We start from the raw sequence: 67,484 nt of genomic DNA, 5'->3' as shown, positions 1-67,484 counted from the left end.
TCTAGAGAGATCAACAAGCCAAAAACTTAGCAAAGAAACCTCAGAACTAAACAACTGCATAGACCATCTAGACTTAACTGACATCTACAGAATATTTAGTCCAGCAACACCAGAATATACATTCTTCTCAGCAGCACATGGAACATTCTCTAAAATCAAATACATGTTAGGGCACAAAGCAAACCTGCACAAATTCAGAAACATTGAAATCATTCCTTGCATTCTCTCAGATGAAAACAGGATAAAACTAGAGCTCATTGCCAAAGGCTACCAAAGAAAAACCCCACAAATCATGGAGACCCAACAATATAGTGCTGAACCAGCAATGGTTCATCGAGGAAATCAGAACAGAATTTCAAATGTTTATGGAATTGAACCAAGATGAACACACAAATTATCAGCTCCTTTGGGACACAGCAAAGGCAGTACCAAGGAAAATTTGTTGATGTAGCGCCTATATCAACAAATTGGAGAAATCTCAATTAAAAAACTTCACAAAGCACCTTAAGCCTCTTGAAAAACAACAAGCCAATAGGTGGAAGCAAATAATTAAAATCAAACCAGAATTAAATTATTTAGAATCCAAAAAAAACCATAGAAAGAATCAACAAAACAAAGAGTTGGTTCTTTGAAAAAATTAACAAGATAGACAGACCACTAGCAAACCTGACCAAAAATGAAGACAGCACACCCAAATAAGCAAGATCAGAAATGAAACAGGTAACATCGCCACAGAAACAACAAAGATAAAGAATATAATAGGATTATTTTGCAAACCTATATGCCAACAAATTCGAGAACCTGGAAGAAATGGACAAATTCCTAACAAAAACTGACATGTCCAAACTCAACCAAGAAGATTTAAATCTACGGAACATACCCATGTCCAACAATGAAATTAAAACTGCAAAAAGAGATCTCCCTCCCAAGAAAAGCCCAGGTCCAGATGGATTCACAGTGGAATTCTACAAGGCCTTCAAAACAGATCTCACACCAACACTCCTCAAACTCTTCAATGAAATAGAGAGTAAAATCTCACTACCAAACACATTCTTCGAAGCTAGTATAATGCTAATCCCCCAAATCAGACAGGGACCCATCCAGGAAAGAGAACTATAGACCCATTTCCTTGATGAACATTGATGCTAAGCTTCTCAACAAAATCCTGGCCAACCGACTTTAACTAATCATCAAAAAAAAAATCATACAGTATGATCAAACTGGATTCATTTCATGGATGCAAAGTTGGTTTAATATATGCAAGTTAATTAATATAATCCACCACATCAACAGGAGCAAGGCAAAGAATTACATGGTATATCACTAGATGTGGAAAAGGCATTGGAGAAAGTCCAGCACCTAGTTATGATAAAAGCCCTGGAAAAACTGGGATTCCAGGGAACATTCCTAAATATAATAAAGGCAGTCTATGACAAACCAGCAGCAAGCATAATACTAAATGGTGAAAAGCTAAAGCCATTCCCTTTAAAATCAGGAACAAGACAAGGATGTCCACTCTCTCCTCTCCTCTTCAGCATAGTACTAGAATTCCTAGCCAGAGCAATTAGGCAAGAAGAAAACATAAAGGAAAATAGGAAAAGATGAAGTTAAACTTTCTCTCTTTGCAGATGACATGTTCCTATACAGAAGAACCCTATAGACTCTACTCACAAGCTACTAGAGCTGATACAAAACTTTGGCAAAGTAGCAGGATATAAAATAAATCCTCAAAAATCAATGGCTTTTATATACTCTAACAACCAGAAGAGTGAGGCTGAAATCAGAAAAGCAACACCTCTTGAAATAGCCTCAAAAAACACAAAATACCTAGGAATAACTTTAACCAAAGAAGTGAAAGAACTCTATGATGAGAACTTTAAAAACCTGAAAAAGGAAGTTAAAGCAGAATTTAAGAAATGGAAAAACCTCCATGGTCCTGGATTGGGAGGATTAACATAGTGAAAATGGCAATATTACCAAAAGCTATCTACAAATTCAATGCAATACCCATCACTACCCCAACATCATTCTTCAATGAAATAGAGGAAGCAATCCAGAAATTCATATGGAACAATAAAAAACCCCAAATAGCAAAAACAATCCTGAGTAGAAAGAACAGTGCAGGAGGAATATCAATACCAAACTTTAAGTTGTATTACAAGGCTATAGTAATAAAAACAGCTTGGTACTGGCACAAGAACAGACCTGAGGACCAATGGAACAGAACTGAAGACCCAGAAATGAACCCACAGATCTACAGATACATAATCTTTGACAAAGGAGCTAAAAATATAGGTTGGAACAAAGACAGCCTCTTCAATGAATGGTGCTGGCAAAACTGAGTAAACACCTTTAACAAACTAAAACTAGAGCCCTATTTATCACCCTGCACTGAAAATCAATTCCAAATGGATCAAAGACCTAGAAATAAAATCAGATACCCTGACAATACTACAAGAAGGAGTAGGAGAAACTCTAGGACTCCTTGGCACTGGAAGAAACTTCTTCAACAAAGGCCCAGAAATGCAAAAAATCAAAGAAAGGCTGGATGGACAAGTGGGACTTTATCCAACTGCAGAACTTCTGTAGGGCAAAGCACATAGCTTCCAAGATAAACAGAAACTTCTCTGAAGAGGAAATGAGAATGGCCAAGAGTCACATGAAAAAGTGCTCTACATCAGTGGACATAAAAGAAATGCAAATCAAAACAACATTAAGATACCACCTCACCCCAGTAAGAATGTCCATTGTCAGGAAATCCTATAATAACAAATCCTGGAGAGGATGTAGCCAAAAGGGAACCCTACTACATTGCTAGTGGGAATGCAAACTTGTTTAACCCCTCTGGAAAGCAATGTGGAGGTTCCTAAGAAGGCTAAACAGAGCTCTCCTACGACCAAGCAGCCCCACTTTTGGGCATATGCCCAAAAGACTACAAGCAAGACCACACTAAAGCCACTAGCACAACTATGTTCATCACAGCACAACTTGTCATTGCTAAAACATGGAATCAACCTAGATGCCCCTCAGTAGAGGAGTGGATCAGGAAAATATGGTACATATGCACAATGGAATTCTATGCCTCTATCAGAAGGAATGACACTGCCCCATTCGTAAGGAAATGGAAGGACTTGGAAAAAATCATACTAAGTAAAGTTACCCCGACCCAAAGAAACATAAACCCTACATGATTAGGCTAGTCATGATAGAAGATCAAAATACCCCAATAGCTACACCCATATGATCTCATAAGATGATAAGTGAAATGAATGCCACATTACATAAACAAGAGTTATACTACTTTTGTAATTATTATCAGCATGCCATATGAGACCATACCTTTTGTTTTTTTTTTAAATTTTTTGTCTGTTTGTTTGTTTGTTTTGTTTAATTTTGTTTCTCTTGTATTCCCTTCCTGTGGTTGTACCCCGGCTGCCACTATATCTCACCCGAATGCCATGATACTGTTTATACTGGTATTAGGTCTGGGGAAGGGAAAGAGAATATCAAAATTAAGAGACAAATGACAAAAAGACAAACCAATTCAGAAGCAATACTTGACAAAACCGTTTGGTGTAACCCAACTGCACAACTCTTGGGGGGGTCAGGGGGAGGAGTGGGGGAGTGAGGGAGGAGGTAACAAGTTGAACAAGAAATGTCCTCACTGCTTTACATATGAATCTGTAAACCCCCCCCCCCGTACCATACTTTGACAATAAAGAAAAAAGTTTAATTAAAAAAAGTTTTGTCTGAAGCAAAAATCATGACTATATCTATAAAAGTATTAAGACTAATGTCAATGCTCAGTATTTACTGTGCAGTTTTGGCTGCTGTCCAGGTTCAGACTACAGAATAACAAGCATGCTATTATTATCTATCCTTCTCACCTTACTTCTAGGATTCCTCTTCTTAGTTAACTGTCTGGGGCATAGGAAGATTCTGAAAAACTACATGGATATTCACAAGTTGGAGTCAAGAAGGGTTATGAGGAAATCTCTTGAGTCTATGGTACAGCCTAAGTGGTAACAGAATGAAAAGATACCTGGAATCAAGTCTCTGGATAGTGGGGGACAGCACTTGTAGCTATTTTTATGTGTCCCAGAGTTTTGCTTATGGATGGTGCAGAGGAGAAGGCTTCCCCATGATGCCCTGTATGACTGCTAACAAAATGTCTTATTTAGTAATGATTCACAGAATGGATTCTTGATAATCAGTTGATGGATGAATTATCACAATAGCATGCATAACTGATACACATTTGAATTTTTATTGCTAAAATATTTTGGAAAATGTCATTTCTCTTTTACCCTCTTTCCTTCATTCTACCTCCTGTACATACATTTAATTTGCATGAATGAAATGTTACCAAGTCACACATACTTGAAATTGCTGTGAATTGGTTTTATATATGTTGTAATTATTCATTTTATTCCATTTTTCAAATACAGTAGCATTAAATGAGCTGAAATTTGTAGCTGAATGTATGTGTGAATTCCAACTCCCCAATTCCTATTTTAATTCCATTAACAAATGGCAAATTTCTTGTATTAAATGAGAGTATCTCTTTTACATTTCCAGCAGTTACCTTATTCCTTATATTGAGAGTGAAAAGCTTCCTATCCTCTCCTTTTGTCATGTGTGTGTAAAAATAGAATTGCTTAATATTTTATTTGAATAAAAACCTTTTCATTTTATGCTTCATGAATATTTTGTCACCATCTCTATTAAACAAATTTCCCATATTAAAACACAGTTCAGTCATTTTGCTTACATCTCATGGTTCTTTAAAGGCTTCTTTCTTGAAAAGACATTTAGCTCAGCAAAGTTAATGAAAGACTACATTCTAAGCATTTGCAGCAGCATCTGTAAATCATGAGATATGAAAATATGTTGCACAAATGCATATTCATGATTAATTTAGAGAAATGACAAGACAGCTCAAATCAGATACCTGTGTATTCTGAATAATTAGCACTGCTGCTTTGTGGGGAAAAAAAAACAACAAAAAAAAACACCAGCTTAACAAAAACAATTTCTGGCCACAATTTACAATGAGTTGAATTATCATGCTATTTCTTATTTTTATCGAAGCTTAAGGGCTTTGTCTGCTTTGCTGCATTGGAAGGAAGGGTCCTTTTATATGAGAACCATTCACAGAGTGTGCATTCTCCTGCTTTTAGATCCCTTCCTGTGTGTTAAGATAAGCTGCCATCAAACAGCCAGGCACTGACAGCTGATTACAGGGAGCAGCCACATAACCTCCTGCCGCATCTGTGATTGCAGACACCCAACAGAGGGTGGCACTCTCCTCCACAGAACTCAGGCTTGTACTGAGGGAGGTGTGTAAGCCAGAATGGATGGAAACAAGAAGGCAGGGAGGGCTGCTCCTTATGAGGGTTTCACTTGAGCTACAAGGAAACAAAGACTTCATTATTTTCTCCTCTATTCTGTAACTTTGGTACAGGATACATTAAGAACTCTTCTGTATGGAATACACACTCTTCTTAATTATGATATTTCTCAAATCAGATAGCTTTTGTCATACGTGTGTAATGTTCTTTGTTGTCTGCAAATCACATATGTTTTGAAGGACATGAAATCTGATGGTCTCCTTTTGGAATCTGATTAAAATCGGATGAATGTCTTTCTATTCATATGATACAAAAATGTTTCCCTCCTCCTTTCTTCCTCTCCCTCTTCTCCTTCTCTTTTTTTTCCTTATGTGTCTCTGTCTCTGTCTCTGTCTCTCTCTGTCTCTCTCTGTCTCTCTCTCTCTCTCTCTCTTGCATGCACTTCTTCAGTATGCTGGTTAATGACAACCTAAGATTTAAGAATTTCTGCTTCCCATTTCCTTGAATTGTCAATGTTTGAATTATTAATCTTTAATTCTGAATGTTAAAGACTTCTTAGCCTATGGTTCGGAAAGATTCAAATACAAGCCTGCCTCTTTCTCTGCTGCCTGTTGAGCACATTTTTATTTTAGCAGTCTTAATCAGTTATAACAAAGGAATTTCAACATGCTAATGCATTGTGATCACTATCATCCCTTCTATCAATGTCCCTCATCATCACCCATCCTCTCAAGTTTCCCAGTTTCATTTTCATGTATGGACACTAAGTATTATAACTACATTCACCCACCATTCCTCTCCGTTAGGAACAGACCTTATGTTAATTTGAGAGTTTACTCAATTAATCCTATCCTTATGACTTGTCAATTACCATTCCCAGTTTCAGGTACAAAGTACATAATCAGCCGAACTTGTATCCTTAAAGCATGTCTTGTAAAAGCTCTTTTCTGATGGCCATTCTAAAATCCTTGTCAGATAATGGGGACTATTTGAATAATTTGTTTTGACACATGTTTGGGTTTAGTTTGCAGGTTTTGGCTTAATTTCTTGGATTGTGGTCCCAAAAGATGAATTTCAGAGGCTTCATAGTGATATTTTGATCTACCTTGTTGGCTGGCTGGCAAGGGCTCTACTGGCCTTTTCTGGTGCTTCCTGACTTGGTACAAAGAAATGCACAGACTAGACCATCTTTCTAGATATATACATCCTTGGTTAGATACTTTTTATGGATTGGTCTTCTTCATTTTCCACAACCCCAATCTCACTCTGCCATCTCTTTTTGGGAGAGGATTTTCAGCTTAATGAGGAAGGATGCACTTTTCTGTCCTTGGCACTTGCTGTGACTACTCCCTGCCCAGGAGAAATGCAGAGGGCACTGTGGGCATGAGCTTGCCCTGGTGTGATCCTGGCCAGAGCCACCCTTTGTTGGTGGGGAGATGGTCTCACGGTATACCTTCCTCTCTGTTTATTGTTGCCATGAACACCATTCTTACTAACATTGATATTTACCTTATGTCCTCAATATTAGTTTAAGGGAGAAAGATGATGCTCTTGGCCACCATTTGTTGTAAGGTTGATAGGCAGGAAATGCTTGAATCAGGTCATTTTTTTTTCTGTTGAGCTTGTGTTGAGCTTTAGTTTGCTCATGATGTTGTAACAGAATACTACAAACTGGGTAAGTTAGCAACAGATGTTTGTTTTTTTACCATTCTGGAGGTTGAACATCAGAGTTCAGAGAATAGTTCGGTCTGTCTTTCTATGGAATCCTCATAGCTCAGAGAGAAGCAAATCTTGCACCTCTTCATTTTTCTCTAAGGGTGAATTATCTGGCCTACCCTGCAAGCTTGATATAACTGCTTACTTTTTATTGTAATGACTAACAAGGTTTGATGTGAATGTCTTCTGAGGGAAGTCAGACAAACATTGAGCCTAGGACCATCGTGGGTCACATAATGCTCTGTGGCTATGTAATTCTTCAAGTCCAAAACTTTTTTAATCCATTTGTCTTCTTCTTTACACATTTTCAAGTTTTCTTTTGTTGCAATTTTCACAGTTCATGGTTGTACTCACCAGACAGAAATAGAGAAAAACAAGCCTATACCCTACGTAATTCCTTTTGTCTTCATCACTGTCACAGCCAGCTTAGGTATCTGGCAGAATCTGGAACTTTACTTGATACTGCTGATCCCTGATGTGAAAGAAAGGGGGGCAGGCTATCTTCTCTTTATACCTGACCTGAACTCAGCAGTTCTAGCAGAGGAAATGCCAGCCTGAAAGTGCTTTCCTTTCTCAACAAGTGAAGGTTTTGTTCTCACACCGAGGTCTTCATCCATTGTGCTTGGACCATGACAGACAAATAAGAATTACATTTTACTGGATATATATCATGCTCCAAAAAATAGAACTCAAAAAGCAGACCTAGGGATAAATCTAATTAGATCATTGCTATAATTTTTTATTATTGTTTATATATATATATATATTTGTGGGGCAGATTTAGTACATGCATACTATATGTAATGATTGAATGGGGTAGCTAGCATTTCTTTCTTTTTTTTTTTTTTTGCCAGTCCTGGGGCTTGAACTCAGGGTCTGAGCACTGTCCCTGGCTTCTTTTTTTTTGTTCAAGGCTAGCACTCTACCACTTGAGCCACAACGCCACTTCTGGCTTTTCTATATATGTGGTGCTGAGGAACCAAACCCAGGGCTTCATGTATACGAGGCGAGTACTTTACCACTAGACTATATTCCCAGTCCTGGTAGCTAGCATTTCTATCTGTTGGAATTTTTAATGCACTATAAAATCACTTAAAATCTGTCTTTAGGAGATATATCTTTAAAACTTGTCTGGAGAAGAATAGTGGGTATTGCTTTTGCCTACTCAAGTTGAATTTAATTTGAAAATTATCTAATCTACAGAAAGCCTGCATAGCCTTTTGGAAAACTGTGCTTGAAGCAAGCTTCAATGTTTCCAATTTTTCTTTTTTTGTAAGTTGTAGGGCTTAAACTCTGGGCCTGTGTGCTGTCCCTGAGCTCTTTTCGCTCAAGGCTAGTGCTCTACCATTTTGAGACACAGCACTACTTCCAATTTTCTGGTGATTAATTGGAGACAAGAGTCTCTTGGACTTTCCTGCCTGGACTGGCTTTGAACTGTGATCCTCAGATCTAAGCCTCCTGAGTAGCTAGAATTACAGGCATGAGCTTCCAACACCCAGCTGGACCTTTCAAATTCTAAAAAGTCCATGACCTCTAATATTTTAAATTTAAGAATAGGCAATAGTAGCTGTGCATTTGTTCATAGGAAGGATGAGCATCCCAGAAAAACTGGTTAAAAATACATAAGAGAAAAACTAAGAGATAAATTGTACAAAAGACAACAGTGCCATGCCCAGACCCTCATTCAGGCAGAGTCCATGATACCCTAGAGTAAGGGAAATGTACAATACTCCTCTTCTAAATCACTTTTCTGTTGTGGTAACCCCTCCCTGTCTTACAGGGTAGGTAATGGCAGATAGATTCTATTTTTACTTCCAAAGAGGAACATCTTGTAGAACTACATCTGGATCTGATTAAGATTATGAGATTCTGAGCCTCTAGATTGATGCTATAGTGATATAAGGTCTGTGGGAGTCCTGGATAAACATGTTTTGCAAATGAGAGAGATATGACATTCATAGTGACAATTTTTATGTGACTATTTATTTATGTTGTAGAATTTTTTATTTAAAAATGTTCACATTCTTATATAATAAATACACAAAAATACACAAAAGAAAAAAACTGTCATATCCTTTTTATCCCTTCATGGGTAGAACCTATTTATGTAATCATTAACCTGGCATGGTTATGTGACTTTGACTTACAGTATGTTAACCAATGAGGTAAATGAAAGCTGGAAGGTACTTATTTGAGTTGGGACCCACATGCTAATTTCAATAGTATCTTCTTTCTTTTTTTTTTTTTTTTTTTTACCTATTGCTGACAGGGAGTTGGTTTTTATTTAACAGTTAAAGGCAATATAGATCTTTATCACAATCCTAAAAGTCCTTACCTCTGCTTGGTTCCAAAGTTCTCTCCCATTTATATAATTTGCTATAGCAGCACCACATTTTCAGGTAACAAAATCTCTATTAGTTATCTGTATTTATTTAACAATGTAGCTCAAAATTTGACAGACATGAAATACACACAGATAACCTGGAATGGTTGGATTATTCTTCTGCTTCATTATCTCTGCTAAGTTGGTTTAGAGTCTACAGACTCATTTGAAGGCTCTAAGACATTTCAAAGGGACTCAAACTTTCCTAAAGGCATATGGTTAGATGATATAAAAATTTAACTGTTAAGAATGTCAGTCCTGGGGCTGGGGATATAGCCTAGTGGCAAGAGTGCCTGCCTCGGATACACGAGGCCCTAGGTTCGATTCTCCAGCACCACATATACAGAAAACGGCCAGAAGCGGCGCTGTGGCTCAAGAGGCAGAGTGCTAGCCTTGAGCGGGAAGAAGCCAGGGACAATGCTCAGGCCCTGAGTCCAAGGCCCAGGACTGGCCAAAAAAAAAAAAAAAAGTCAGTCCTGGGCTAAGAATATGGCCTAGTGGCAAGAGTGCTTGCCTCATATACACAAAGCCCTGGGTTCAAATCCTCAGCACCACATATATAGAAAAGGCCGGAAGTGGCGCTATGGCTCAAGTGGTAGAGTGCTAGCCTTGAGCAAAAAGGAAGCCAGGGACAGTGCTCAGGCCCTGAGTTCATGACCCAGGACTGGAAAAAAAGAAAAGAAAAGAAAAGAAAAAGAATGTCAGTCCTCTATGTCTTTAGTACTCTTTAATGTTTCTTGTCCTGTGAATGAGAAAAACTGTTGGGAGCAGGCTAAGAAACTCTTCCTAACTGCAGGTAATTGGCACTGGCTTTGAAGGACTCCACTCTCAGGCAAGTTAAAGTTAGGTGAACTCTAGAAGAGCCTGCTCAACAGACAGTATTTTCAATCAGAATAAGATAGTGAGTACCTCCATAGTGTCTCAGAATAAAAGCCTGTGATTAGTGCATGCAAATCTTGTGATTGGTTCAGCAGTCTTTGTTTGGTGCATATGTAAGGCTATGTTTGGTAGAACCTGAAGCTATGCATATGAAAGCTTGTGATTGGTGGGAACTATTCCCAGCACAAATGTATCATTTCCCTTTTCTAGGAAGGTAGTTTTTGTCTTCTGGTGCTAGACTGGTAGAATTCTCTTGTGTACTACTTCTCTTTGCAATGAAAGCTTCACCGAAATGGTCTTTTATCTCTCTGATCTTTATTATCGGTTAGAGTAGGCTGAACTTAACATCACTATGTTAAGATCAGAGGAAATGCCAGGTCTCCAGCTGTAGGCAACTGACTGTATCAAGCTAGAAGGTGACTGGAGAGTTCTAGAAACAATCCAGGAGCAGAAACTGAGGAAAGTATGAAGAACTGTGACATACTAAAGTGATAGATACTAAAAAGCTGACCTTGAAAAGCAAAAGGTTACAAAAACTCAGGACAGCAAGCCATGGTCATTAGAAGCATTCCTGACAGCTGCCAAGAGAGACAAGCTGAGGGTCCTAACACTCAAAGTTTAGGGGCTCAAAACGAACTGAGTCATACAAGTATACTGGCTTTGAAAGCCAAGAGCTTGCTCTGACCTGAGAAGTTAGAGCAGTAAGTGTGTAGCTTTGAAAGCCTGGAGCCATAATCTTGTAGTTCTCAGGGTCTGGAGTTATAAACTTCTGAGCTTTGAAAGACTGTAATGATAACCTTTGATACTCAAGAGCTCAGAGTTTCTTGTTACCTAATTATACATTTTTTGTGGTTTCCTATTGATTAGAATAAAATCACCAGGTTTAGCATACTGCATAAAGGAATACCAATGGTTACAAATTCCAGAATCATAGAGGACTCCTATCACAAGGAGTAAGGCAGAAAGAGAAGTTGCAGATTTGGTTTCTTCTTCTTTTTGTTAGAACAACTCAGCAAAATAAAATTCGGGTTTATTGTTGGACAACATTGTTTCACACATACATCAAACAGGCCAAAAAAATAAACAGCAACTTCATAGACAAAAAAAAAGGAAAAAAAGAAACCGTTTTATCTTTGGCCTTTTTAACCATCTCATACAAACCAACTACTTTATAGTACAGCTAAGTACATACACAGAAAAAGTTACTGGGATGCTCGGAATAAGATTTTTGTTGTTGTTGTTTTTGTTTTTTTACAAGGTTTTTTTCTCCTTTGAGATTATAATGAACATGGTCACACCACAAGTAGTCAGAAGTTGGACATTAGAATGCTCTGTAGGCTGGTTTGGTCATCCGAGATCATTAAAAATGGCTGACCCCTAACAATATGTACAAAAATATAAAATGAAAATAAAAATACAAACAAATTTTCCTTTTCAAAATACTTTTAAGAAAAAAAGCAGGGCCTTGGAAGTTTTGGTATTTTCCTCCCCTGTTGCAAATTCTCGTTGTGGTTTTGGTGGGGTGGTGGAGAGCTTGGTGATGCTGCCTGCAGAGGGCGGTGGGCCTCTCCACTCGAAGGTGACCACGTTTAGATTCTGAGACCGGAAGTGGAAGGTGAATAGGTCACGGCGGTCTTTTTTGCTGTCTAGTCAACCTCATCAGTCTTCTGCTTCTTGGTATCAACATCCTCATCCTCATCATCTCAGCTGCCCCTTTGCCTGTAGCTGCATTAGCTCCTCTCCTTCCCCCTCTCCCTCTCCCTCCCCCTCCCCCTCCCTCTGCTGCTTCTGCTTCTGCTTCTTCTTCTGCTTCTTCATCTATCTCATTATCAGCCTCTTATTCCCCATTTTCCTCATTAGCTACACTCCCGTTGGCAGGAGCGTCTCTTCCATTCTCCGTGTCCTCCACAACTTCCTTCTTCTCCTTCAAGTCTTTGGTGGTGATCTCGGAGCTGGTGTCCACGGCCACGTCTGATGTGGTGGTGGTGGTGGGGGAGGGGTCACGCCCATGATCCGGTGCCGGGAGGGGCAAAAAAAGAAAGCGAGGAAGTTGGGGGGCGGGGGGGGGGGGGGGGGGGGGGACTCGGGCGAAGGAGCCGGAGTCGGTGGTGGCTGAGGTGCGCAGAACAATGCAAAGATGGCTTTTCAGCGCAGCCAGTGGGACTGGTTTCTTCTTGTTTCTCTACTTTGTTACAGTTCTGGTAGTTGTCCCTGCTCCATAGTTTTCAGCTTTTACTGGATCCCTAGAATAAAAATGAAAATCTCTCTCTCCATATATTGGTCGTTTCTGGTTGGTCCAATACCTCCTTTTTTTTCTTAACCCCATCCCCTTTCCACAGATGGTTCATTCCTATATTGACTGAAAAATAAAAACTAGATACAAGGGGCTCTCAAATAGTGTAAATCTTAGAAAGCCAAAATCAATATTCAGCAAAATAAAACACCAGGAAGTAGGTACTCAAAAAGGGTGGGCTTGGGTCAAGGGGAAGAAGGTAGATGAATATAGAGGAGGAGAGGAGGAAAATGCAGTCAAGAATCCAATGAATACCCTAAAAATTAAGAAGAGTGAGGAAAGAGGTGCGTAGTGGAGGGATGGCTGAGAATGTTGAAAGGTGTGACATTGATCAAAATATATTGTATTCATAAGCTGCTTTATCAAATGGCAGCTCCTTTGCACAACTTCTTAAAATACCAATAATAAAGAAAAAAGCTTTATTTGTATGTGGTCAAATGTTGGAATTTGATATTTTTCATTGCCTTATTATGAAAGGCTTTTGTTTCTTTCAGATAAAAATATTGAAGTGGCCATTGTTAATGTTTCCATATCTACTTCTAGAATACTTACAATCCTCTTTCGTATCCACTTAAACCATTTCTTTACCAGGAAAGCATAAGCAATGAGGGCAGTGAGTTGACTTTTTTCCTCTAAGGATGACCCATTTATTCCACAAGTATTTACTTAATGAGAAATGTGATCCTTATCCCACAATAAATCCAGTATATATTTATTTTCACTTCAAATAGTCTCTATATGTAATCTAGGCTAGTGTATACATGAAATTGGAAATCTTTTCACTTTATTTGATGAAGAGACACAATCCCAATTCCCTATATAAAAATGAGACTGATTTTCTTGTAGAGATATTAACTTTCTATATGTTTGTAAATTGTAATCAGAACAGTGAATTTAAAGACAACTAGGACAGGCTGGTGTATAATGGCTCATACTTATAATTCCAACTTGGGAAACTGAGATAGGTTCATGGCTGGTTTGGGCAAAAAGCAAGACTTTATCTTGAAAACATGCCAGATAGAGGTAGGGGATTAAGATCTGAGGCCAGTGCTCCCACCCCAAATGAACCTTGTCTGAAAAATAGCGAAAGCAAAAAGACCTATAGGGCATGGATCAACTGGTAAAGGTAAACAAAAATATGAATTCAAACCCCAGTACAACTCAATAGATATTTTATACTGAGTATTTAATGATTGTTCAATATCAAGACATTTTCTAAGCCAGAGATGATTGCATATGCACCTAGAATGCAAGATGCTCTGAAGGCTGGGGATGGAAGATGCTTTGAGTCCAGGAAAGCATAATGAGATCATCTCAACAAATTTTTTTAACCAAAATTTATGGTTGCAGTATCTTTTGATTATGTCATCATATATGCAAAAGACATTGAGAAAAATATGCCAATATTTTATCTCTCAATAATATTTGAAAATAAGAATAGAAAAATCTATTGAATTAAAAAAGAATGTTCTCTTTTTTTTTAAGTCTTTCAAAACTAAGATTACTTAAATTCAAGAATCCCTCTATCTCCTAGGGCTCCAAACTGTTCTGTGTCTCTTCAATGCCCGAAAGGGAAAAATCTGTGAGAGAATATATACACAAAATTGTTTAGTCTTGCTAGTCATCTGTTTCCACATTTCAAAAGTCAGAGTTTCTCCCCAATAATTTGAACATTTCATCCATGTTGTCAAAATTATTAGCATTGTTTATAAATTCCACTATTTTCTACTGATATCTACAGGACTTCTAGTGATACAGATTGTTACATTCTGATACTGATAAATTATATTTTCTTTTTCATTGCTATTGGCTAGATTTGCAAAGTAGTCATATATTTGAACTTCAAAATGTTTCTAGTAACTTATCTTTCTTTAAAAAGAAATTGAGGAATTAAATGTGAACTAGTAAACTAGTAAGATAATGCAGTCACAATTCTAACTTGATTGCTTGTCTTACCTATGGTTTGTAAGATCCCTTGTCAAATTAATTTAGAATGTGAAAATAGAATCTCTGGCCTTTGTTAGGACAACATAAAGAGTCTAATACTCTTGTTTTAGGAGGAGGTCTAGAGTAACTTTTCTTTGGTTTACAGAATTTACATATATAGAAAATCTCATGATAGTTCATTCTTCAGAGTAAATATGAGAAAGTAATAAAAGGAAAATTTGAAGTGTACACAACAGCTCCATGAATTTTCTTAGAGGTACAAATAACCAAGCAACAACCATGTATTCATTCTACTATTTGCTTATGTGAGCCAAATTAAACTTCTATTCTAATACAGAGACACCTAGAGGAAAGATGGTTTTCAACTAAGACTCGGCTCCCTTCAGAATTTTTTAATCTTTTACTGTCTGTTCACTCATATTAAATAAGAAAATCAAGAGGTGCTCTGTTGGAATATGTTCTTTGGAAAAGTTACTTTGAGTATAATGCACTTTCTAAAAGAATGTGTCCATTTAGCTAAAAATTATGGTATGTACAAGACAAATTAAATGTGCTGCAAGGAGTTTATTTCATTCATAGTGTTCATAGTATAAACAATCTGCTTATTTATATGTTGATGGATAGGGTGATAGAGGCCTAATTATTTCCATTCTTAGGGCAATAGTAGTGTGTTCTATTATTCTACAAAGCTTGTCAGAATTGATTAAATTGAGTTACATTACTGTTTAAGATTTTTCCTGTTCACCCATCATACTTCCTGTCAATATAGAAAAGAAAATCTTTAGGAACACTAGAGTGTGATGAACTTGATGCAATCGTTGGTAATACCATGGAATTGACTGGCCTGGCACAGTACATCTGATACAGGACTGTTTTAGTCTATTGATTCTTCTTGCCAAGAGACTACTGGACAAAACAGAAAAGCTACACCTAGATGTGGGACACACCTGAATCAGAAAGAGGAAGTCAATTAGCTGGCCCCGCCTCCTGGGGCCACGTGTGGCTAATCTGGCCACCTCTAGGATTGGTCCTCTGACTCTTCTGCCCTTACAGACAGCTCGTGCCTCCCCTTACAGTCCCTAGATAGGTGCATGTACACCCCTCCCATTCCTGCTGATCTTTAATCTGATTGGCTCTTGTGCTTTATATTAGTCACATGTGTTCCCCTCAATAAATGAGATCTTGCAGTGACTTGACTCCCAGAGGCATCTGATTGTCTTCTGGTGAGGGAGGGCTGGGTGCAGGCGGTCTGTAGGCCCTTTCCTTTCTTGGCTCCTCTGGTTGGGTGTGCCTTCCCCATCTCTCCCGCAGGTCGGGAGAGAGGGGAGGAGGGGGTGTTGGGATTCTTGGCTGAGCGCACCTCCCCGACTGGCAGGAGAAGCGTTGGGCGTATCCCACGGTGTAGAGCTGAGAAGAGGTGAAAAGCCGCGTCCTGCCCACTCACTGCCCAAGAAGGATGCATAGGCGGTCCAGGGAGAAGTCACAGCAATGTCCAAGGTCTTTAATCTGGGATCGGACTTATATAGCAGTAATGGCGGCAGGAAGGGGAGGGATTTGGAGCAGCTAGCTAGGCATGATGACAGGCTGGTTAGGCTGTCCTTCACAGGTGACGTCATGGGACTTCCCCTAAGGGTGGAAGTCACGGCGCCCAGGACCACCTCTGGGTTCATCACCCCCAGCCATCTTTACGCACATGCGGTCCAAGGCGGGAGGCGGGGTTGGTTAGAGCTGCCTTTCCAGGTTCCGGACCAGAGGAGGAGGCAGGCGGGGCTAGCAGCCACGAGGCCCCAGGGCTGGAGAAGAGGCGGGCGGGCCTGCTAGGACTGCCTGTTAAAGCTGAAACCCAGTGCTACACGGGGAGGGGGGGGGGTAAAAACCCCAACACCTAATGAAAAGTGGTCCAGACAGCAAAAGAATGAATGAACTTCTAGACTGCATCCTGCCATAGAGTCACACTTAAAAAATAAAATAGAGGGTGCATATGACTAAGGAAAAGACCATAGTAAAAAATAACTTACCTTGAAGTGACTTATTTTCAAAGGGTAGGATTATTGAGATTGTTGTGAGATTTTTTTTCCTACCCTGTGCCTGGCAAGCCTTTTCACTGTTGACAACTAAAGCTTGGCTGTTAGAACTACTGCATATAGACTTCCGGGAAGACAGCGGAGGAGCAGCAGAGCCCTAGCTGAGCTCCCTCCGACATGGCAGTTTTCTCACCCCATAGAAACTTTTACTCCTAGAAAGACAGCCAGAGTAAGTTCTAACAGTAGAGGGATTCTGGCCAGGAAGGAAAAATCGACTTTGCTCATCTGAAAACACAGATTTGAGCTTTGGGTGGCGTCCCGCCGCCATGACAGTGCCTGCTCCGGCACAGCAATCCTCACTCCATGCGGCTAAAGCACACAGCATAGACCAGGGAGAAATTCTCCAGACAGTGGCTGAGCACGGACGGGCTGATTGCAGAGAAAGCGTGAGTACCCCGTGAAAGATATTCTCACTCGCGCCCACAGAGCAGCTTCTGGAAGGCAGCCATCTTTGCCACTGGCGTAGGGTCAGACCAGATTGGAACTAAAGCGGGCCTGGGGAAAGTGAGGTAAAAGGAGCCATCTTTGCAATGGGCAAGAGGGACTGACCAGTGAGAGCCAGCTCCGCCCAGGAGAATGCCCCTGCCCAGGCGGGAGGCAAGTCCTGGGCCTTGCCTTAGCCAGAGGTGCCCCGTCCTACCCACTGGAATTTCTAAATTTAAAGTGAAAGTGGCGAGCAGATCCTGGCAGCATGGAAACACCAGACTGGGGAACAAACAGTTCCTGAGACAGTTAAACTGTCCTGTCACAGAGGAAGACCAATTCCCAGCCCGAAATGGAGCTGCATTCCATATCCACCTCCTCCAAGGAGGCCGCCCTGCCCAGGAGGGAGGAGCCTCCCCCAGGCAAGCAACTCTCAGCTGGGTAAAACAAGCCAGAGGCACCTCGCCCTGCTGAGTCCACAGCCTAATCAAAGCCAGGCGTTAAAGGCAGTGGCCCCACAGCAGACAGTGGAGCCATGGTTCCTGAGACTGTTCATGTCCCCATCTACAGAGGACGCCCAAGGCCTACCTGCAAGCTGTGCGAACCACAGAGACCCAGGATTTCACCAACAGGGGAGAAGGGTCAGAACAGATCCACCCCCTGCAAACTGAAAGCAAGTCAAACCAGCCAATCAGGAAAATAGACTGCAGACCCTCGCAAGGAAACCAGAGACTGGGGAAAGACCACCCAAACAAGGAGGACTCATTTTTTTTTTCTTTTCAAACATTTTATAAAGTTTAAAAAAAATTTTTTTTTTCACTTCTGAAACGTCGTTGATTTTTTTTTGTTGTTGTTTTCCATTTTTACCTGTTTGTTTTATCAAGTTTTTTTGTTTGTTTGTTTGGGTTGTTCCTTCTCTGTTTTTTTTCCTTTTTATTTATTTATTTTTTTAAAAATAATTTTTCTCTGTTTTGTGCATGTCTTCCAGTATTTTTACTTTATTTCTTTCTTTGCATTCTCTTTCTTTAAAGATTACTTTCCTATGAATAACACCTCCACTCTTTTCTGCTGACTCTCAATTGTCTATCATTTTAACCTTGTTATTTCTACTGATTCTACTCTTCTCCACATTTCCACGTCACTGAAACTAAACCAAAATCACCCCCCCATACATTTTACTCTATTCTCTTTACTACCTCCAAACTTACCCTCCTGACTTACTGCCTGGACCTCCAGGTTCCATTGACTCCTGGTTATTGGATAGAGGGTTTCCCAGCTTAATCCGAGTGAATCAAAGGGGTTCATAGAGAAAGCCAGTCCTAAAAGAACTTAATATAAAAAAAAGAATTGCTTATAGGGTTGTAACAGTAAATAAGTAACTACTGAATACAGGGCCCAGGATCAGTTGATATATTGAAATTGTATTCTTTAGGAACACCAAAAATAATTTTATAGACAGGTATACAAGGTATCTGTATATAATGGTGAACTTGTAAGATTTACACAATAGTGCTTGGTAAGGGCTGCTTTGGGTCTTAAACGGTGCTCACAGGTGCTGGTAGACTGGCATTCCCAATCCAAATGGGCAGAAGGAACACAAGGAAGATGGCAAACAATGAAGTCTTATCCCCCACTCAAAACAGGCAGGAAGCAGAGCAGTCAATCAAAGACATAGAAGAGAACCCCCAAAATGCTCTACAAAGTCTACTGATAAACATGATAAATGAAAAGTTTGAATCTCTTCAGTCAATTATTCTAGAGTGTGAGGAGGCAAAGCAAAAATTAATGGAGAATTTCATGGCATCCACAAATAGAAAGATAAATGAACTTCAAGAGTCAAATGAAAAGATAGCTACCCAGCTTAAAGATTTGAGAGACAACACTCAAAACCAAAGTAATGAAGTTAATGAAGTAAAGAAGTCCATAGAAGACCTAAGAAATGACATGGAAATCATCAGGAAAGACCAGTCAGAAGGAAAAGAGATTCAAAATCAAGTAGCTAGCCTACAGTCCCAACTAACTGAAGCAGAGGATCGAATCTCAGGAGCTGAAGATTCCTTAGATTCCATGGAGAAAGATCAAAAATCAATACAAATCCAGTCCAATCAACAAAGCAGATTGCTACAGGAGATTCAAGACAAGATCAGGAAGCCAAATTTAAGGATAATAGGTATTGAGGAAAACTTGGAGAAAGAAGTTAATGGGATAGGCAACCTATTTAACAGAATATTAGCTGAGAACTTCCCAAATATCCAGAAGGAAAGGCCTATACAGATACAAGAAGCATTTAGAACCCCAAACCGACCAGACCAGAATAGGACATCCACCGACACATTGTGATCAAAACAGGATCAGTAGAGTACAAGGAAAGAATCCTTAAAGCTGTTAGGGAGAAGAAAATAATCACATATAAAGGAAAAGCAATCAGAATTACCCCAGACTTCTCAGCAGAGACCATTAAAGCAAGGAGAGCCTGGAATGAAGTATACCAAACTCTAAATAAAAATAACTACCAACCAAGAATTCTGTACCCAGCCAAACTCTCATTCATAGCCGAAGGTCAAATAAATGTCTTCCACAGTAAGGAAAAACTGAAACAATATATCTCCACCAAACCAGTTTTACAGAAAATCCTCAAAGATGTACTACACAGGGAAAATAATCAACATCCCAACACAGACAGAGAAATGAACCCTAAATAGTGAACATCAGATCAAGAAATGGGAAGACACAGCTTTAAACAAGATAGTGATAATGAAAGGAACAAACCATCATCTCTCAATCCTAACTCTCAACATTAATGGACTTAATTCTCCAATCAAACGACATAGGCTCATAAGTTGGATCAAAAAACAAGATCCATCTTTCTGCTGCCTCCAAGAGACACATCTATCCAGCAAAAGTAAACATCTTCTAAAAGTGAAAGGCTGGAATCAAATATATCAAGCAAATGGCCCCCATAAGCAGGCTGGAGTTGCAATCCTAGTATCAGACAAAATTGACTTCAAATTAAAAAAGGTAAGAAGAGACAAAGAAGGTTACTACATACTAGCAAACGGATCTCTCCTACAGGAAGATATAACCATTCTAAATATCTACACACCAAATGCAGGAGCACCCAACTTCATCAAACAAACACTACTGACTCTAAAAACACTCATAGACCCAAACATATTGATAGTTGGGGACTTTAACACTCCACTATCACCTCTGGACAGATCAACATGCCAAAAACTGAACAAAGAAACCACAGATCTTAATAATTGCATAGACCAACTAGATTTAACTGACATCTACAGAATATTTCACCCAGCAACAACAGAATACACATTCTTTTCGGCAGCACATGGAACATTCTCCAAAATTGATCACATCTTAGGGCACAAAGAAAATCTGTACAAATTCACAAGTATCAAAACCATTCCCTGCATTCTCTCAGACCACAATGGAATAAAATTAGAGCTCAACTCAAACAGCCACCACAGAACATCCTACAATTCATGGAGACTAAACAACACACTGCTGAACCATCAGTGGGTCATTGAAGAAATTAAAACGGAAATTCAAATGTTTATGGACTTCAACCAAGTTGAGGACACAAAGTACCAGCTCCTTTGGGACACAGCAAAGGCAGTACTCAGAGGAAAATTTATATCTCTGAGTGCATACATCAACAAACTGGAGAAACAGAAACTCAATAATTTAAGGAAGCACCTTAATTTTCTTGAGATTGAACAACAAACCAAACCCCAAGTCAATAGACAGAAGCAAATAATTAAAATCAAATCAGAATTAAATCAATTAGAGGCGAAAAGAACCATCAAAAGAATCAACAAAACAAAGAGTTGGTTCTTTGAAAAAATCAACAAGATAGACAGACCCCTGGCAAACCTGACCAAAAAACGAAGGCAACACACTCAAACAAAAAAGATAAGAGATGAAACAGGTAACATCACCACAGTAATAATCGAAATTCAGAAAATAATAAGGGACTATTTTGCAAACCTTTATGCCAACAAATTCGAGAACCTGGAAGAAATGGATGATTTCCTAGAAAAAATTCATATTCCCAAACTTAAACATGAAGATTTAAACCTTCTAAACAGACCCATATCCAGTATTGAAATAGAAATGGCAATAAATGATCTCCCATCCAAGAAGAGCCCTGGACCAGATGGATTCACTGCAGAATTCTACAAGGCCTTCAAGACAGAACTCACACCAATATTTCACAAACTCTCCAATAAAATTGAAAGATAACGTTCACTACCAGACTCATTCTATGAAGCCAGTATAACCCTCATCCCCAAACCCGGCAGGGACTCATCACGGAAAGAGGACTACAGACCGATTTCCCTGACGAACATAGACGCAAAATTTCTCAACAAAATTCTGCCCAATCGACTTCAACAGGTCATAAAAAAAATCATACACCATGATCAAACTGGATTCATCCCAGGGATGCAAAGTTGGTTTAATATACGCAAGTCAATTAATGTAATCCACCACATCAACCGGAGCAAGGTAAAGAACCACATGGTTTTATCTCTGGATGCGGAAAAAGCGTTCGATAAAATCCAGCACCCATTTATGCTAAAAGCCTTGGAAAAACTGGGATTCCAGGGAACATTCCTGAATATAATCAAGGCAGTTTATGACAAACTAACAGCAAGCATAACTCTAAATGGTGAAAAACTAAAGCCATTCCCTTTAAAATCAGGAACAAGGCACTCTCTCCCCTGCTCTTCAACATAGTACTAGAATTCCTAGCCAGAGCAATTAGGCAAGAAGAAAATATAAAGGGGATCCAAATAGGAAAAGATGAAGTTAAACTTTCTCTCTTCGCAGATGACATGATCCTATACCTAAAGAATCCCATAGACTCTACCCCCAAGCTACTAGAGCTGATCCAAAACTTTGGCAAAGTTGCAGGGTAAAAAATAAACCCTCAAAAATCAATGGCCTTTCTCTATGCTAATGACCCGAAGACGGAGGCTGAAATCAGGAAAGCAACTCCTTTTGCAATAGCCTCCAAAAACATAAAATACCTACGAATAACCTTAACCAAAGAAGTGAAATACCTCTTTGATGAGAACATTAAAAGCTTGAAAAACGAAATTAAGTCAGAACCAAAGAAATAGAAAAACGTCCCATGTCCTGGATTGGGAGGATTAATATAATCAAAATGGCAATATTGCCAAAGGCTATCTACAAATTCAATGCAATACGCATAATTATCCCAACACCATTTTTTTTTAATGAAATAGAGGAAGCAATCCAGAAATTCATATGGAACAATAAAAGACCTAGAATAGCAAAAACAATCCTAAGCAGAAAGAACAGTGCTGGAGGAACTACAATACCCAACTTCAAGCTGTATTATAAAGGTATAGTAATAAAAAGAGCCTGGTATTGGCACCGGAACATGCCTGAAGACCAATGGAATAGAATTGAAGACCCAGAAATGAACCCACAGAATTATGCCTACTCAATCTTTGATAAAGGAGCTAAAACAATAGTTTGGAAGAAAGATAGCCTCTTTAACAAATGGTGCTGGAAAAACTGGCTCAACACATGCAACAAACTAAAACTAGATCCTTATATATCACCCTGCACCAAAATCAATTCCAAATGGATTAAAGACCTCGAAATCAGAACAGACACCCTGAAAACACTAAAGAAAAGAGTAGGAGATACACTTGGGCTCCTTGGTGCAGGACGGAACTTCCTTAACAAAGACCCAGAAAGGGTACATATCAAAGAAAGGTTGGACAAATGGGACTGCATCAAACTGCAGAGCTTCTGCATGGCAAAGGACATAGCTCTCAAGATAAACAGAAAGCCCACAGACTGGGAGAAGATCTTTACCGGCCGTTCAACAGACAAAGGCCTCATCTCTAAAATATATGCAGAACGAAAAAAATTACCTTCTTCCAAAACAAAACCGCAAAGAACCAATAGCCCCCTCATCAAGTGGGCTAAAGACTTAAAAAGAGACTTCTCTGATGAGGAAATGAGAGTGGCCAAGAGACATATGAAAAAGTGCTCTACATCACTGGCCATCAAAGAAATGCAAATCAAAACAACATTGAGATTCCATCTCACTCCATTAAGTATGTCACATATCATGAAAACTAACAATAACAAATATTGGAGGGGATGTGGCCAAAAGGAAACCCTTCTTCATTGTTGGTGGGAATGTAAACTGGTTTAGCCACTCTGGCAAGTGGTATGGAGATTCCTCAGAAGGCTAAATATAGAACTCCCCTATGACCCAGCAGCCCCACTTTTGGCTATCTATCCAAAGACCACAAACAAAATCACAGTAATGTCACCAGCACAACAATGTTCATCGTAGCACAATTTGTCATAGTGAGAATCTGGAACCAACCCAGATGCCCCTCAGTAGAAGAATGGATCAGGAAAATGTGGTACATATACACAATGGAATTTTATGCCTCTATCAGAAGGAATGACATTGTCCTATTTGTAAGGAAATGGAAGGACTTGGAAAAAATTTTACTAAGTGAAGTGAGCCAGACCCAAAGAAACATGGACTCTGTGGTCTCCCTTATTGGGAATAATTAGTACAGGTTTAGGCAAGTCATAGCAGATCATCAGAAGAGCCTAATAGCTATACCCTATAAACACATAAGATGTGTTTCCATGTTATGGAAACGATTGTTATATCAGAGTGGTAACTACTTTCAATGTCCCATGTGTATCTGTAGTTTCTATTATTGATGATGTTCTTGTATCACCTTCCTGTGGTTGTACCTACACTATCTCTGTAATCTTATCTGAGTATATTGGAAACCGTGTATACTGGTATTAGAAGTAGGAAATTGAAAGGGAATACCAAAATTGAGAGATACAGGGTAAAAAAAGAGAAACAACTACAAAAGCAATACTTGCAAAACTGTTTGGTGTAAGTGAACTGAACACCTGGGGGGTGGGGGGAAAGGGAAAAGGGGAGGAGGGAGGAGGGTATGAGGGACAAGTTAACAAACAGTACGAGAAATGTATCCAATGCCTAACGTATGAAAGTGTAACCTCTCTGTACATCAGTTGGTAATAAAAATTTGAAAAAAAAGAACTACTGCATATAACCTAGAAAATAAAAACAGTGTTTTAGTGGGTGCACAGATCTGAATTATAATCCACTATACTTCCATTGACTCCATCATAATGTTTTAGAATGAATATTTAAACATCCAATCTCTTACTTTTAGTAGACATATATGTTTTGGTCAGTATTAATGATGAAGATATATCGAATCAAACATAGAAAATATAAGGACAATAATAATCTTTACAATTATAAGTACTTTACCAACAAAATAAACAGTTAAGGTTTGGGTTTTTGTTTTTTGTTTTTTTATTTCTGAAAATAGTGTGCCAGGTACAGTTAAGTTTGAATTTCCAATAAATGAGCAATATTTTTGTTTAGTTATCTTGTATGTATTTAATGGAATAGATTTATACTAAAAATCAATTGCTTGTAATATAATTTACCTTATTTGGAAATGGTAATTTTTCCCCTTAAATCTGGAAACCCCACTTGCAAACAGAACTGGCAAAGCTTTGAGTTAACAAGAATATTTCACAAATCTGTCATTAGGTAATTTATTTACTCCATGCTCTTTTCGTTAGTAATATGCACTGTTCTAAATAGATTACACTTGTATTAACATGAAAATTATAGAAAAAAAAGTTACCTTACAACCGATTTTTCCTGAGAATCTAATTCATCAAGGTCACTTTCACCTACAAACACACTTTCAGGTAATTTAAACAGATGGGTGAAAGTACCAGCTACATACAAAGATTTATCTTGACACAATTTATAGCTTCTTAGAAGCAGTTTCTGTGGTTCTTTCTCTATGTGACATAGTGAAGCCATCACCAGAGATTGCTGACATTTTGAGTGGTAAAGGATGTTATCTTCCTTTCACTCCTAAGCAGATTCTGTTGGTGCAGAATTAAGCCCATTGACATACCTTTGCAGCCATCTGTTGAATTTGAGCAAAAAAGCAACAACCTAATGTAAAAATGACTTGTTATTTCCAAAGCATTTATTTTTCACCTTGTAATTTTTCAAAAATTATATTTCTATTATGTATCACTTCAAAACATATTTTAGATTCTAGATTGCTTATTTTCGATTCTTATCCAGATAGAAAATCAAGAGAACATTCAATGTACCAAGCAACATTTTCTCCACTAAATTTAGAATTTTTTCTTTGTATTTTCCACAACACTTTTTTTGAGTTACTGTACAAGCAACATTCTTTGATGATGCAAAGAAGATAGACTCCATTTCGGTCTCATCCTAATTAAGTACTCTCTGAATTAACTGGAATCTTAGTTCAAACTAAATTATAGTAACAATGTTCAAAATAACATGAAAGAATACAGTTTAATAAATGCCTATGTGTGAACATGGTAATCATTTTGAATATAAGAAGTTTATCGAGAACTGAAATATTTTCCTGTTTGGACACAAAACTAGAAGAGCACAGGATTTACACGTGATTTATTCCTCAGTTTATCTTGGTGCTCATCTGAGGGGCCAAACAAGGAGAATTCAGTTCCTATGCAGTTACAAGCCACACTTGTAATTCAAGTACTCTCTTTACGATAGAATTTTAAAACATTATACATTAGGAGCTATTAATACAAAGTATTGGAAGTGCTGCTATAATGGATTTCACATGAACATCACTTACAAAACTTCTTAGCATGAGATCAGAGGCCACTCCTTTGGAAACATTTATTACAAGTCCCTCTCACTTGTGCCTTGTTTGACTATGCCATGCCTGAACCTAGAAATACATATCTTCTCACATATCTTGTCTTTTCCTCCACATTCTAATTTCTGGTATAATTCTCTGTTCTCCACATCAAATCTTAGCCTACATGAGAGAAGTAGCTGTGACTTTCATTTATTCTGGACAAATTGAAGAAAAGCCATACTCCAAGCTTAGTATGGTGGTACAGATCTGTGATTCCTCACTTGCAGGAGGCTTATGTTTATTAGCAGGATATGTGTGTGTGTGCATGTGTATATTCACATATGGCATACATGCATACATTAAGAGTCTGATGTAGTCATGAAACAACTTGTTATGCAATTTTGGAAAGATTGCTCAGTAATATTGGTTTAACAGAACTCCTGGTGTTGTAAGCACTGTTGATTGGATAACCCATTGTCTTTATAAGAGGACCTCTTTCTTATCTTTTACTATAGACTACCACTTTTCTTAGTCAGGTTTTTCTCAATGAGGATGAATGCTTCAATTTATGGTAAAGGTTTTCTTGATTAAGAAAACATACACTATAGGCAATTCTTTCTTTTTCTCCACACTGACAGTGAATATACCATGATTGGCTTTTAAGTGAACTAAATTACTATGACTGGTTGGGTAGAGAGACTACACTTGATTTCTTAGAGATATTAACTGTCTTGACCAATTACAGTAAGTCATTATTTCTTGAATTCCTAGGTAAGTATCTAATTTTGTTAGTTCTTATTTGGTCACTTGCTTGAGCCCAGAAGCATTTTTCACGCAATAGAAGAAAGTATTTGGGCATAGGAAGCAAGATAGACCACAGTCCACACTGCCACTAGCACAACCATGGTCCTTGCAGTATTATTTACCATAACCAAGATATGGAAATAACCCAGATGACTCTCAGTGGGCTAATGTATTTAAAATGTTGTATGCATATGCATGGAGTGGCATGCTTCCATCAGAAAGAATGATATTGCCCCATTTGCAAGGAAATGGAAAAACTTGTAAAAATGTATATTAAACCAAGTAAGCCAGACCCAGAGAAACATAGGTTGTACATTTCCCCCCATTTGTAGTCATTAGAATGTGCCTATAAATCTACAAGTAAACACAATGGATGGCAAAAGATAACAAATTACACCTGGACATGGTAAATTAAACTGGACTCTAATATACAATTTTGACTGGTGGAAGTTGTTAGGAATGCAGAGCCTATTCAGGAACTTTCGTCTTCCTTTGAAAGTGTACCAATAAGTGTGTCTCTATCACTGGCTACACCTTGTGTCTTGGAATATGCTTGGAATAATCCATCCTGTAGAGTGGAGAGATATGGTGGGAGAGAAAGTGACTGGATCTGTAGCATTTCCTCAAGTTTTATCTGAGGATTTGATTTTGTAAATTCATTGTAAATAAATTGGTGGTAGCTCATACAAAGTTGATCCAAAGTGCAAGAAAAGTTGGTGACTATGCCATCTACTCTTACATTTTCCTTGAGGCTGATGATTTATTATAAGTTTTGTTTTGTTTGTTTGTTTTTTTCAAATTTTTATTATCAAACTGATGTACAGAGAGGTTACAGTTTCATACATTAGGCATTGGATACATTTCTTGTACTGTTCGTACCTCCTCCCTCATTCTCCCCTCCCTCTTCCCCCTTTCCCTTTCCCCCCATGAGTTGTTCAGTTCACTTACACCAAACAGTTTTGCAAGTATTGATTTTGTAGTTGTTTGTCTTTTTTTACCCTGTGTCTCTCTATTTTGGTATTCCCTTTCAATTTCCTAGTTCTAATACCAGTATACACGGTTTCCAATATACTCAGATAAGATTACAGAGATAGAGGAGATGAAGCTTCTCTGAAGTCTGGGTACTAGTGCAATACAGATGATGACTGCTACCAGATGACCAAGAACACTTGGGAGAATAGTCCTTATATAAACCTGAGAACTGCTAGACTGGCCAGGACAAAAGTGCCCTGTAGCTGATAGCCACCATATCTTATATTTTCCCAGTTCATGTGCTTCCTTAAGTCTTATGCCTAAGCATCTCCTGAGGCACTAATGACTTGGAAACTGGAAGTTATGGCTGACAGTCATGAGAATTCTCTGCTACATCTGCTGTATTATTTCCTGTCCTTTCTCCATTCTCAGAGTCATGGGAACTTGGTGATGGTTGAAGCTTATTAATGCCTCATTAATCTAATTATGGAAAAAGTCTGAAAGATTGACAGACAATGCTTATCATTTAATGATGTTAGGCAATGTCCTAGAAGAAGCGCATAAAATAAGACTAAAAGTAACCTACCTGAAAGCATAAATGGTGAAAAATACAGCTTTCCCCTGAATTATAAGTTGAAACTTTAAATGTTAAAATGGAAAATTTTTTACTCCAGATTGAATCAATAACAACAGAAGTAGGAAAGTCTCTTCCTTAACACAGATATTAGTATCTATCTATCTATCTATCTTTCTATCTATCTACCTACCTACCTACCTACCTAATCTATCTACTTTCCTACATCTGTTTCATTAAGATATAACCTTCCCAGTGAATCTTACACATTGTAAGTACATTTAGTTAAAGAGCATTAAGTAAAGATAAAGCAATGTTAGACTGACAGATAGAAGATTCTACATGTTTATACGTTGTTCTTATACAATATCAGTGTTTACAGATAGTTGAAAATGAGAAAGGACAGAACTTAAGCATGCTAATTTTTTGAGACATCACTTTTGCAGAAAATTACCAGGGCAGGCTGGAAACAGCTTGTGACTTTTAAAACTCAAGGCATTTCCTAAAGTTCAGTTTTAAACAGGATGACTTTGAAAATTTGAAAATTTAGATACATAATACATAAAAATGAGCTCCACTAGACATTTTTTGAACAACTTCAAACTATTTTAATGATAGAGGCTTGCAAATACAGAGCCATGGATGATAGTTAACATCAAGATAATTTATACATGAAACACGTAATGCCAAGTCATAAGACTTGTAGAACATGAAAATTTAAGAATTGAGAGTCACAAACAAATTTAAGAATCACAAAGCAGGGGCTGGGGATATAGCCTAGTGGCAAGAGTGCCTGCCTCGGATACACGAGGCCCTAGGTTCGATTCCCCAGCACCACATATACAGAAAAAATGGCCAGAAGCAGCGCTGTGGCTCAAGTGGCAGAGTGCTAGCCTTGAGCGGGAAGAAGCCAGGGACAGTGCTCAGGCCCTGAGTCCAAGGCCCAGGACTGGCCAAAAAAAAAAAAAATTAAAAAAAAAAAAAAAAAGAATCACAAAGCAAAACCTGACAGGATGAAAATACAGAAAGAACACATTGGATTCTTTTTTTTTAAATTTAATTTTATTGTCAATGTGATACACAGAGGGGTTACAGTTACAGACATAAGGGAGTGAGTAAATTTCTTGTCAAACTGGTTACCTACTCCTTCATTTCTCTATATAGGTCTTGGGAATCTTGCTAAATTCCTTGAAAGTTTCAAAGAGCTCCTTAGGGGCAGGACATCAAGGATCACTTATAAGATTAATTTTTTGTTGGTACAGGTACAATTTACTCTTACAACTTGTACTATTGCATGTATATTCCTTTTTCAATAGAAAAAAATTGTTTCTAAAAGTAAAGAAAAAAGGCAAGTGGAGGAACTGACCTAGAATATGAAGGCCACATTGTGCTCATCTAAGGAAAGTAGAATACAGGACAAGTGTGGTAAGTCTGGAGGAAAAGTGGCAGAAATGTGATAATGTGTGTTCTCAAACTCTTCTTCTCACTGTGTTAGTGGGGCAGTTCTGGGATTATTCACTATTCATCATTGAATTGTGCAGTTGATATGTGACTGAGAAAGTGTTAAAGGGGATAAATAAAATTATTTTCGAGCTGCACAGAGTTCTCAGAAGCAATGAAAACCATGACTGGATTTAGTACCAGTCCAAAAGAGATTTGTTCCTAGATTTCTATTTCCTTATACTATTCCAAATACTTAATGGAAATAAAAACTATTTACTGTTTTATTTTCCTATCCCTCTTCTTGTATTTAACATGGCACACTAAGGCAGAATGACTTTATCACTATAGTACCAAAAATATATATTATGTCTTTGGTGAATCAATATTTTGATTATACATAGAAAACATTTTATTACCTAAAAGGCAAGTCTGCGACATACATTTTGTCCTAAGTAAACATACTTCTTTCAGTGGTTATTGTTGTGTCCAGAATAGGTCATTAAAAATAAATGAAATTTTCTCCCTCTCTTTTTCCTTTTCTATTTTTTCTAACCCCTCCCAAAACATCTTTAATGTTTTAGAGAATTTGCAAATGGAAACAAATCTCTGCTGAAAGCAAAGCTTGTTATTTGCATATTAAGCAGGCTGCTGTTATTTATACCATTGCATTGCATTCATACTATTGCATTGTAACTGAATTGTCTGCTGTACTCCATTAGTGGCTTAATAATATACAATACTTTCTCTAGCCTTCAGAGCTATGATGATTGCCACAGTTCCAATTCCAACTCCAATTTTGATTTTTGTTTTGGTGGTTAATTGCAGATAAGGGTCTCACAGAGACCTGTCCAGGAGGGCTTCATACCATGACCCTCACATTTCTGCCTGTTGAGTATCTAGGTTTACAAATGTGAGCCACTAGCACCCAATTCATATGATATCTTAATACCCATTTATGTAGTAGAATCATTGGTATAGCTAAGTGAATTAGCAAATCTATCTTCTTTCATAGGTACCCTTTTGTGGGGGGTAGTCATTCACCTGAAATGTCTCTCAGCAAACTTCCTGTACACAATGCGACTTTATTCACTATGGTTGTAATACTGTGAATTAGGTATCTAGAAGACTTATTTATCCTCAAGAACTGCACCTCTGTGCTGTAACCAACATCTTTATTCCTGGTAACTTATTGATGTCCTTTCTGGTTCTATGCATCATTTGACACTTAAAATTTCATACATAAGCAAGATTATAAATTACTTGTCTTTCTCTGTCCAGCTACTTTCATTTAGCATCATATCCTCCAAATTCACCCATATGGTTGTCAATGGTAGGATCTCCCTCTCTCTTAATTCTGAATAGAATACTCAGGTCCATTAAAATGTGCTGGTTCCCAGTGCCCCCAGTGCAAGTTCACTAGGAAAGAGTCATAGGACACAAGGAATTATTCTTATGAGTACACTTTATTAATATTACACCAAAAAGATGCAAAGAAAAAATCACCATAGGAAACAGGCACATGGGATGAGAGGTCTTGACAAAACCAGGCATAAATTACTAAGGGGATCACTTAGCAATGAGTTTGGGGGACATGATTGAAATGGTGTGTAGTTCATTAGAAACTCAGCACCCAGAACTTTGAGACTCAATGCCCTTTGACTAGCATGAGTCAAAATTGCAGACACCCAGAAGGAAGAAGGCAGGTGTTTAGCATTAACCACTAATTTTCACAAATCCTTCAGGCCCACTGAGACACCTTTGTTGCTTAGGGAATAGTGGGAACCCTGTTAAAATGCTATTCCCAGACTCCAGCCAAGGGCTCACTTTACAAGTATTTAAAGATAGTAGTGTCAGGCCTATTATGTTAACTCTTCTCTGCACCACTTTTTTAATCTCTTAATTTCCTTCCCAGGGAGTGAGAGCCTAAAATGAGCTGCATATTTTAGGAACAATGTTTCTCTATTATACATATTTTTGGTTGAAATGCTAACAATTTTCTTTATAAAATGTATAAAATTGTTAAAATCATATTAAATAAATATATTAGAATGTATTAAATACATATAAAATAAAATATGTAGTGTATATATCATATTAAAATATATTAAATTAAATTTAAAAAATACATAGTACATTAACTACATATATTAATTTTTTTCAAGAAACAGCAAAATATCCTGATATGAATGAAAATAAATATATAACAGACTGTCCTTATTGTGCAGGGACGACATATTCAAAATGTGCCTATGTGCTAGAATTTATTTGCAAACTCCAACTTCATACTCACATCTTTCATGGTCGTTTGTCAGCTTTCACTGGGTGGTGAGAAATCTGAATTAGCCTGCACACAGATTCACAAGGGAGGCCAAGCAACAATGCCTTTTGCCTGCTTTATCAATGCTCATGTAGAAATGATGAAGAAACAAGTGATAGGGGCATGTGAGGTGGCATGGAAATCCAGCTGGAGGTCAGGGGACTGAATTTGATTCCCAGCTTTGGCATATATTCATTGATGGCCACTACATTGATACTTCTGAACTGTATTTTCTTTTTTGTTAAAAAAATTTAAAAGTATGTAAATTTACTCTGATAAATTCTTTTTAGCATTTAAAATTATAATCTTTGGATATGCCCATAGACATAATGTGGATCTATAAATATAGACCTACATGTGTATATTTCCACTAGAAGTAATAGTTCAATATTCATGAATTCAATATTCTCAGTAACTTAATAGAACTTAACTGGTGAATGATGAGAACCAGCTGAATGTATTTTTGTCTCTTTCCTTTTTGTATTGGATTTTCTTCTTACTGAAGGTAAGACTTTATAAGTCTTGGTATATGTTCAGTAGTGGTAAATAAATCAGTCTTTTCTAATATAAAATGATTTATTTTGGCTTCCTTTTAGTAGAGTATCAAATTTAAAGTTACGTAGAATATTCCATTTGCTCCTGGCATGACTGAACTGAAATCTGCTACAGTTAGAATCATTACTCCTTCATTACTCATACATTCTTTTCCTCAGGTATCTTTTAAAATGCTTCTGTCTTTGATGCTTTTCATTTATTCTATTCTATAGCTATATACTGATTGATTTTTATTACTCTTATCTACCTCAAAGTGCTATTGAATGGAATATCAATGAGTTTCTTTTTACTATAAATTCTCATCTCTTAAAATATTACTTCTCTACCCCTTCCTATGTTTGGTTTATTCAAAGCCCATTGACTGCTATTGCAGATAAGGTATTTTGGTATTTGGTATTGCCATGACAGAATTGAATACTTGCCTGAAAAGTTCAAAGTGTTTACTGCCTGACACTTTACATAAAATATTTATTGACCCTTCTTTAAGAGCTTGTTAAAAATGTGTGTTGAAGCAAAAATCACTCTGTTTTTCTTAACTCATTGTTAAAGATAAGTTACTGGTTGTATTCTTGTTTTCAAATTTAATTCTTTGTGCATTTCCAGACTGAGACTTATTAAGTTTTTGGATTTAAAAATGCCCAAGATCTAAGATTATCTTATTTCCAATATTTTAGTTGATTTATACAATAAGTCTGCTTATAATTCATATCTTTTTCTTCCTTTTCAGAGTTTCTTGTACATTATTTGGATGTGATTTCTTCAATTATCTCTGACAGGTAAGCCACCTGAAGGTAATAATTTTGGGTGCAGTTTTTAATCTTGGTGTATTCCTAGTACTTAGAATTGTGATGAAAGTGTCACTGAATAGGTATTTCACAACTATTTTTGACTATCATGTAAGATTACAAATACATCTATTTGAAGCATTATTTCAGAAATTATTCAAATTTTTATGTCATTTATGTCCTAGTCTGTATGTCTTAATATGATATAATTTGCAGGGACAACTGTTCATTTCTAGAGCCAGGAAGCTCAAAGTTCTCCTTCTGGTGCTAGTCTGTGTTTCTGTCTGTCTCCTAGACATATAACTTGCTGACTTGTTACAATTTTTTTCTCTTTTGGTATTTTATGGGTCTAGTCTTGTAGCTTGCCCATATATAGTGTAACATGTATGTCTACTCTTATTCTTCCTTTTCCCTTTCATTCTGAAACCATACTACTCCTGCTTCTCCTACATAAAGGGATCCTTTGTGATGGACAATTTTCATTGTTACACAAACAGATGGAGTTTTCCTTATCTCTGGAATCCCTTCTTTTTTTCCTGAATAATTACTTATTTATTGTCAAAGTGATGTACAGAGGGGTTACAGTTTCATACATAAGGCAGTGTGTACATTTCTTGTACAATTTGTTACCTCCCCCCTCAGCTCTAGCTGACACTTTTGTTCTGCTTTACAATTCAGAATGGCTGCAGTACTTGCTTATCCCATTTCTTCTCCCATATACTAGAGGCCTTCTCTTGCCTCCACTAAGAGTGTGTGGCTATGAGCCTAAAGGACTGTATATATCAACACATGGATTGGTTCTCAATTCCTTACTCATACAGCTAATTCAAAGCATTAGAGGGGCAGAGGTAAATTCAATTAAAAAAACTTTATACACATGCATTAAAATTGAATAATGAAACACATTAAAATTATTTTAAAAGAAGAAGGAAGTAATAGAAGAGGTGAATTTGATCAAATATGAATGCCACATGTTATGTGCATGTATGGAAATAGCACAGTGAAATATTTTTTCTACAATTGTAGGCATTGATTAAAAAAGAGAGAGAAGTTATTAAATAAATGCCATAAAGTGCATATATTATAATAAGTAATCTTTCTATAAAAATGTGTGCCACAAACTTCATTGGAAAAATATTTTCTCATTTTCAATGGTGTTTTAAAAAAAGAAATTTTGATTCTAAAGGTTAAAATAGGTTGTGAGTTAATATGTCTTGCTACAAATCAGTGCTAATAGGTTAACTATAAGTGTTAATCTTCTTCCACTAAAAAGAATTGCCTACGGTGTTGAATGCTGCCATTAATATTTTCAAGGGAATAATTTGAAGCTGTATGGCTTAGTAGGATTACTCAGATCTTTAAGGCAGGAAAATTAATTGCGAGCGCAACATACAATGTCACGTTTGCTTTGTTTTGTTAATTCTCAATGAAATATCTATAGAACCAATACCAGGCAATACAAACACTTGATCTGATCTCATCAGTTACTTATTCCTTTCAGAGTTGGGTTATTGGAGCATTTTGTGTAACTCTTATTTTACTTTTGTCTTTGTTTTTCCTGTGTCAGGGGAAATAGTAGAGTCAAATTTCCCTAGTGGGAAAGACTCTTTAGGGAAACACAAAGTCATGACTCTTACCTAGTATAAATAGAATCTCCTAGAATTTCTTGAGCTAGAAAGATTTCTATCATGGGGCTTTAGGGGGAATGAAGCCAGATGCAAGACTGTACTGGAGGAAAGACAAGATAGTGAGAAGACATGGGATCTAATATGTGATAATGTTTTGCTTGTAGAATATTTTGCTCAAGCATTCACAGGTAAAGTGCTCCAATTGTATGTGCTGCTCAAAATTTTTGTAATCTTAACTAGTAAAATGAACACATAGATTTTATTATTATTATTATTATTATTATTATTTTGCCAGTCCTGGGGCTTGAACTTAGGGCCTGAGCACTGTCCCTGGCTTCATTTTGCTCAAGGCAAGCACTCTACCACTTGAGCCACAGCACCACTTCTGTATATATATATATATATATATATATATATATATATATATAAATATATAAATATATATATTTATATATATAAATATATATATATTTTTTTAACCACTAGGCCATATTCCCAGCTGAACACATAGATTTTTACTATAAAGAATTCTTAGTTTGAGGGGGGGGATTGGGGAAGAGGGAAGGTGGGAGAAAAATGAGGGAGGAGAGAACAAGTTTGACAAGAAATGTACTCACTACCTTACGTATATAACTGTAACCCTTCTGGACATCACCTTGAAAATAAAATTAAATTTAAAAAAAGAATTTTTAGTGTGACTACTATATTCAAATGGATCTCGTGATTTATCTAGAGGACTTGTGATGTATTTAGAAATATTCCCCTGGCACAGAAACTATGGTTTTAAATAATATAATATATGTTTTTCATCTTTTTGAAAGTTGTATTTGAAGATAATAACTGTCTCTATCTGTCTCTGTCATAAAGTGTACCACATGACTTAACCCTGAATCGAGAAATTTTCTTTCTGGTGGTATCACAAACTAAATATCTATGGCTTATGTTGCAGCTGTCCAAAATTTAGGTGCTTCTTAAAACAACAAACAAGCAGGTAGACAAGCAAACAAAAATATGTAGAGTAGTATGGAATTAAAGTCCAGTTCCTTAAATTATACTTAATAGTAGGAGGCTTTGATTTTAGAGTAATCGGTCTGTACTTCTGTGCTCTCTCATATGTAAGGTAGAGAAACAGAAGGGCTCAGAGTGTTATTCTGCAATTTGTTTTGTTTTATGTCAGTTGTGGGACTTGACTCTGGACCTGGGCACTGTCCCTGAGCTCTTCAGCTCAAGACTAGCACTCTACTTCTTGAGCCACAGCACCACTTCTCATTTTCTGGTGGCTAATTAGAGATAAGAGTCTCATGGACTTTCCTGCCTGTACTGGCTTTGAACTGTGATCCTTAGATCTCAGCCTCCTGAGTAGCTAGGATTACAGGTGTGAGCCATCAACGCCTGGCTCTATAATTTGGCCGTACAGGCTTGAAAGCTTTCTGTACTACCCATTGATTGTGATGTCATGGACAAGTATATCTCAGTTTTCTTTTATTGATGGTCCCGTGGCTTGAACTCAGGGCCTGGATACTGTTCCTGAGCTTTTGTGCTGAAGGCTAGCACTCTACAACTTGAGCCACAGCTCTACTTCCTGGTGTCTTTTGGTTTGTTTGTTTTGGTAGCTAATTGGAGATAAGAGTCTTAGAGACATTCTTTCTTAGGCTGGTTTTGAACTGCAATCCTCAGATCTTAGCCTCCTGAGTAGCTATGATTAAAGGCATGAGCCACCAGTGCCCAGCTATACCTAAGGTTTTTAATATCTAAAAATGCTACAGCCATAGCAACTGCCTCACAGAATTGTTGTGATGATTAAGTAAGTTAATCAGTGAAAAGAATTTAGAGCAGTGTATTGTAATTAGTAAATATTTAAGAAGTGTAAAAGTGTTTAAGTTTCTTATTTTCTTCCTAAATGAGGTTTCAGAGCAATGAAGATGATGAGCAAAGAATTAAAAAATATGAAAGGAAAAGCAAAGGCAGCAAAACAAAATAAATGTAAGTGGAGGGATATACTACTTTTGATAATAATTTATAAAGAATATTGATATTTTTGGAGTAAAGTTTCCTGAATGAAACAATCTGCCTCAGAGACGTTACTTTTGTTGGTATTTCCACTGAGCTCATAAATCTTATAATGAAAAACAGCTGGAGGAGAAATACTTAATATGATAGGAGATATAAAAACACTTTAAAAGATATTTTGACATTTTAAGAACCAGAACTCACGTCTAAGCCTCCAAATTGTAAACAGAGATAATTAATATGGCAAGAAGAAGTATGTGTATATTAAAGAAATAACATTTCTACCACAAAACTTCTTCTCAGGATCTAGTCACTTAGTTACAAAGATTGTCTTGTAGCTGAAACCCAAAATCACTTGTGTTCATGGGAGGCACAGATGATTTCCCATTGTTACAGGAAATTCAATTCATTGAGATCAGTGCCAGTTTACAACAATAGGATCAGAGTTTTTGGATAAAGAAAACAAACATTTATTCATTTCATCTTTTGATGAGGACCATGTGCTGTTATCACACACTTGTGGGTATATTTGGATGTCTGTTACTATTATAATTTCAGCACTGTCAACCTTGACCTTTCATTTTTATGGAGAAAAAGTGGGCCTTTATAAGTGGTCTGGCTGCTTCTGGTTGAAATCAGGCAATGGTAAGGGATTCTTATCATTGGACACCATGCACCTACCCTATGCCACTTGTCCCGATGAGTACTATGGGCCCTAACAGTGGGTTTTGCACAAATAAGGCATGCATCATAGTGCTAAGAGGGAAAGGCAGGCGTAGTAACCCTAAAATCAACACAAATGGATGATATTAGTAGAGCATATTTGACATGATTATGCATCCAAGAAAACAATTTAGAAAACATATCTATTAGTTTGGCCTCCAGGCTGTCTAACGTGGATGTGTGATGCTCCAATGTTTGTTGTAGTCAAGTAGGTTGTTGTCTAATCTTTTTTATGTGCCTCCTATTTCAACCAGTAAGAAGTCCAGAGCCACTTAATTTTCCAACACCACTTTTGCAAATGATTCCAAGGAATGTGTTGATGAAACCAATGTTGGAAAAACATTGGCCAATAAGTTACTCTTCCATACTGTAGAGAGCATAAAAAGACAAACACAATCACAGACAGGTAATTTCCCTCTCTCCTTTTTCTATATGTCCAGATGAACACATAAGATAATGCTAATTGAAATGAACTCCAAGTTATGGAAACAAGTGGTTTATCATTGTTGTTATTTTCAACATGCCATGTGAAATTATGCCCTTTTTCTTTTGTCTTTCTTTCCCATGGTTTTACCCCTGATATCACTGTAACTGATTTTAGTACCCTGGATATTGTATATATGTGTATTGAAACTAGGGAAGGGAAAGGAATACCAAAATCGAGAGACAAAGGATAAAAAGACAAACATATGCAATAGCAATACTTACAAAACTATATGGCATAAACCAAAGTGTACAACTCCTGGGGGGAAGAGAAATGGGGAGGGGGGTGGGAGGGAAAATGAGGGAGGAGGTAACAAGTTGGATAAGAAATAAAGATATGTACTCACTGCCTTACATATGAAATTGTAACTCTTCCTACATCACTTTTACAATAAAGAAATGAAAAAAAAGATAAACATATGAGATGTGCTCAGTGCAGGGAGCCCAAATAATGGCTCTTCTGTTTATAAGGTACCTAGCAGCATCTTGTGGGTTTTTTTTTGTGAGGAAGAAAATAAAAATGTGTAGCATCCTGTAAATAAATGACCTAAATGCGGGGCACATTGGGGTGGGGGCAGAGCAAGAAAAGCAAAACATTAAAAAAAATAGAGCCATAAGAACATTGTGTCTGTTTTTTGAATAGAAATCTCAGGACTTCCAATAGTTGGTGGTCTTGCTAGTGTTCTGGCAGAACTGTATCTGCTGGAGAACCTTTTATGCAATATATCCATGGTTTGACTTTACCTAGCTTCAAAAAGATGAGAGTTGTCAAGAACATGGTATAAGGCCCATTGTTTTTCCAATTGTTGTTCAGGACATTGCTCTACCTAGGTTTTTAGTAGCACTCAATAATATCCTGACTTAAAAGGATGGAGGGTCTTTCTAGCTAAAGCAGTGATGTGAAAAAAGCAAACTTACATACAGTGGTTTCTATTTGACTTATTTGTTTATAGGCTGCTTTAGTTTAATTTTTATGCTTATGTTCTCATTGTTTATTTGAAGGTTCAAGAAAGGTCTTCATATACTATTTTATGGGGATTCAACCTAAACCTATGCCCTATGGGGCCACCAATATGTAGGGACGGGCAATTGGCCATACACTGACCAACTTTGAGCTTCTTGTCATAGTTTGGCCAGAGTGCTTTGTAGTGTGATTCATTTTTTTGGCTTTCTACTATTGAGGTTTCCCAATGTATGTTGCTTTCACTCGATGTCCAAGATTTTATTTACTTAGTGTGTAAATACTTACTTCTACCACAAAGGATGATCCATTGCCATTCAGAATTGAATATGTGAGTTTATAAAGTAGAAACTTCTCTTAGCAAAATCTTGTCACCTTTGATGCTTTTTCATCAATCCTTCTGGTCTCCATCCACCCAGAAAAGTTATAAACTAGCACTAATAGAGATATTTGAGTTTTCTATTGGTCTTTTGTTTCTGAGTGAAATCTATTTACCATTTTTAAAGGGATGTTCTTCTATGTGTTATATTCCCTTCCTTAGAGATTTTCTCCCTGTCATAGGGTTATTCAAAACATACAGATGACAATTATGAGTGACCTAGTGTATTGAATATTATAACTGGGCCCCTGGTAAATTAGGTTAATTAATTCTACCAACACATCTCAGCCACAGTGTGTGCCCTTATCTAAATGTTTTATTAGTCAACAAGCTCTATCCTGTTTGTGCAAGGACTCCCCTGTGGAATCCCACAAGGATGCAGCTGCAACTATGTATTTTGACATTTTCTATATTTGTATTAGAGTCCCAAACTGGTTTCTACTGTTGCCGAAGCATCAATAGTTAAGAGGATCCAGTTACAAGCCTCATTGTTGAGTCATTGTGCCTCATCTTTGGCTTGTCCACTAAAAGTTAGTACTTATATTCCATGTGCAAAATACTCAACAAAGTTTACACATCTGCCAAGTAGGGAAGTTGGTAGTCATAATAGAAAAAAATAATTTACCCATAGTTCCCAGCAGACTGTCCTTCAGCATTTATACCCCCTAAGTACAGCTGCAATGGAAATTTTCCTGCTCAAGTAGGAGTTATTATTTGACCAAATAATGTTCCCTGTTGGATCTTAGAAGGAGAAATTATTCCTGTCCTCAATTCGTAACCTGAAGAGTAATGAGTCCACAGTATTGTGCCTTCTGCTTCCCCCATTCCTTCAGAAAGAGGCATCCTGGGACAGAGAAACAGGTGGGACAGCCAGGTTTTGTTACTATTTGCTTTAAAAGATTAATTATACTCAAATTTTTCTTAAATCTTCTCTTCTGAAGTAAGACTATCCTTGCCTAATGAAAATTAACTTTAACTGTACCATAAAATTAGCTCCTGATTGTTCAGATTCTTTGTGTACAACTGGTACAAATGCATACAAATATAGAATTTTATCCCATTTACTTGCTTGCTGACAGAAAGACTACAAATGTAAGATTACATAATAAGCCAAGTGCTAGTGTCTTACTCCTATAATTCTAGCTACTCAGGAGGCTAAGATCTGAGGACTGTGGCTCAAAGCTAGCATGAGCAGAAAACTATGAGACTCTTACTTCCAATTAACTACAAAAAGCTACAAATAGAGCTGATGCTAAAGTGGTAGAGCACTAGCCTTGAGCATTAAAACTCAGGAACAATGTTCAGACCCAGAGTTCAAGCTCCAGGACTGGCCAAAACCAAAACAAAACAACACACACACACACACACACGTACAAAACAAAATTGCAGAATAAATAAAAAGTCCATTTTTTCTGTTTTCCACAAATATATGTACACATACAGATATTTGGATATATATCTGTATATACATATATATCTGTATACATATATATCTATATATATATACACACAGATATTTATCCATTTACAGCAGCCATATTGCAATAAAATTTCATCCTTTTCCTTATCAAAAGCCTATAGTTACATTATATCTTCTACCAGTACAATCATCTGCCACTATATAATCTCTGCCGAGATTTATCCCCAAAAGCTTTTCAGATGTAACACACATGGAATCTCCCATAATAAACACAACACACAAAGGGAATTGCTGACATGGTCAGCAAAAAGAAATTTGCTATCAAATGATGACAGAAACAGCCAACAGATGATAATGAATCCCTTAGGTTCCATTAGGTTTCCTATTTCTACTTAACTCATATATGCCTTTCCAAATGAAACCACAAAAACAATGGCCCATGCAGGCCCAGAAGGACCACAAAGGTTCCTTCTTGAGTGGATGGACTCAATGGTTCTCAATGTGTAAAGAATAGGATTCATCCAATCTTCCCCTGTCACAAGTACCCCCATGCTCTAATTTAAGAATTGTATCTCTTGTGGTCCCAAAGGTCCCTTCACTCCTGGTCCACAGTGAATGAGGAGAGAGGTGTATGGGAAGAGAAGAGCATGGTAAACTTGGCTGAAGTCATAAAGACATTCTTGAGTTGGGGAAAATGAGAAAGAGGGAGACAGTAGAGACAGATAAATGTACATTAATAAAATTAATATGATTATATATTATATACTGTGTATTATTAACATATATCACACTATATTTAATCATATATTAAATATATAAAGTAAATATTAAATAAAATAACAATATTAAACAAATGTATATGCATATACATATAAATACACACACATATACACACACATTTTATGTTTTGCTGCTCATGAGACTTGAACTAAGTCTGAGTGCTGTCCCTCAGCTCCTTTTGCTCAAGTAGCAGAGTGCTACTTGAGCCACAGTGCAACTTCTGGCTTTTTCTGGGATTAACTGGAGATAAGGGACAGACTTTTCTGCTCAAGCTGGCTTTGAACTGCAATCCTCAGATCTCAGCCTTCTGTTTAACTAGGATTATTGGCATGAACCACCAATGCCTGGCTAGTTTTATATCTTAAAAGCAGAAAAAATTTTAGTTTTGTATTTCTCATTTATTAATATCATATGGAGAGTAGTGTTTCATTACAGTGGAATTTTTGTTTTAATATTCATGATTAAATATTAAAGATTTTAAGGCAAGGCATGCACCTAGACTTAATGAGAATGTTAGACTGTAATTAACTTAGCAGTAGCCTGTCATGGCAGAGGGAAAAGCTGAAGGCCAGTAAGAGACGTGGCAGTAGTGACTGCTGGAGCTGACACACCACAAGGCTTCATTAGGAATGATGATAATGGATGGATTCCTATTTTTAAATTTGTAAACTTTAATCACAATCAAGTAGAATTAGTCTCACACACAAGTAAAAGAAAATAACTGCAAATGTATCTGATTCTGTAGATGCATCACTATTGAATGATGTTGAATTGCACAAATATATGTATGGAAGAGAGCTTAATAATGCTCATTAACACAATAGGATATTTTGGGAAATATGTTGTTAGAATTATAAAGTAAAATTTGTGATGATAATCAGAATGGAACATGGATGTTAAAAGTTCTGTTCTGTTTACTCAAATCTGAACTTTGGATGAAATTATTTTTATTGTAGCACATTATATGGACAGTGTGTGTGTATGTGTGTGTGCGGGGGGGGGGGGGCTGTGGAGCATGGGTGGTGTGTATGTTTGTATGTGTAGTTTTCCTGATAGGAAGTCTGAAACCATATATTCAGGTGACCAATCTAACTTTCTGTCACTTAAACATACATTTTAACTTGTGAATTCGTAAACGAATGATCAATTTTAATTCTCAGATATTTTAAGATTTTTCATATTGTTTGTACTCAGTGAATCCAGATATACCCAAGGCTCTTTTCCCCATTATTCTCTCTTTATTATTTATTTTTGTCATCTGGTGTTGGTACTAGGGCTTAAAGTCAGGGCCCGGGTACTAGCATTCAACGATTTGAGCCAGAGTTCCACTTCCAGCTTTTTGGTGACTAGTTGGAGATTAGAGTCTCTTAGACTTTCTTGCCGGGGCTGACTTTGAACCACAATCCACAGCCCTCTGCTTACTGAGTAGCTAGGATGACAGGCATGAGTGCCCAGCTTACCATGATTCTTCATGGTATATCTCGTCATTCTTTGGTGTGGTACATCCTTTGTCCAATGTCATCAAGCTGAAGTTGTCATAATAAACTGTTAGCACATTGCTCCACCAGCATCTGAAACCATGTTCAAGTTCTCACCATTTATCAATTAGTTTGTGAATCTGTGAATATTTATTGGGATTTTTCAATTCCTCCTTCCATCTTAGATGCCCCATATCCCTTTCTTGGAGGGCAGTGGGCTTAGGAAAATGTTAGCTGTGTTCTGTCCCTTTCCCATGACTCTGGGAGACTTGAGCATGATGGGGGTTTTTCTCACACTCTTAGAAGATACTGTTCTGTCACATTTTCTAATCTAATTTATTATAGTACCTATCTTTATTGGCTACTATCTTCATGGATTCCTGTTGTAACACTAGGCTTATGTATGCTTCTGTTGTTCTGTCCTTATCCAAAAATTTTCCAGTAATATTTATGCTAAATCTCAGTCTACATATAAACAGGTTAGTTGAGGACACTTTCTCAAATCTTTACCCAGAATGTATGCCCATTACCACACATTGTTAAGTTAATGCATGTACCCAGAAGTTGTAGGAATTATTAAATCCTTCTTCTGAAAGAATGCTGACCCCTGGATGCTGGACCCCAAATGTCACCAAAAATAATAATAACCAAAGTGAGGCCTATGTAAATCATCGTTGGTGGGTGAAACCTTGCCATATTTTTTCTTCCCTGTTTAGTGAGAATAGCTGATTTTTTTAAAAATCATAGGGTGACTAAAGAGAACCTTAATTGTGAGATTCTCTTATTTCCTTGTCAGGAAAGTGATATAGCCTTTTGCATTTGGGAGCCTAATGACATATATCAGCCCTGGGGCGTTTCCATATCTTGGCTCACACGCAATGCACCTTGCCTTTTCTACATTTTATACAATGACTTCACTGGTGCATTCCGTCTGTTGCTCCAAAGGAGCCCCAAGCAATGAAAATTGTATTCTTTCTACTCTCTTACTCAACCTCTTGCAGGATCATCATGACATTCTGTTTGTCTCATGTTTCCAAGGAAACACAGGAGCAAATAATAACCAATGAGCAATTTGTGGATGAACTTTTGTAAATCTCTATAAAACAGGGTGAGTAATATATTGTGAAGTGCCCTGACTTGAGTCACAGTTGGGTTTGAATATTACTCCACTATTACCTACTGTGTGGATCTGGGCAAGTTATTTAACCTGTTCCAAATCACAGTTGCTATGAAAAAAAGATAATAACTATTACTCCAAAAGATGGATCTAAGGCCACACAAACGCACAATCTGGCATGTGATAATATTCAATACATTAATGGTAGAAAAATGGTGGTAATTATTATTAGAATCTTTTCAGGAAACTGAAACACCAATGAATAAACTTAGATGTTAGTCAATACTCATCGTCAGTGATTGTAGCAATATTCATGAGAAAAGATTAAAGTGTATTAAAAATTATTATTTTCCACAAAAGGCAACTCGATAATTGGGCTCAAATGTGAATGTACGTGTGCAATATCTATTTACCTATATATTTATTGGTAGTACTGCATATGAACAGAGTCTTGCATTTAGTAGGCAGGTATTCTGCCACTTGAGCCATGTCCCAACTATTTATCTACGTTTTTCATTTACTTGCTTTGTCTGAAGAAAGAAAATTTCACCTGGTTCCTATCCCTTCGGGAAGAAAACAAATCAAAGTAAAACCGATAAAATATGATAAGGCACTTGTTACAGAATTTTTTTTTTATATATTGGTAGTTGAAACAGCCCATCAGGAATATGGAATGAGCAAAAGCCGGAAGACAAATTTGTCACAATAGATTGTTATTTGGATGTGTTTCCTTGAGGCATTAGATATACGGAAACTATGCCATAAACAAGTTTTCTATTTACTATTTTCAAAAATCATCATCAATTCCAGGATGTTAGATTCAATTTTAGACAATCCTGTCTTATAGGAAACATCAAAATGTGTTAAAACAATATTATAGATCAGATGAGATCACATCTTTCTTAGGGGATAACAACAAATTCACTCCAAATAGCAAAGGAATTTATATCCATAGCTTGTTACCTGATACGAATTTTACAGGTTACATCTCCAGTGAGCATTTCTTTTATGTTTACTTTTGACTTGTTTTTAATAATTTTTATTACTCATTTCTCATAAAAATTTAAGGTTAGCACAAGGATGTATGATGAAATATGAATATAACATGCACATTTCTAGGATATAAGAACCAAAGCTAGCATAATTGCTATAATTGAGCTTAATGGCTAGCAGAAAAGATATAAGGAGATAGCTATATAAATTTCAAAACTTACATGTGCTTTACCTTGATTTCTGAGGCCAAAGTATTGTTGTCTGATCTCTCTAACACTTGACTTTCTTAAGTCTTTCCCCTTTCTGGCATCCAACCCCCAAGGCCAACTTCTTACATAGGATTTGTTGGAGACATCTGAATGATAGGATGGACAGTATAGCAATCAATTTTTAATGTCATGGCACATTTCATATGTCTTTTTAATATAGTGCCATTGGACACATTTAAAAGAGTAATGAAACCCCATAAAAATGACTGCAATTTACTAAGATAGTAGTGTTTGAATAAGTAATATAGTGTTGGTTTTTTTCTATTCAGGAAAAAGAATTTCAGCCAGGCTGAAAAGGCGTACTGCTTTTACGTTATTAAAACAACTCATTGTATCCTTTCAGACAAACTTTTATTAAAACTGTCAAGAGTTTGAGCAGTTGGTTTCTAGTAAAGTGCTGGATTGTAGATATTTTAAAAAAACACGTAGCTTAAGAACAGATCCACAAGCTTTCTAACCACAGAAGGTATAGAGGGAATCTTATGAGGAAACATAAAAGTGCCTAGATTAATTGATCACAACTGAGAGAATGTGACAACAGGGATCTCTTTAATATTTAGGATTTTATTTCTGGAAGCTTATTATAACTATCATCTTAGCACTAGGATAAGTCTAAAATTGTCTCTAAAATGTATATCATAATGGGGTACAATATGTGTAGCACTCTTGAGACTTTGTTGTCAATATACATCAACATAAATTAGTTACAAAATAAAATGAATCTGCTGGAAAAAACGAGTTGATGTAATCAAATTGAGTTCTATAGAATATCTGCCAAAGATAATAATTTTTTTTAATTTTGAAAAATTGATACCATATTACTCTTTCAGATATGATTTGATAACATTTCTAATTGCCTACTGGGGACCTGTCTGATCCATCTTAAAAAGATATTTTTATTAATAAATAGGATTACTTGGATCATTCTTTGTAGCAATTGTGATATGCATGTAAGTAACTTAAAAGTGGTTCTAAATAATTCTGATATAAGTGTCACAAAGGATCTAGAATATTCTGGTGTATCTTAGTCTAGTAATGTTAGAAGATAAATTTTGCAGCAGTATACCCAAGTCTTAAGGAGTAATTGGATAGGGGTAATTATGAAGATAAAGTAAAGAACAATGAAACACAGTAGATGGGCAAACATGTTTTCATACAGGCAAAGCTGTATGGTTTGATACAACTTCTTGCCTTTCTGAGGTCATTACTATTTTGTTTTCCTAAAGTACATTATTCAGTGTGTATCTGCTAATGGAAAAGGTTGTTTGTCCTTTGAAATATGTGATTTTTGTTTTGTTTCTTGTCCTCATTACTGACTTTATAGTTTTGCAGAGGATGTATTTTACTTGATCATTATTTCCTATCTGTTGTTAGTATATGATTCTACTTTTTAACTTTTATTGTTGCTATGGAAAAATCAAACTATTTTTTACTCTAATGTTTGAAAAAACCTGTTTTTCATTTGGAAGAAAAGATCACCTTGTCTTTCTAGAGAAAGAAAACTATTTTTTTCAGTATATTTTAGAGGCATGATGGAAATCATTAGAACAAAAAAGAGATTAAGAGGAAAAAAGCAGATTTATTTATTGCAGATCCAGAAACTTCCATAATCATACTTTAAGAGTCAAATCTGATTTTTTTTCTACTAGTCTTGTTGAGTAAAAAAGTATGATAGGACAAAGATATGACCTATGGGCAGTTAATACATGAAGGGTAAGTTAGCAAGATAGTACATTCATGATCTTCTCTGTGGCTCTGTTTTTAGAGATAAGCAAACAATTTTCTTCTGGCTAGAAAGAGTACCTCTCAGATGAATGTCTTATGCCCTGAATCAGAGGGAGATCAGAAAAATTCCTCCTGGGTTTACTGACCTGCTTTGGGGACAAAGGTACTAATGGACAAAATAAACTCTATTTCAGGCATTTTTTTGTGTCAAAAATTTTCAGCTTAAATGTGTTTTTACTTCAGAAAACATCATTTGTTTATTACACATACTTTTGAAATTGTTTTAATTTTTATTAAATAGTTGTACAAAGAGATTATTTTTCTCTGTCAGGTTATGAGAACAATGCATTTTGATCAGTGTTTCCCCTTCCATCATTCTCTCCCATTTTTTCCCTCCCACCCCTCTCCTCAGATTATGTGGTTCAATTATTACATTTTAGTTAAAAATTAGGTTAATATTTTGAGGCACTGTATGTTTTTGTTTATAACAAGGCTTAGTATTGATTCATTTTTTCCACTGTCTTCTTTCTGTTCTGTTTGACTGTCAGCTGCAATTCTAGCTGGGTTTCCAGAGGCACTTTTGTATGTTTGCTTAAAAACCTTCACTTTTGTTTATTTGAAATGCTAATGTATATACAGCACTGTCTTTTTTTTTTGCACTGTAACAAATTACAGTAAACATAGCAGCTTAAAACAACATCCATTTATTGGCTCACAAATTTGAATATCAGGAGTTCATGCAAGGCTGGCTGGTTTTGTCTCCTTAGTGGTTCTCCAGGCTCAAGGCCACAATCAGGGTGCTTGCAGGGCACTTTTGCAGTTGGAGCATATTGCCCTCTATTTACCTGGCTCATATAGTTGGGGATTTTTTCAGTTGTACATCTGAGGTCCCCATTTCCTGCTGGCTCTCAGCTGGGGACATTCTCTACAACTAGAGGCTGTTCACATTCCTTGTCCTATATTCTCTTCAGTCTTCAAATCTGACAATAGCGAATATCTCTGCACCCAATCCCTATTCTCTTTTCAAACTTCTGACTCTAGCCAGACCCTCTTAATGACTTATCCAAGTAAGGCCAAAACATGCCAAATTATATTCTTTTTAGAGTCAATTGTATCACATAGCAAATTAACCACAGGTAAATGTGAATCATATTCAAAATCTTTATGCAGGGAGTATGTTGGAAGGTAGGGTCTTTGGGATTATCTTAGAACTCTGCTTACTACATTAGGGATATAGCAATTGTCAATGAGTTCTATTTAAGTGAGACAAAATTGGCAAAAAATGAAGGTTAGAAGAGATTGCTTTATGAGGTATTATTTTAAAACATTCCTTTAGATATTTGGAAGCCTCATAAATACTTATGGGCTGGTAGGAAAACAATTCAATTGGTTTTAAAATTTGATGTCGCATCACTAACAAGTCAAATTTAAGAAATGAATGCAATAAGGTGGGCAAGTGGAGAGTCTATCCTAGAATCCATTTTTTTAAAATTTAAATAAGAATCTCTGTTTCTGCATGTATTAGTTGAAGACCAGGATTCTTCACTAGTTTGCTTGTTATTGCTCTCCCTTTTTCATTTTTAGCAGGAAGGATTTATCACAGATGTGGCCTTACTGATCTCTTCCCATTAGACAGGATTACATATTGAATTGCCTCTTAAAGTAATAGAATTTGCCAACTTAACCTTGTTAGACAGTTACCTGTTTCCACTCTTTCCTGGAAATATCTATCTGGGTAGGAATTTGCATCTGTATCTGAATCCTCTTACTGTCAGAAAGTCAGCACAGCTTATCAGCTTTGATCCTGTCATCCAGCAAGAGAATTCAGACAAGATGCAAAAGTAGTGAAAAGGATAAGGAACTTTATTAGAAAAAAAACAGAGCAGAGAAAGATACACATGGCATAATGCCTGGGATGACTGCTCTTTAGTTCATTGCTAGCCGTCCTTAGGGTACAGACATGAGCTTTCAGTTTAAGTAGAGAAAGAAGGGGGGGAGGGGGCGGCAAGGGACAAAGGTATGCTTGCCTGAAGAGTGCAGGTAACAGGTATGGCCTGGCTGGTCATTATCTCAGTTCTGGTTCTTCTGGGTTCTGAAGAAGTTGCTACTGTCAGCACTTAAGGGGAGGAATCTTGGACCCATGAGATGACTTCTCCTACTCCCAAGTGCCGGTTATTAGTGGTACTATCCTTCTCTGAGGGAGATCTAACCTTCCAGGCCCTGTCTGGTATTTCTTAGATGCAGCTTTAGTCATTTTTCATAAAGATGTTATGGGGCCATCCTGTCTTTTCTGGAACTCAGGTGACTGCAAAATGATGGGAGAGAATGGCTTAGAAGAGAAACAAACATGAAATAGAGGCACAGGCGGAAGGCTGTCCTGCTATTTGTTAATTTGTGGCAGTAAAACCAGTATAAATACCTGACTTTATATATATATATATGTAAGTATATATATACTTACATACATACATGTATGTATATATATACTTACATATATATATATATATATATATGTCCTCTTAATAGAGTGAAAGCGGGTTGTCTGTGTGGTGAGAACACCATTTACGTTTGAGGTTTCAGTATTCATTGAAATTGCCTGTGAGGTATTTCTATTAGTAGGTCGAATCTACCAGGCTAAGGTCATCTGTAAATCTGGAAGGTTAGTTACAGTATTTCCTCTAAAAAATCTGTGATGCACTTTTTCCACTTTCAGTTCCTTTTGCATAGCTGCATCTCCCTTGGCTAATGTGATTTGAACCACTTTTGATTTATGATGAAGTGCTTATTTTCATTCAAGAAGGCTATTGAGATTATTTTAAAAAGTGACTATCTTTCTTGAAAACCTGTTTCAGGTGACAATAGATGGATAGTTTTAAGGAAACAAAGCTTAAGAAATGTATTTCATGCAATTTAGTAATTTGGAAAATGGATGAATGCTTCAAGAAAATTTGCTTTTATTAGAAATTGACATTCAGACAAATGTCTTGAGTCATCACTTTGTTTACATCTACCTAAAAGCAGAAAGAAAAAAAAAAGAATTTTCCTTTCCTAACAGTTTTGAGGCTTGTCAATAAAGTTACTTATGAACAATGCCATGTAATTCTAGTCATTTTTCCCAAAGGACTGGAAATCACCCTCTTAAGAAGAAGGAAACCTTTCTTGTATTGTTTGTTACCTCCTCCCTCGATGTGTGAGTGTGCCATAGAATACCTGTAACCAGATAAAACTACTATTCACATTATCTTCTTATTTTGTGTTTTTGTAACCGCATGTACACTTTGATTGTGTATGAGAAAAATGTTCATATGTTGCTACTATATTGTATGACCTTGAACACTAAAAAAAAAAAATCACTCTTTTGGGCAAAAAAAAAAAAAAAAAAAAAAAAGAAGGAAACCCCTCTGGAGAAAGCAGAAATGAAGGCTAATGGTCCCGGGAAAATTTGTCAGTAATGTTTTACTCTCATTCCTGTTGTAGGAAAAGCTGTTGACTATCCCTACCCTTTGCTATGCAGGGAAGAGAACAAAGGTTAAGGGGAAGAAGATTAGAGTAGCAAGCGGCAGGTCCAGCACAGGGAAGGCCCAGGGTCTGAGGCTATGCAGCACGGTGCCAAGCCGTGCCATGCCGCGCTATACCATGTTATGCCATGCTTTGTTAGGCGGTGTGGTGTGCAGAGGACGGCTGGAGGCCCCCGGGAAGGAAGCGCGTGAACCTGAGCCTGGCCCACTCTGCCCCCCGCCCACCCCCCACACTGTGGTCGCCTGGACACGGGTAACGGACTGCAGATTTCGCCACCCGAGTGCTGGAAAATACCGGGGAGACAGGCTGAATTGGTGAGTTGGGAGCTGTAGGTGATGCCTTCTCTTCTGGCTAGTATTTTGGGCCCAACCCATACCATCCGCTAGGGGCCCTGGGGTAATGGTGGTACAGGGGCTGCCGCAGTGGCCAGAGCTAATCATCTGATTGTCCTTGGCATCCCCCTGGGAGGTTGAGAACTATCTGTAAGGCTGTGAATGAAGGAACTTGCCCTCCAGCCCAGTTCACACTGTTTCCAACGGAATCCCCAGAGGTCTTTCTATTATAATGATTATTTACTTAAAGTGATTATTTACTTACAAGGCTTTTGAACTGCTATTTAGTTCTTTGGCTCCTGTATTATATTTGAACTGCTAGTTTCTTCCATTGATACTTCGCAGTTAATTTTTGACTGTCCATTCAACTCAAGTGCTGAACAGTTTCCTAAGTCAGAGGTTGGGAATTGTTTGTTTTCTTATTAGTCTAAACTTCCACAAATGAAAAAGTCCATCTCAACACCTCCCTCTGCAGATGAGGGAAGTTATCCTTAGAGCTAACTGGACCAAAATCAGACCCAGCAAGTTTCACACCCAGGGGAAACAGGTTTTCCGGACTTCTAATTTAATCAAATTTTTTGTTTTTTTCTTGACATTATTAGTCCACTACTCCATAAATACTTGTAATTGACTTGGTAGCTTCCCACTGCTACTTGCCTTTGTATTATTATTGTGCGTTGCTGTGGACATCCTGGGATTTGTCTTCATTTCCTCTCTTCGTTGAGAGGAATTGTTCTTAGCATTGTTTTGGTAATAGGTTTTATGCCACCAGTCATCTCTGAGTTTAACAAGTCAGAAGAAAAGGATGACAAACTACAAGACAGATTGAACAATCCATAGAATTTTTAGCTGATAAGTTTATGTTGAATTTTGTGAACATTTATACTTGAAAATAGTATGTCAATCTTAAATATGTAATTCTTCTTGTTATATTACTATATTTTTAAGACTTTTGTTTTCCTAATTATTATCTTTAAGTAGTTGTACAAAGCACTTGCCATTTAATGAAGCAGTTTATGAACACAATATATCTTGATCAATGTCACCCCTTTCAACTTTCTCACCCAACCCTCCCTTACCTACTGCTTCCTTCACATTTTGTGAATTTGTAGAATATACATAGAATTCTTGACTGCATTCTCCCCCACTCCAATCACCTACTCCTTCACCCTTGACCCACTCCCCCCCACCTTTATAGATTATCTGCTTCCTGGTATATTATTTTGCTGAATTTTGACTTTGCCTTTCTAAGGCATTGCAGTATTTGGGTTCTTCTTTGAATCTACTGTATTTCAGTTCGTCTATTTACATACACTTGCATATCACCCAATGTATTCACTTCTTCATGGACCATATTTATCTAGTTTCTAGAACTGTTGAAATAATGAGTGTATTTTTCCCCTTGGGTGGAGCTTAGTTATGTTGGTAACCTCCAATGCTGATATCCACAAGCCAAGCCTGCCTCCTTCTTTCCTTCCCTCCTTCTTCCCTCCCTTCCTCCCTCCCTCCCTCCCTCCCTCCCTCCCTCCCTCCCTTCCTCCCTCCCTCCCTCCCTCCCTTCCTTCCTTCCTTCCTTCCTTCCTTCCTTCCTTCCTTCCTTCCTTCCTTCCTTCCTTCTCTCTCTTTCTCGTGTGTGTGTGTGTGTGTGTGTGTGTGTGTGTGTGTGTGTGTGTCCTAGGGTTTGAATTCAGGGGCTGGGCCCTATCAGTGAACATTTTTGCTCAAGGCTAGTGATCTACTACAGTCACATTTCCAGATTTTGTGTGTGTGTGTGTGTGTGTGTGTGTGTGTGTGTCTGTGTGTTTAATTGGAGATAGAGTCTCACAGTCATTCCTACCTGGGCTAACTCCCCACTATGATCCTCAGATGTCACCCTCCTGACTAGCTAAGATTATATGCATAAGCCACCCATCTCCTGCTTTCTCTCTGTTTTTTATTTGAGATTGTACCAGAGTTTAAATGTAAGTACTGACTTGCTTCACTTGCTAGCAAGATAGATCTGGATAATTTAGCCAAGCCTTTAGCCACACAATGCAGCCTTCTCTCTGCTGCTGCTACTCCAGATTCAACACAACCTCAGACTTCATTAACTGGTTTCCACATCCACTGAGGCTTTCATCTTCTATTCTCCGCGGCAGTGAATTTGATCTGTATATACTCCTCCCCCAGGAATATGGGTTCTATCCTCACACTGGCTTCCATCAAGCTACAACAATGAGCTGCAGATGCTCCAGTTATCCAACATGTACTTCAATGAATTCACTTATTTGTCCTCAGAGAAGTTACCTTGTGGATTTTGTTGAAATAATCAAGCTGTCCAATTATGTAGACAGAGTGGGAAGGCAATTTATGAAAAGAATCCCACATTCTTGTTACGGAAAGTAATTCAGGTAAAAAGTAAAAGCAATATTTGACAATGCTTTCTATCATTTGAGCCACACATCTAGCCTCAATTTTTTTTGACATGGAATCATGTGGATTTTTCTGCCCATGCTGACTTTGAACTGAGATCCTCAGCCTTCTAAATAGCCAGGATTGCAAGTGTTAGCTAATGGAGACTGGACTGAAGCTTCGTGTTTTAGATTTAAAAAGCTGCTGCAGTTTGTTTATTTACCTTCTCCACTAATCATCATTACTTCAAGTTAATTTTGGCAACGTTCACTTAAATAGCTCAAATATTCTCTTCAAGAAATATTTCTGAATACCAACTATTTGCCAGGTTGTATGGATTCATAGAGAAATAAAAGACAGAATATCTGCATTTCAAGCTGTAGCATAATAATGCTACCTGATAATTTGGGAATTTGTTCCCTTAAATGTTAATAGGTAGAGGAGATGTTTGAAGGGTTGGCTGGAAAAGAACACGTTAAAGCACTTTCTCTTCTCATCTAGACTGAAGTAACAAAAGTGGCTTATGATGATGGAAAAAATTTCAAATCTATGTTGATGATGAATTTTGTTTTATGACTTTTGTGAGTTCATTATCTTCTCTTTGTCTCACCCTCTTAGATCTGCTTGGTATCTCAGTTACCTTCAGATGTGCTGATTTCTATTAATTCTGTAACACAATGCCCAAAACAGCCCTTATCATTCCTCTCTAGTTACAGAAAATTCCATCAAACGGTGTCATTAGTGGTAACAAGTTCTTTGTGGAATGAGAGAAAGTTTTGCATCAGGATGACTGCATTTATAGCTGGGATAATTTAAATCAGTTAGAAAATAACATTCCATGAGATCATGTATAAATTATATGAGTAGGCTCCAAATGTGTTGTGTAAAATGAATTTCTTTGCCACTAATTTGAACATCTCCATAGAAAACAGTTGTAACAAGCTCTTGGTATAACTTCTTTATAATAAATTCCCAATGCTGCTTATTACTTTTGATTTTCTTATGCTCCAAATAGCTAAACATTTGTACTCTCTTTGTTATTTCACTAAGCTCTAACTGGGTACTAATATTTATTTATTTTTAGTTATAACTTGGCTTATTTTGTAACAAACAAAAACTGTTTATGTTAACTGATGGTTTACAATCAATAGGAAATCAGTGGGAAGCTTAGTTTTTTGGTTTTATTTAATGTTTCTCACATGGATTGATTTTTATTTCTACATTGGATACTAGCAATTCAAATCATTCAGTACTCAAAGTGCATACTTCTAGAAAAATTTCCATAGTAAATGTTGTTTGCATTGACATTTTTTTCTAAATCACAGTAATTACCAAGAATCTAAACATTTATATTTTAAAATATTTCAATATCCGAGCCATTATTGCCAGCATTACATTTTCTCCTATGGTATAATGATCACCTCTATTTTGATTTGTTTTCATAAAATGCATAGAAAACTAACCCTTCCTAACAAACAATAAATCACTGCAGTTGAATTATTAGCCCGTCATGGAATAGGAAGCTACTTAGGTACATTACTGTTCAGAGTGGCTTATGTAATAGAACAAGCTCAGTATTTTATTAAATTTTCTCAACTAAACAGCTTTAAGCTGCAGATAGAGGGAAGTAAAGTTTCATTGTTGAACCTCACTCTGTTCTTCATTATTGTCTGATCAGTTTTAGTTTCATATTTTAGAGGACTCACTGGGCTGGCAAGGAACCCAAGAGGAGAAATCCTGAGTGACAAGTGGGCGGGGATGGGGCAGCACAGTGTCACCCGTTTTCAATTTCCTGCTCCAGGACCTCAAGGAGGGAAAACTCACTGACCTATGACTGAGGTCATATTTAAGGAAGAGTTAGTCTTTCCATTTTTATTAAATTTTAATTTCAGCACTCATATGAATTAGAAATATTTCTTATTTAACAACATATGCTTTTTATTAATTTAGTAGTCTGCATTTTGAAAAAGATTATTAGGGAATCTTGGTGCATAAAAATCTGATATACTCTAGAGACTCACTGCCCATGTGTGGATATCGTTTTGCAAAAATTAGCCCTAGGAAAGAATTCAGAAGTAACATCAGTGAGAAAACTCAGTTTGTCTCCAAGGATATCCAATCTTGAAACCTGACATGGTTTATGAAGAGGACTAGGAAAATGAAATGTGACACCTTGGAAGAATAAACAGATCTTAGTTGAGTGAAAGGGATGACACTAATCAAAATACAATGTAGTCATAAACTGACACATTGAATTGAAACCCCTTTGTACAACTACTTAAAGATGAGCTTCAGACATTGAAATCCATGTTTAATGTGAGGAGAGTTTGTTATTTAAATATAGCCTCAGAAAAGTTGACAGCATCAATCAACAATTGGCTTTCTTGTGAAGACAATTATTAAAACTCAGTAAAGAACATAACCTTGATTTCATATTAATAAATGTAACTGAATTGTCAACATTTAGTTTCTTAAAATGGATGAGGGATTTGAAAAATTCAAGGCAGCTGCTTTTTGATGTAATTGGGAAAGTAAGTGGGTAAAGGCATGCAGTGTTTCAACACATGTTCTTCAGTTTCTCTTACTAAGCATTATAAATAATCCATAGATGTAATCAGATGAAGATAATGAATCTTTATTGCTAGATTTGGTACTTTTTTTTTACACTGGTTCCCGATGTGTTTCTCAATGCATATTTGTTTCTTTGTTACTGGGGAGTTTAAAGAGCATAAAATCAGAAGTTATGCAGGTCCAGTAGTGTATTGAGGTGTGTGTGTGTGTGTGTGTGTGTGTGTGTGTGTGTGTATGTGTGTGTTTGTGTGTGCGTGTGAGAGAGAATATGCAAGAGAGACAAAGACATACAGAGAGAGAGAGAGAGAGAGAGAGAGAGAGAGAGAGAGGTCGTTAAGGATGAATACTTTTACTGGAGTATAACTCCTGGATCTTAGCCTAAAAATGGCCTTCTGTCTCTCTCTCTGAGTTCATTAAATTGTATTTCTGTGGTTTTATCTCATCAGATCTGGGGGAAATTGACCTCCAATCAGTCTTGGTATTACTTCCACTTCTATCCCTTCCATACTCAGTCAAACCAATTTCTTTTTGCCATTTTTTCTGGCACTCTTGCTTTTGCAGTCTCTGTTGTACCCTCCTGAAATGTGTCATCTCTCTTGCACTGAGATTAGCAGCCTTTTTGTGGCTTGTGGAGTTTATTCTGCCAGCCCCATAATCCCTGGGTGCAGGGATGTGGCTGAGAGTCCTTATGCCCCGATGCCTCCCATGAGCACCCAGCATTCTCCTGAGATCTGATCACCTCAGTAGCTACTGCTACTGATTCCTTGGGTTCACAAACCTCTCCCATCACCCTGCCTTCTACTCCAAGATGCCCCTGAATTTAAAAAAAAAACAAAAAACAAAAAACAACAAATATCCAAGATTTCTAGACCATGGCTGCTTTTCTCCACACCCAAACCCTTGAGACAAAGTATTTCAAAGTCTTTTTAAAAATGAAATTAAAAAGGCAGTGTATGAGTTAAGGGACCATATGGAGAGAACAGATGCAAATTAATATTTTAATATATTTATTTCATAGAATATTTTAACAAGCATGCTGCTATTGCCATTGGGGAGAGTGCAATTTGATTACTTGGGAACTGAACTACTCTTTATTATAAAAGTACTTCCTAAGTGATTATTCATAGCACTGGCAATAAGAAGATCAGTAATGTTTGATAGAAAATACATTATTAAATTGTGAATTGGTGTAAGTTGGCTTATATAACACCACTGGCGTAGTTGAATATAACAAAAATGTGATGCAGGTATGCAAATGACTAGATGTGAAATAATGCCATTTCACCTTGTTTCTGTGAAAAATCAAGTTGATCATTATATTCAAATTTGAATGTCTGTAGTTCAGGCATTTCAAGGAAAATGTATTTATTTATTAATATTTTTATTAGCTTTCAACAGAGAATTTATGAAAATCTATGAGGTTTGTTTTCTACACCATCTTACTCTCCTCTGTTAACATGTAATCTCTTATACTTTATTCATGTGGACTTGCTTCTTTTGGTTTTGCGAATAATGAATAATCATTTGAGCCGTTTTCAGTATTATTATGCTTGTTCATCTTTAAGCAATTGCATTTTTTAAACCACTGACCAATACTTTTGATCAGTTAATCATTAACACCGCAGCACTCTTTTAGAACAGATTAGATTGTGCTGTATAGAACTTAAAAGAAAATCACAGCGGTTTAACAAAATAAAAGTCTCTTTTCGGGTGAGGTTACAGTACTAGAGATGAGGCAGTTTTCTGTGTTGGACTTTTAAGCAGTGGTCCAGCAGTACAGATTCTGAATAATAGCTCTATCACCTAGTGCATCTGGCTTACAATGTTGCCATGAAAAGCTGTAGAGTTGAGGGATAAACAGAATGGTTTTAAGATTAAAATGTACTCCAAATTCCAGTGGCCAAAAGTCCGTGTATGTAGCCTAAAACAGTTATCAAGAAAGACTGTGAAATCTAGTAGTTCCAGGAGGCCATAAAGAGAAAAATATTCGATGAACGCACAATATTTTGTGGCCCAAATATAAAATAATAGACATATGAAAGAATACTTTATCAGAAATGCTTGAAAGTACATTTCATATTATATTGTCTGTTAGATAACAAGTACACACTGATGAAAAATGATGTTCAAAAATATATGGGGTTTATTTGGCTTAAGAGTTTGAAGTTGAGTTTTTTTATTTTATTCAAGCAAGACATTTGACATTTTTAAATCATTTTGGCACATAATATTTTGTAATTTTCTGTAGGTGTAGATATAGCTGCAGTGATTAAATAATTAATGAATCAGTAGTGTATTTTAGAGTTAAGCTTTATCATTTTGTCAGAATTATCTAAACATATACTAAGCCCGTGTTGATAACATAACATTTACTTATTAGATGGGAAAGAAAATATTTTTGCATCAGTGTGGCACTTGTGATTTTAGCTAGAATGGCGGGATAAAGACATGTTTAACTTACTAGCAGTAATAAGTCTCAAGCTTAAAGTTACTTTTGTAAGTCAATGGCTTCTCTGGTTGTGATTGACACCAGGTCACCTGAGTAGAAAGAAGTTGTCTGTGCACCCGGTTTTTCTTCATGTTCACAATTTCTTTATAGATAATTCTCTGAATTACAAAAATCCTTTTATGGTTATGTTATGGTTTTCTTTCCAAAATAGTAAGGTTATTTATATTACATATATGTTTCTTGCCTTTATAGGATTCAGAATATATAACTATTCACAACACATATGTTTCGGTGTATGCACTGTTGTTTCGTTCTTTGTGTATCTCTCCTAACTTTTGCTCTGTGATAACTCAGTTCTTTTTCAATAATGTCTTATAAAAGAAGTTCACCTTATTTTTAGTTACTGGGCTTGAAATTTCTTTGTAATAGTAGGCTTCTCTCTCTCTTTGCGTGTGTGTGTGTGTGTGTGTGTGTGTGTGTGTGAACCTGTCTCTCCTCTCCCTCCTGCTTCATACTCCCATCTCATGTGTATTGTATAAGGATTACCATTTCTGAGTAATTAATCAATTTCTATTGGATATTTCATTTTGCTTACAAACTTTTCTAACTGTATATTGAGAAGAAGCTTACTATCCACATTTTAAGTATTGCTTTATTGGCACAAATGTTTTTAAATTCTGATAACTTGCTCTATATTTTTTATAATGCTATAGCTTTAAATTCACATGCTTTTTGTTTTTTAATGTTTTAGTTTTAATTTACTTTTATTTAAATGTGACGTGTTACAGTTATATAACTAAGGTAATGAGTACATTTTTTTGTTGAACATTGTTCATTCTCTTTTTTTCCCTACCCCCATTCTTCCCCCTTCGCCAAGTTGTAAAGTTCATTTCCAACATAGTGTCTTGTGAGTGTCATTGTTTCATTAGTTCATCCATTGTCCTTTGTTTAACTCTAATCAGCCTTTGTTATTTTTGTATAAATGTTTTATATGACAATGACTTTTTACCTTTGAATTTGAGCTTTTAATCTATTTGCTTTTTTTTTTCTTTTAAGTTTTCTTTTTTTTTTCTCAAATTTTTATTATCAACCTTATGTACAGAGAGGTTACAGTATCATACGTTGGGCATTGGATACATTTCTTGTACTGTTTGTTGCCTTATAAAAAACTAGATTTTTAAGAAACTAGTTTTAAACAAGCTTAAATAGTTTAACAAGTTTAAAACTTGTTTAAAACTAGTTTCAAGCAAATACTTTGTAGTCATTTTCTTGATTCCACTTAACCAGGCTTACAATTTAAAAATTGATTAATTCGCGCTACCCATTCTATTATCATGTAAAAATTAACTGTACACAGTGGCATACTAAATAGTTCTGAGAATTCTTCTTTTAGTTTCACCTTAGGGACACTGATTCTAACCTGTCCCTGATTAGCAGACATATATGGTGACAGACTCCAGAATTTTAGGAAGTAGTTAATCTCTGGGTGCTATAGAATGCTTTTTGTAAATTAAGGCAACTAGATTATTGTGTGGAATAGATGACTATGTGGTATGTTTTATGTATATGTCCTCACTATTGTTTTTTTCTAGTAAATGATCTTCTAGATAGGTCATGAATGACTAGTATTGACAGACTTTTGGAGAGCAGGGATTAGGTTTCATAATTCTTATATTCCCTAAAATATCTATCAGAAATACACAGAAGAGGGGTGGGAATATGGCCTAGTGGTAAAGTGCTTGCCTTGTATACATGAAGCCCTGGGTTTGATTCTTCAGCACCACATATATAGAAAATGGCCAGAAGTGGCGCTGTGGCTCAAGTAGTAGAGTGCTAGACTTGAGCAAAAAGAAGCCAGGGACAGTGCTCAGGCCCTGAGTCCAAGCCCCAGGACTGGCAAAAAATAAAAATAAAAAATACACGGAAGTGAGGCTGGGAATATGGCCTAGTGGCAAGACTGCTTGCCTCCTATATAGGAAGCCCTGGGTTCCATCCCTCAGGACCACATATATAGAAAATGGCCAGAAGTGGCCCTGTGGCTTAAGTGGCAGAGTGCTAGCCTTGAGCAAAAAGAAACCAGGGACAGTGCTCAGTCCTGAGTTCAAGCCCCAGGACTGGCAAAAAAATAAATAAATAAATACACAGAAATATTCACTAGATAAGCACCAAATAACTATCAAAAAGTACATTTCTTCACGAGCAAATGGTAAAAGGACATAGAATTTGTTAACTTAAAAAAAAAAAGAATTTGTTAACTTATTAAGTCATTTTTTCATAAGAATTTCATACTTTAATTTAATAATTTATTATTTTATATTTAAGACAAAAGTAGTTAAATACATTTTATTAGAAAAATATAAATGATCATTAATATAAGCACCATAAAATTGTTTGATGTGAGTCAGAGGGGAAACAATTTAATAGATGATATTGACTTATGATATAACTTAACATCGGAAAGCTAACTTGAATTGCTTGTCATTTTTTAAGTCTCAAGTAATTACCATAAGGTGAAAACCTTCTTTCTTTGCTCAAATTCTGAATATTATCTGAGATATCTTTATGAAAACATGTGCAGAACCCTGCTCAGTTCTAATATAATTTGAATGAGAAAGATGATATTTAACCTTTCTGATGGTATGCTTGGCTTTAGTAAAACTATGATGTATAATACCTAATGCATCCTAACTCTAATGTGTTGGATATAATACCGACATAATACAAAGTCAATAGAACTGCATTAAAAAGAGAGATTAGGGAACTTAGTGTTTGACTTTAATGATTTATATAATAACTCATTTTAGGTATGTGTGAGATCTTATACATACAATTGTTCTTACGGAACAATCTTTTCCACAGTATTATTTAGTGTTTTGAAATATCTTCAGCATTATTACAAAATTAATATTATTATACCATAAAAAATTTTTTTTTAAAGTTAGAAAGATATCCCTTGCCAGGTGCTGGCAGCTCATGCTTGTAATTCTAGCTACTCAGAATGCTGAGATCTCAGGATGGTAGTTCAAAGCCAGCCTAGGTAGGAGAGTCTGTGAGACTCTTATCTCTAATTAATCACCAGTAAACCAGAAGTGGCACTGTGGTGCAAAGGATAGAGCCCAGGCCTTGAGCAAAAGAGCTCAGAGACAGCATCCAGGCCTGAGCCTAGCCCCAGAATGGACAAAAATAGAAAGAAAGAAAGGAAGGGAGGGAGGGAGGGGGCCGAGGAAGGGAGGAAGGAAGGAAGGGAAAGGAAGGAAGGAAAGAGGAATGACATCACCCCATTTGTGATGACTTGGAAAAACTATAATAAGTGAAGGAAGCCAGACCCAAAGAAACATAGGCTCCATGGTTTCCCTCATTGATTATAATTAGTATATGTCTAGGATAGTCCTAGCAGAGGAAGAATAGCTCAATAACTACGTACATATAACCATATAGGATGATGCTAAGCAAAATGAACTCCAAGATATGAAAGCAAGAGGGTGTGTGTGTGTGTATGTGTGTGTGTGTGTGTGTGTGTGTGTGTGTGTGTGTGTGTGTACTGTTTGCAGTTATTTCTTTTGTTCTTTCATTTTTTTCCTTTGGTCTATTCTCTGTTGTCACTGCTTTTTGTTTCTATGCCCTTTGTCTTGCTTATAAGTTTATCTGATTTGGGAAGGAAAGGAGAAGCATAGAAAAGTGGGACAAAGGGTGAACCAATGCAAGAGCAATATTCACTAGATACTATGTTGGAAATGCACTTTACAACTTTGGAGGGAGGGGAGTTATGGGGTGAGAGAAAGTGGGAGAAAACAAGGGAGTAGGTAACACTACTTGAAAACAAATGCACTCATCTCCTTACTTGTGTAACTGTAAATCCTCTTCACATCACCTTTACAGTTAAATAAAGTGTACAGAAAGGAAACAATGTCCCTGTGTCATAACTTTTCTGAAATAGGATTTTTAATAGTTTGGAATTTGGGTTAATGAATGAAGGTCAATATTTGATAACTACATGTTCAGCATTGCTTTTGTTTTTGCTTTATTTAATACACATTTTTCAAGTTGTGGAAACGAAAAGTAAAATGATAAGAAAAGATAAAATGATATTGATACAGACAGAATACTGATGGCAGGCCATGCTATGTTTGGTATTTCTGCTTCTTTTAGGGATGGATAGCTGCCATTGCCCAGTGTCTTTTCCATAAATATTGCCTTCAAAAGGGTGACATGAATCCAGATGCATTATACTCATAAACTGACATATTGTGTACAAATACTTAAGATAAAAAATAATTGCCTTTTGTGTTGCAAATGGGTTTTAGCTCATCTACAACCCTATGAAAACCAATAGAACTGCCAATCTCATTTGGACATTTTAAATAATTGGTCTCAGTAGTGTTGTTGTTCTTATTGTTGTTGTTTTCTTCTTCTATGAAGTCTCAAATGTCTGATTCTTGATTTGGTTCAAGATACTGACTCTCATTTTTGGTTGAATCATGATTGTAGTTTTTAGTTAGTGTTCTTTATTGGCCATGTTTAATCTGATAAAGGGTTTAGAAGCTATTTAGTTATAGTATTTGACATTATTTTTGTGTGAATCATGACATTCAATCATTTTAAAATCTCAACTGTATTACAAGATGAAAAGATGAAGGAAAAAAAGAAAAGAAGCTCTCTGGAAAGAACTGTGATGGATCTAAGATTTTTTTTACCTTTCTGGCAAGCTATTAAGCTATCATAGCACAATGATAAAAATAGCCTGAGGCTTCTGGGGAGGAGAGACTGGCCAGGACAATGGAAAGCTTTTGAATGAATATCAATTGAAATGCAGTTGGTTATAGCTTATTTTATTTTATTTTTATATTAGAACTGATTCTGGAGCTCATAAATTATTTGCTAATAGCTTCTGGACTGCTCTAAACATTTTCTTGCCTATAGGACCTTTTTCAGCTCTGCCTGGGAATTTTTTCTGTATAATCTTCTGGATAATTTCTTCATTTCTTTAATGTCAGATGTCACTTTCTCAAAGAGAAGTTGTTAATACACATAGCAACACAGACTACCCACTGCATAGTACCTCTTACCCGTGGGAGCAGAGAAGCAAGTACAGTAAGGTGTCCATGCCTGTATTCAGAACTGTTGTCTCAAGTACGGTCTATTTCATGGTGATGTCTTCTTTCACATGCCTTACTTAAGCTGTATTTCTTTTTAAAAATTTACTTTAATTGTAATGATGATGTACAGAGAGGTTACAGTTACGTAGGTCAGGTAATGAGTACACTTTTTTTTTTCTAAACAGTGTCACCTCTTCCCTGATTTCCTCACAGTTTTTTCCTCTTTAGACCCCCAGCCTCCTCGAGTTTTCAACACAGTATCTAGTGAGCATCACTGTTGAACTCATTTACCCTTTGTCCCACAATTTTTTGTGCTTCCATTTACCCTCCCCCCAAACAGACAAACTTACAAAATATACAGAAATCAACAACAGTGACAAAAGAGGGAAAACCACAAAAAGGTAAATAAGAATGCCTCTTGTTTCCATTTATTGAAGTTCATTTGGATAAACATTGTTTTATATGACCATATGCACATAGCTATTGAACCTTTGTGAGCCTCTCCTGAGAATATCCTCCTTTGGGATCACTGTGTGAATGTTTAGAGTCCTGCTTCATTTATCATGGTTTCCCTCATTTGTAGTAAGTAGAACATGCCTATAAATCTACAAGTAAACACAATGGATGGTAAAAGACAAAAAAACCCCTCTATTTCTTAATCTTCACATGCACAAGGATTTTCTATTATATTTTTCTTTTCCTTTATGATTTGTGATAAACTTTTTGATTTATAGATTAATACAAATGTAACAAGTTTGACAAGAAAGGTAATAACTTACATATGCTGCTGTAACCCTCTGTACATCACATTGACAATAAAATTAAAAATTTAAAAACTGAAAAGAAATTCACAAGACTTTCCTGTGTCTCTTTGCTCACTATGCTCTAAGGTTATATAAACATCCCACAAAACTTTAATTTAATAAACCCACAAAATCAATGAAAGAGGTGACATAGATCAAGAAGTGATGTACTCATGAACTGATATGTAGAATTGTTATACCTTAGTACATCTACTTAAGGATAATAAAAGTGTGATTAAAAGAGTCCATGTTCATACAAGTTTACTGGTTATTCCCATTTTACCAGGATTACCTATAGACATTTTCTGCATGGGAGGTTATGAAATCTTGTCACATGTGTAACTACCACCAAAACAGAGATTTTTTTCCTGTACCATTACAACATTCCTTAATACTACCTTGGTAGCTCTAGGTGACCAGAAATTTATCCTTTATCACTAAAGTTATATAATCTCATAAACAGATATTGAATCACACAAAATCCTTTGACATAAGTGTTAGTTTTTCTCAGCAAATAAATTTGGGATTCACACCTGTTGTGTATAATGTTTTCCCTCCTTTTTGTTGAGTGGCATAAACCTATCATAGTTTGTTTAACAATACACTCACTTCAAGACATTTAGGTCACATGCAAGTTTGGACTATTATGGATAGACCTACAAAGACTATTCATGTACAAGTTTCTGAGTGAAAATAAGTTTTTTTCAAGGGTAAGACTTTGAGTACAATTTCCAGATCACATTGGAAAAGTCCGTCTTTAGTGTTTAAAGGAGCTACACATGATTCTCCAGACTATCAGTGTTATTTTACATTTGAACCAGCAATTACAAGTGACTCTATACCTTTGCTAGTATTTGATGTTATATCTGTTATGGCTTTGGTTTGCACCTTGTACTTCTCTTATTACATAGATAGGATGGAAGTTTCAGCGTCTTACTAGGCCTCTAAGGATCACTGTGTCCCAAGGAGGGAGGAGGTGTGCCTGTTACTTTCCCTGTGCAGTCCTCAGACACATAATGAGGTTATGGCCTCATTACTTACTGCTGGTATGGCTGGCTGTTATGCTTCCTTTGCTATCACTCTGATAAGGAAGGGAAAAGGGTCCCATTACAGGAGCACTCAATTTTTATACTTTCCAGTCTTGAAATTTCAATATGTAATGTTATGAATATGTGGGTGTTCCATAGTAACTGCACTTATAGGGTACCTGTGAGTCTGTTGATGTGTAATTTAACTGGCCTGTGTATTGGGTTTCCTTTGACATTGTACATGGCAACAGTTGGCTTTTATGTGCTTTTATCAGTTTTTTTTCTTTGTTTTTCTTTTATCATGGCTTGAGGATAGACTGCAGTCTGCGGGAAGTCTTCACAATATTTCTGTCTTCTTATCTTTCTTGAAATGTAGTTTATTGGGCAATAAATTGCAACAGATTCTAGTATCTGTTTTGCAAAGACTGAATTCTGTCTTTTTTCAAAGCTTTGGGTTTTATAAAGTTATAATATGTAATATATAGTTACTACTAGTAATTATTATTACTCTGTTTTATGAGACAAACACATAGAGCTTACATAGTTTGTGAGGCACATGTAGCCTAGGAAGTCTTCCCACTTTGCTTTACAGTTTGGGATTACAGACATGTACCACAAAATAAGAATTGTTCCTAAGGCATTGTGTGACTTTCATTAAGTATTTCCCAGCCTCTTAGCTGACTGGCTCAGGCCAGATATTGACCTGGATTGCTTCTCTGCATTTCTGTATTCTACCATATATCAGTTCATGTATTTATTACCTTATTAATTTTTACATGCTTTTACAAAGATTCAAAAGGTGCAGTTTAGCCATATCTTATTTGAGGAGTAGTTTGTGACATATTTTCCAATTTTCACAGTTCTACATTACTTGGAAAATTCCTTTTCACTTTTTATTATTTATTTTTGTGATTTTTGTATAGAATAAGAATTAAAATATCTTGCCATTAAATTGGCATCTTTGAGGTAGATTGGGTTATTTGAAAACACACAAAGGAAAGCAGAGAGAGAGAATTAAAAGACACTTCTGTGCTATATATAGATCTCATTAGTGTTACTCCAAACTATGTTTAAAATTCAGAAAAAAGAACAATGAAACAAATGTGATGAGGGACTGTATGCTTAGTGATATTTACTATATTAATTATGCTTAATTACATTATCATGCTTTTGTCTTTAAAATTCATACAGTATTAAAATAAAATCATATGACATCTGACAATTTCTTAACCATGACCAAGGGTAGGTTATCAGGATGTCTACAAAATACACATTGATCACATGTTGATAATTGCTGAAATTGGCTAGAGAATATAGTAAGTCATATTATACATTCCTGTATTTTGGGGGGTTTGATTTTGCCCATAATGTTTTGGAAAGCAACCAAGGGAAGGTATAACAGAGATGAGAGTAAGGTTTAAATATTACCACATGAAATGAAAACATCACAGGTTCCAAACTTCCCAAAGATCATTGAACCCACAGTTACAATGACTAATACTAAATAAACTATCTGAGTGTTAGGCTAGGCATGTTTTAGAGTTACTAGCAAGGCATGTAATGAGGGTTTTTGACCTTAATGATATTTCCAATGATATCACAGTACTCCTAATGGGAAGAGAGTGTAGTGATGAATTCCTTTAAACATACTTTGGAATTGACTTTTGTATATATGTAAAATACTTTGTAATATTGGAAATTCATTCTCATTCCACTAGTTTTTGAAATGTGGCAATTATTAATGAAATTCAAAACAAACTGATTTTAATTCATAGTTTTTAAATGTTTTTTTTTTCTTTCAGATTAGGTTTCAGAATCCTATCAATAATCATGCCTGAAAAAGACTTAGTTCCTACTGCTCCCCCTGGACTTAATAAAATCCAGGATGGTAAGTGTTCTTTTAAAAATTATTAGCTTACCTTTTTGTTATTATAGAAGTGTTGTACAGAGAGATTACAAATGAGTACATTTCCTTTTGTACAATGTCTTCTGTTCCCTCACTCTCTCCTAGTCCTCCTCACTCCCAATCTCCAGCTGTGAGTTGTATATAGTTCACTTTCATCAGTGT

General features: G+C 36.6%; 1 long non-coding RNA gene, 1 other non-coding gene and 1 pseudogene across 2 annotated transcripts; 1 reads left to right on the top strand and 2 right to left on the bottom strand.

The window, feature by feature from the left end:
* Window positions 1–11,975: 11,975 nt before the first annotated feature.
* LOC125363931 lies at window positions 11,976–16,239 on the bottom strand (annotated as a pseudogene).
* A 12,969-nt stretch (window positions 16,240–29,208) lies between these two features.
* On the bottom strand, window positions 29,209–52,289 carry LOC125363807. Its single transcript, XR_007213352.1, has 4 exons — window positions 52,255–52,289; window positions 52,143–52,152; window positions 49,378–49,385; window positions 29,209–29,315 (listed from the first exon to the last, which is right to left on the bottom strand). It is a non-coding gene; the product is annotated as an uncharacterized LOC125363807 (long non-coding RNA).
* LOC125364298 lies at window positions 38,527–38,660 on the top strand. Its single transcript, XR_007213461.1, has one exon. It is a non-coding gene; the product is annotated as a small nucleolar RNA SNORA11 (small nucleolar RNA).
* Window positions 52,290–67,484: the final 15,195 nt, after the last annotated feature.

This window comes from Perognathus longimembris, chromosome 15 (assembly GCF_023159225.1).
Source record: "Perognathus longimembris pacificus isolate PPM17 chromosome 15, ASM2315922v1, whole genome shotgun sequence".
Taxonomy (NCBI): domain Eukaryota; kingdom Metazoa; phylum Chordata; class Mammalia; order Rodentia; family Heteromyidae; genus Perognathus; species Perognathus longimembris.
The sequence above is the reverse complement of the archived record's forward strand: the minus strand, read 5'-3'. Positions and strand labels throughout refer to the sequence as shown.